Source organism: Pseudorca crassidens, chromosome 5 (assembly GCF_039906515.1).
Source record: "Pseudorca crassidens isolate mPseCra1 chromosome 5, mPseCra1.hap1, whole genome shotgun sequence".
In the NCBI taxonomy this organism is placed as follows: domain Eukaryota; kingdom Metazoa; phylum Chordata; class Mammalia; order Artiodactyla; family Delphinidae; genus Pseudorca; species Pseudorca crassidens.
In genome coordinates, this window is record NC_090300.1 from 75,165,008 (window position 1) to 75,237,096 (window position 72,089).

The window sequence follows — 72,089 nt, forward strand, 5'->3', positions numbered from 1 at the left end:
GAGATCTTCTGCACCCAAACTAGGACAGTACTGTTCTCCAGAGACCCTCTGATTTGTGTTATATGAGAGAATTATTTTTTCTCCTTGTCAATTTGCAAGGACAGATGTCTCAGCAGTGGTGAAGATTTAACAACTGAATCTCCAAGGAAAAGAGAGAGAGAGAGAGAAAGAGAGGGAGAGATAGATATAATTTATCATAAACTTTAAGTTTCAAGGTTTTTGCCTTTCTTTTATCCTTTCTACAGGAACTGATGTGAAATAGACAATCATCTTCTAAAGGCCTTAATTTAACTTCTGAAGGCCCACAGTACCTAAATACTAGGTAGTACCAGAGCTTCACAGAGCATGCAATGTAGCTAGGACCCACGAATACTTAGGTTCTGACCTTCAGATACTGGATGTGTTAGCATAGCACAGCAGGGCTGGGACAGGTTTGAGGGGGTCGCTTGAGTCCAGCCTCTCATCTAGTGCCCTCCTTCTGTACCCTGTTATACAATGTGTTACTAACTCTACCAAGAATTAAAAATAAAATACCGCCTTGGTATTTTTGAGGGAAATATTAGTGAACCCTGTGCTCTCTATTTATTTGACAAGCATCCTAATGCAGTGTCTTCTGTGCTATTGGTCTGGGTATTTGGAGGATAGAAATGTATCTTTGAGTCTGTCTCACTCTGAGCTCCTAGCTTGTAGAAATATATTAGCTATACCTATAATGAGATCTTTACACATTTTTTCCCAACCCCCATGTTCATCTCCTGTCCCCCAAACTGCCACACCATGGCACACCTCTGATATTGCTGAGACCGCTCCTGCCTCCTGCCGTTCCCTTCCCCTATTTTTACCCGTGAAATCAAGGCCCACATCCAACTAGATCCTTCCTGTTCTTCTCCGAAGTACCAGTTGCCATGGTACTCTGAACTCCATGAACCACCATGGTCCTCTATGCGTCCAGCATTCTGATGGAATAATGCTACTTTCTGCTATGAATTACAATTATTTGTGAGCCGCTAGAAGACAGAGATCATACTGTCTTCATCTTTGCACCTCGCTCTCAGAGTCACCCACAGTGAGATAAATGACAAAACCAGCTTTCCCGGTCTCAGCAATGGAGTCCCAAGGGTGTGTAACTTCAAGGCGGCAAGGACTCAGAGGCTGTGTTAAGCTTTGCCTTCAGCAAGTACGCCAGTTTATCCCTCATGCATTCTCAGCAGAGCCTGGTTTGAAAAATCACTAAAAGGAAACCCACATGCCCTGGAGTTTCTAGATGGGAAATAATCATGTTCAGACCACAGTTGCTGTCCAAAGGGACAGACTCCACAGCCTGAACTGTGAACTACTGGCTTCAGGTGTGCTCCCAGCTGCCTGCATAGTGGCATGGCCGGTGTCACTGGGATGGGCGCAGGAGGAGGAACTAAAGTTTCCGGAGATGCAGATCAATAACAGCAGTAATGATCAGCCCAGGGCTCTTGCCCAGGTCAGCACGAGGCAGCAATCCCGTGAGGCCAGGATCATCAGTTCTCCATCATTCGCCAGCTGTGTGACCTCGGGGAAGTGACCTAATCTCACCAGTTTCGGTTTCCTCGTCGTAAAGTGAGAATAACAAGCACACCAATCCCATAAGGTTATTGCGAGGATTAAATGAGTTAATACATGTAAAGCGCTTCGAACGATGCCTGGAAAAAAGTAAATATTCAATGAATGGGCGCTATTATTTAGAGTGATAATAATAGCAACAACTATTATTAGAGGAAACACATTTCTGTTGGCCTCTTGTGTTGGGGCAGATGAGAAGGAGGGGAGGAGGGGGTGGGGTGAATAAGAGAGTGGGTAGAAGAGGAAGAGCCCTATTGAGGGTGTGGGAATATGGTTTCTTGGCCTGGCTCCATCACAATTTAATTCCGCGACCAGGAGCTAAATCATTGTTCCTCTCTGGACTTCAGTGTCTTCATCTGTAAAATGAGGTCATTGTGTTAGATCAGAGTTTCCTAAACTGGGCTAAGCACCAAAAACTTTGGGGGAAGCTTTTAAAAAAATCTCAGTTCCCAGGCCCCACTTTTGGTTTACTGAATCGGGCTCTGAGATGGTGGAGCCCAGAAATGTGATTTGCTTTCAAGCTTTCTAGGTGAGTCTGATGCATCCAGTTAGTGTTTGGGAGCCGCTGGACTCAACCAAAAGCCTCAGCCTCAGGGCCTTTGCACTTACCCTTCCCTCTGCCTTGAAAACTCTTTCCCTATGTGTGTCTTTGTCTTGTCCTCTCATTCATGTCACTGCATATATGTTACCTCTCAGAGAAAATCTTCCCACTCACCCTATGTAGCACAGTTTTCTTCCAGCCACTGTCTGACCCCTTAACATGATATTTTTCCCCCGTGGTACTTCTCACTCTGTGACTCACTGGAATGTAAACTCCATGAGGGGAGGGACTGGGTTTGTCCTCCACTACATCCCAGCACGTCTGGAATAGTGCCTGGTACATAACTGGCACTCAGTAAATCCGTTTTGAATAAATAACTAAATGCTCTGAATGAATAAATACCTGTGCATCACCGTTACCTCTGCCTGCAAGTCAGAACGTGGAGCTGGCAGAGGGCGGCAGGGAGGAGAAGGTGGTTAGCCTCTCAGCAACCAGGGAAATTCGGCAACTCAGGACCGCACCCTTCCTGGGCCCCCGAAGTTCCCAGGACCGTGGGACAGGCAATGCCCCCAGGGAGAGGTTTCTAAATCCAGCTGACTTCCTCAGTGCTCTGCTTTCATTGCACTCACATTTCCCAGGTGCTTACTTTTAGGGAGGATGATGATAAACTTTTCAGCCGTCGCTTGATGGAGGGGTGGGGAAGTATTCCCAATCTCCAGTATAGAACAATGTATACCAACAGACATGATGTCATTTGGTTTTTAAAAGGTGTCTGAGCTGGAAAACGTTTCCAAAAGTATTTTAGTGGGCGTTAGTAAATGACTAATAAAATTTATATACGTGGGTTATTATCTAAAAATACAGTAAAATATGAAATACTATTGAAGGTAAGACTTTAGGGGCTAGCATTATACTTCCAGATTTCTAGGGCTTTACAAAATAAATATGCTGATCTAAGTCATTCAGCTCTAAAGGAAAAAGTCCCTTTTCCTATAACACCTCGTTATTTGCATATTTAGGAAGTGTAATTCAAACACACGGTTTCCTGGAGAGGTTTAAATGATCTGTTTAATTGCTGGCTCTACCAAAAATGTACAGCTTGATTACAATACCAGCAGCCTTGATTTTAACTGATTTGTCAAACTTAAAAGCTCTCATTTTCCCTTCTGAATAGTATTTCTCCAAAACTTTAGGGAAAATAGATAAGAGGTCAGATAACCCATGACCCTAAAAAGCACATGTTTCCAATGCCAATGAATATTCCATGAGGAGGCTTCGCTAATCAATTAAGTTTGGGAAACACTGAGTTAATGAAAGTTTTCAGCAGGACGTGTCAGAGCCTTTAATGTGTTAATATATATGTGACTCTCCTGGAACAAAAATCAGACATAACATTTCCCCCAAAGTATTTGATCAGAGACTCCTTCATTCACAGATTACCATTTAACTCCTTATGGAGCCAACATTCCTCAGAACACAGTTTGAAAAATGCTGGCTTACAAAGGACGACTAAGGACTATTTGAATTTTTAGAAACTATGATATGTTTGTTTGTTTGTTTGTTTTCTGAGAACCATGGAAGACAAGTGTTGTAAGAATCACCCAGTGATTTTTCTGAACTCATCAGTGATTTCTGCCCTTTGCTGAGCACATGAGAAGTGAAGCAGACGGCATAGGGATGGTCTTGGTTTGGAGGATGGTTTGACAAATGGATGGATGGCTGAAATTCCATTTTTGGCCATGATGGAGTAAACAGGTATTGGACATGCCTTCCTACCATAAGTAATGATTCAACAGGACAAAATAAATAAAGCAACTCTTTTCAGGCATTGAGCAATAGACAGCAGGACGGTAATCCTTGAGAGAAAAGAAACACATGAAGTGACCCCTACATGTAACCTGGATTTCTACGTGGGGACAGTTACCAGATCATACTGCACGGAGGTGGGGCACAAGCAGAGGAAGGCAGGCATGCTTGGTTGAGGAAGCAGAGGCTGGAGTTTGGGGATGCTGAAGCAGCCGAAATTAGCAGGGCAGGGTACCAGTGAAGAGGTAGCTGTGCAGGAGGGGTGCCAGACGTTTATATTGGGAATTCCCTCTGGCTTCTTGGTGGAGAGTAGGGCTGCAAATGCACGGGACAAAACCCCACTAGGCCTATCAGAGAACATACTCTCTGGGGATAAAAGCTAAATAGAGACACCAGAGGTTCTTAATGCTGAAAGACTTTGGAGTTCCAACCAAGCAGAGTGAAGAGATATCTCGGTGAGTGCCTCACCATTCATGTGAAACTCCAGAAATTCCACACCTTCAGAGAAAGGACCATGTCATAGAATAAGGATCATACCCAAAACACAAAACTGAAATAGATCCACCCTAACAAATCCTTAACACCAGCTTCCACAAGATTGAGATTTTATATGTTCATAGGTCTTGAATAGACTGAGATTTATTTTAAGGAATTGGCTCTTGGCTCATGCAGTTATGGGGTTAGGCAAGTCCAAAATGGTAGGGCAGGCCAGCAGGCTGGAAACTGGCAGGAATGGATGCTGCAGTCCTGAGGTGGAACATCTTCTCTGGGAAACCTATTTTTACTCTTAAAGCCTTCAACTGATTGGATAAGGCCCACTCGTATTATCAAGGGCAGTCTCCTTTACTTAAAGTCAACTGATTGCAGATGTTAGCCACATCCACAAAATACCTTCATAGCAACATCTGGATTCATTTTAAATAAAATAACTGGGTACTATAGTCTAGCCGAGTTAACACATAAAACTAACCATCACACCATCACAACACTAACAAAAATATTACAAGAAAGTAAAAACTACAGATCAATATCTTTCATAAATATAGATGCAAAAATGCTTAACAGATATTGTCAAATCAAATCCAGCATTATATATAAGAGGATAACACATTATGACTAAGTGAGGCTTATCCCAGGAATACAAGGTCGATTTAAGATTCAAAGAGTAATCAATTTAATTCACCACATTAACAGAACCATAGAAAAATACCACATGATCATCTCAAAAATGAAGAAAAGGCATTTGACAAAGTTAAATACCCATTTATGATTTTAACAATCTCTCAGCAAGCTAGAAATAAAATGTCTGATAAAGGACAGCTCTGAGAAATCCACATTAACATCCTACTTAATGGTAGATTACTGAACACTTTCTAAGATCAGGAACATGGCAAGGATGTCAGCTCTCACCTCTTCTTTTCTGGCCAGTGCAATAACATGGAATAAAAAGTATAAACACTGGAAAGAAAGAAGTAAAATTATTTTTATTTGTAGATGTCATGAATATGTATGTAAACAATCCTAAAGGATGTATAAAACCACTAGTAGAACTAATTAGGGAATTTAGCAGCATAGCAAGCTACAAGGTCAAATATCAATTCTACTTTTGCATACTGACAACAATTAGAGGATAAAATTTTCAAACTACCATTTACAATAGCATCAGAGTACTTGAAACATTTAGGAATAGGTTTAAATAAATACATGCAAGACCTCTATATTAAAAAGTATACAATATTACTGAAGAAGAAGAAAACAAATAAGTAGAAAGAGATACCATGTTCATTAATTGAAAGGATCAATGTTAAGCCTTTCTCCCTCTTCCCAATTTGATCTACAGATATAACATAATCCCAGTCAAAATCTCAATGAACTTTTTTGAATAAATTGACAAGTTGATTCTAAAATTTATATAAAAATACAAAGGACTAGAATGGTCAAAATCATCTTTAAAAAGAAGAGGAAGATTAGAAAACCCACAATATCTGATTTCAAGATGTATTAAAAATCTATAACAATCAAGGCAAAGTAGCACTGGCATAAAGAAAGACAAAAACACAGAGAGTTCAGAAATAGAGCCACACATATATAGTCAATTGATCTATGAAAAGGCATCAGAACAATTGAATGGAGAAAGGGAAGTCTTCATCAAATGGTTCTGGAACTACTGGATAAATGCTTGGAAAATATAAACCTCAACCCTTACCTCACAACATACACAAAAAACTAATTTGAGATGAATTGTAGAGTTAATCACAAAAGCTAAAATTGTAGAGCTGCTATAAGAAAGCATAGAGAAGTGTCTTCACAGCTTTGAGTTAGGCAAATATTTCTTTGATGGGCTAGCAAAAGCACTAATCATAAAGAAAAAAATGGAAAAATTGGATTTCTTCAAAATAATAAGGTTTTGCTCATCAAAAAGATGCCATTAAGAAAAGGAAAATGAAAGTCATAGACCAAGAGAAAATATTTGCTGTACCCCTATATTAGAAGAGACTTTTATCCAGAATATATAAAGAATACCTACAAATGAATAAGGAGAAAAGCCAATAAATAATGGGCAAAATAATTAAATAGAAACATCAAGAAAGAAGAAATGCAAATGATAATAATCTCATGAAAAGATTTTTGACATCACTAGTCCTTAGAGAAAAGCAAATTAAAACCACAATGAGATTACCACTTCATACCCATTAGAACAGTTACTGTTAAAAAGACTAAAAAACATCAAATGTTTGTAAGGAGATGGAACTACTGAAACTTTTATACATTGCTTCTGGAAGCATAAGATGGTACAACCACTTTAGAAAACTGTCAGTTTCTTAGTTTCCTATAAAATTAAACATACACCTAACCTATGATTCAGCAATTCCACTCCTAGGTAATGGCCCAAGAGAAAAAAAAACATATGCCCCAAAAAGATCTTGCACAAGAATGTTTACAGTAGCTTATTTCATAACAGCCTAAAACTGGAAACAACCCAAATGTCGATCAATACAAGAATGGGTCCCCTGTGGTGTCATCATACCATGGAATACTACTTATACATGAAAGAGAATAAACTGATACACTCCATCAACATCACAGGTGAATCTCAAAAATACTATTTTGAGCAAAAGACGTCACACACAAAAAATTCATACCATGTGATATCATCTATATGGAATTCAAGAACAGACAAAACGAATATGTAGCAATAAAAATTAAAACAGTGATTACCTGGGGGTGGTTATTGACTATACAGGAGCAGGAAACTTCTGAAGTGGTGGAAATATTGTATATCTTGATTGTTGTGTGGATTAACAAGATGTGATACATCCAACTGGATGCTTAAGCTCTGTGCATCTCCCTGCAGGTACATTTGACTTCAATAAAGTGGGAAGAGAAAGTGAAAGAGAAGGAAAGAGATGGTGGAGAAAAACAAAACAAAATTAAATTATCTTTTACCTGAAAGCATGCACACACACAGAGACAAAGTAAACACGTGTAAGCCCTATGTTCATTGTGAACTGGGCCAGTGTTGCAGAGTACTGTATACTCTAGATCCATTGCAATAGATATCTTCAAATCTCATTATGAGAAAGGGCTTTCCTCAATTCATTTTCTTCTCTCTTGGGCTTTATTACCAAAATACCCACACATGTTTGAAAAGAGAGGGAACAGAAACACTAATTCTGAATTTCACACTTATCAGAATCCAAGACAAATTGTTCATTGTTGACATTTTCAGATTTCATCTCCTGCCGCGATTCTCTTCGGGAGAGGAAAACTAGAAAGGAAATAACTCTCAACTCCTCCCTGGCCTCCTAACTCTGGCCACTTGATTTGAATCTAGTGTTTGACTAATAGCAGAAAAAAAATTTTTTTCAGGAATAAAAAATTATTATTTTTATTCTTAGATAACTCTTAAATTTACTTGATATCACCTTCCCATCATGAATGACCAAGTGATATTCTCAACAATATTATCTCACTTCCTTGAGAAAGTGTACTGGTCACATAAAAATGTAACCATATGGAAATGAATTTCCCCTTTTCACATCTCTGTCCTTGGTTTCCATGGAAGAAGGCTAATTACCTTTTTAATAGCCCTAATTGACGGGCTTACAGATCGTATCCTTCAGTCCCCACTTGTGTGTGTGGTGACGTGGGGGAAGGGTGGCACTCCTTTTCTCTTGATCCCTGAGCTCCAGCTCTTCCCTTATTGGAAGGAGGGCTGCTGGCTCCTGAAAAGACCGTGCCTTGTGTTTCTCTGTTTGCAGGACTACCTGCAGCCCATTGTGGGCTGACCAGGAAGCCTTGCTTTGTCTTGGCCAATTGACACAGCTGCACACTCAGTAAATAGACTCAGATGTTGAGCTTTTGTTTGAAGGATCTTTTCAGATTAATGCAGAGAGAATTCGTTTTTAAAACTTAAGCCGGAGCTAGGATGAGTAGAATGGAGCTGTGAGACATTGAATTCACATCCACAAAATGAGACCAACTGTCTTACAAGGGCGTTTATCCCCTGTTCCTTTGGGAGGTAACACGGAGGGGAGAGGCTCCCACTCAGACCATTGTGAGGAGAAGATCTGACCAGTGATTACACCGGCTCCAGCTTCATTCTCCAAGGGGAGAGAGCCCGCCCTTGTTAAGTAAATGAAATTACTGCAAAATATTTGTCTACAACTGAGTTGGGTTTCCTTATTGCCAGATCACAAGAGGTTCTGATAAATGGTATAAACACATCCATGGCCCGTGGCAAACACAATTTTAACAGACTGGCAGACAGGACCGCAGTCTGGACTCAGATCTAGCATCTCAGATCTTTCAGTCCTCTCCTTTAGACCAGCCAATCTTATCCCTCACCCACGGGCTCATTCTGAACCATTACCTATTGGGACACAAGTATCAGGCATGGCTCCCAACTGATGGCTGGTCTCTTGAGGGGGGAACCATATCTTGGAGAATACCATTTCAGTTAGCACAGCTTGGAACTTTAGTCCCAATTTTGAGATTAGAAACTATTGTATTTCTTGCCTCTCAGACTTACAAACTCATTTTTCTCAAGCTACAAATTGGGTTTTTGTTCCTCTTTGCTAACAGTTCTAGGTACTGAGGGAGGCAGATTGATGTTGTGGAAAGAATTGTGGCTTTGACTCCTAGGATCTGAATTCAAATCCTACCTCTGCCACTTACTAGCTGTGAGCTCTAGGAAAGTCACTGCTCTGAGCACAGATGTCCTCACCATGACAATTAAAATACGATTACTTGTCTCATGATATTGTTGGGGATGGAAAGAGTTTCCTCATATATATGTGAACATAAGAAGCAGCCTTCCTAAACATAATTCAAAAAGACACGTGCACCCCAATGTTCACTACAGCACTATTTACAATAGCCAGGTCATGGAAGCAACCTAAATGCCCGTCGATAGACGAATGGATAAAGAAGATGTGGTACATACATACAATGGACTATTACTCTGCCATAAAAAGGAACAAAATTGGGTCATCTGTAGAGACATGGATGGACCTAGAGACTGTCCTACAGAGTGAAGTAAGTCAGAAAGAGAAAAACAAATATCGTATATTAACGCATATATGTGGAACCTAGAAAAATGGTACAGATGAACTGGTCTGCAAGGCAGAAATAGAGACACAGACATAGAGAACAAACGTATGGACACCAAGGGGGGAAAAGCGGGGGGTGGTGGTGGGATGAATTGGGAGATTGGGATTGACATATATACATTAATATGTATAAAATAGATAACTGATAAGAACCTGCAGTATAAAAAATAAATAAATAAATAAAATTTTAAAAAAAGAGAAAGAAGCACTTTTCCTAGAGTACTGTAGACTCCACAACACGTTAGCTCTTCCTCTCCAGGTCTCTGCTTTCCAAAGGTTTTCGTTAAGGAATTTAAAATTATACCAAATGGAAAAAGCACGAAGGGAATGATCAAGTGTGCATATACGAAGCAATCTTCCTTCATTATACTAAGCGTACAATAAATATGCTTAGGAATGGCCGCTGGTGGGCACCCCCGGCTCTAACCTTGTCAAACACTCCCTTTCCCTCCTGCAGCTGCGGTGTCTGAGTGACTGTCACCCTACCCACACCACTACCTCCCTGCTCCCCACATGCACAGTCACTAAGCTAAAAAAGAACTGCTGACAGAGCAGAGCCATGAATCAGAAAGATGCAGGGAGCCATCCCAGAGGAAAACAGGCATCAGCAATCCCAAAAGGTGACCACTTCATCCATGAATTATAGACAGGATGGTACGGAACATATTTCCCAAAGGAAAATGGACTCCTCCTTGCTCCAGGCTATAGAATTGAAAGAAAATGATGTTCCTTCTTTACTTTACGGAGACACTACCCAATCTGGGTTCACTATCACATGTTGTCCATAAAGCACTTTGTGCTGAAGAGTCAGGACACTGGGCCAGCCCTGCCACCAGCTCGCTATAGGCCTATGGTCCCCCCGAAAATACGAGAAGATTGACCTATATAACCTTAAGGACCCCCCCTGAGCCAAGCATCCAGGACTCTGACTCTCCTGCCGCTTCCTGAAAGGAAGGATGTGAGGGCAGAAGTGTGGGTTTTGAACCAGCTCCAACAATCAGAAAAAGTGCTGACAGGATGGGACTGCCTTGTGGAAAACGACATCAACCCCTATGTTAGGTCAGATGTCAAGTTTTGACCAATAGGTCTCTTAGACTCTAAGAAATGAATACTGCAAAATAAGTCTCTGCTTTTGGGAAATCATAAGAGAAATTGTGGTCGATTGAGTTTAAAATTCCAAAATATACCCCCAAACCATACCGTAGTGTTTCTTCTGTGGCTTAGAAAGCGAAAAAGATAAACTTCTCACTCTGACAGAGGACTGTGCAGGGGGAATCAGAAGAAAGGCATCACAGCTTGTAGAGTCTTGAGCTAATACCAAACCTCTCTAAGCCTCAGTTCTCATTCCTTTCTCTGTAAAATGGGGACGGAATTCCTCCTCAAGGACTCTTCCTCCCACGAAGAGAAGGACAAGACAGAGAAACAGGGAATAGTTTAGTGATGCCACGTTTCCTGCCTGGCCCAACCCCTCGCTATAGAGCAAAGGAATGGGTCTATGTTCCATGAGTGGGCTATATCTGTCCATAGGCTATTGAACAGTTAACCTTGGAAATGTTGGAGCTTCCCAACATGCCTTGGCTGGAAATCAGCACCAAGAACGTTGACATGAAGTGCTCAGACTGAAGGAAGGCGGCATGGGGCAGTATTTGAGAACACTGAAATAGAGTGGGCTGAAGCACAACTTGGAGAACTGAAAAGAACAAATAATTCTGAGCCTGGACCAGGGGATGCAATGGGAGACTTGACAACAGCGTGTCACCTGCCTTGCTTAAATAGGACAATTAAGGAGCACCGGGCTGAGAGTCAGGAGGCCTGGGTGCTGATTCTGCCTTTCCACTTTGGGCCCCAGCCTCTTCATCTGTAAGGAAAAAGGCAGGGCCTTTTCTAAGGGCCCATCTATCGCCAGGTTGCTGAATCACCCGAGAAATCAGCTTAGTACTTATTCCCCTCCTCCAAGGCTCTTGAGCCTGATTTCAGAAACAAAAAATCATGAAATCAGGGCTTCCCTGGTGGTGCAGTGGTTGAGAGTCCGCCTGCCGATGCAGGAGACACGGGTTCGTGCCCCGGTCCGGGAAGATCCCACATGCCGCGGAGCAGCTGGGCCCGTGAGCCATGGCCGCTGAGCCTGCGCGTCCGGAGCCTGTGCTCCGCAACGGGAGAGGCCACAACAGTGAGAGGCCCGCGTATCGCAAAAAAAAAAAAAAAGAATTATGAAATCAGAGTCTCAGAGGGAGCTACCTCTGGTTTGGAGGCTTTTGGCCATTGGGCTGAGTTTGTAAATCTCACTCAGTGGGCCGTGTAGGTAGGCAAAGGTGGCTTCTGCTGCAGCCCATGGATGAATCACCAGATAAAGCTACTTTTGTGTGTCCTCTGCCCACAGAAATGCTCCACGGAGGGGCTGGAATTTGAGCTGAGTCTTAAGGGATGCATGAGAGAGGCACTGGTGGATGAACATTCTAGGCAAAGGCAACAACTCCCACAGTTCCTAGTGTTATATGAACAGTCTCAGACTGTATAGCAAATTCCCTGCTATAACCAAGAGTCCCCAAAGCGTACAGTGTTTTACACCCCATGGACACTGATTTCAAGCTCATACACAGGATGGGTGGAGCCGCTACCCTCCACCTATCATTTAAGTTTTTTGAGCTGACTGAGGCTCTGCCATTTTTAACATTTGGCTTCAGAAGTTGCCCAGAGGGTCATCTTCACTCCAGGCAGCCAGACAGGGCAAAGAGCTCAGAGCTGGCGCTTGTCACTCCCCCCTTCCCCACACCGTGCCTACTGCAAGGGGAGCTGGAAAATGTAGATGTGTGGCTAGGAAATATACAGCAACATGGATTCTGGGGGATGCCAGCCTCTGCCACACAGCCTGGTCCACTCCTCAGGGATGGGTCAGCAGGAAAAGAAGGCAGAATCCCAAGCAAAGCAAGGGGGAGAGAAAGGAAGTGTCAGGCAACCGGGAGCAGTACTCTGGGGGTAGTCAGACATGCTGTTGACTCAAGACAGCTTCATTGTTGGTAAGCCAATTTCCCTCTGATGGGATGAAGAGGCCTGGAATCCCACGGGGAAGGGGGCCTCCACATCACTCCTGCTGCTTTTGGGAAGGAGAGAGAAGGGATGTGACAAGAGCGACTTTTCACAGGCAGCCATCCGGGCCTCCCAGGGTAAAGTTTGGAAAACCCCTGGCTTCCCCTGGCATTGCCCTTGGCCCTTGGCCCCTCCTCCTGCTCTGTTTTCAGCCCCTCTTTCTGGGCGGGCTCCAGTGGCCAGACGGTCGCATGGCCTGACACCTTGGTTCGGTGCCCAGCCTGTGGGCCACTTGGGGCTCGAGTTACTGGTGGGAGCTAATTCAGGAGCCTGGCCCAGCCCTGTGGCTTTGATGGGATTTCATCACCCTGCCTGCGCTGCTTGGCTGGGTGCCTGGGAGAGCTACACAGTGTTGCCCCAGGCTATCTGCTTCCACCGAGGAGAGGCCCTCCTCTCTGAATAGAGGACCTGGAGGTGACTTTTGAGGTGAGGTTTGGGGCTCTCTGGTCCACCCAGCCTGAGAATCGATCCCCGCGCCAAAGCCATCTGCCTTCACCCAACTTTCCCAAGGGGCAGAGACAAGATAAAGGATAGAGAATTAACACCAAACAACTTGTTAATGATTTTATTGCAGGTTAGATAAAATGCCTCAAATAAAACTACAGGAGACCTTCTTTAACCTAACCAGGCTGTAAATATGTATTAACTCAATTACTATCAGCAATTAAGGGCTAGTTTGGGAACAGTGGCCTGAGACAAAAAAGACATTATCATCCTGGGAAATGAATCCAGAATAAAAGGAATTTCTTCCACCTTAGCTAATGAGCAGCTGTATAGGGATGGAAATGAAGGCCTTTGCCTCGAATTGCTTTTGACCGTTCGGGGAGAGGAGAGAAGGTCCCCTTTACGGAAAGCTCTTGGAAGCACATTAGGGACGTTGTTACAATGCAAATGAGGAGGACCCGTTGTGTTTGGGTGGTTTAGGAGTTTAGTAAAAGGAGTAACATTTCAATTAGTGGGGGAAGGAATGAGAACCTGCCTCAAAGAGGCTTAATTGGCAACTTGGCTTTCCCAGGGGGCTTTGAAGTAGCATCAGAGATGGAAGGTTTTCAGAGATGGGTGAAGAATAGAGCAACTGTAGGGCCCTGGGCGGTGGGAGTGAGAGGGCAGGTGGGGATGCTCAGAAGGTGAACCCCACCGGGCCACCCAGTCCCAGCGCCGGCTCTGATCTTCAAGGCTCCTGGACCCCTTCCCCAGCATTTCACCCAATTCCCCTCTGGGAGCATCAGGACCTGTCCCTTTCTAAAGCAGTCAGGCTCCATGAAACCCCTTCGCTTTTAAGGGTGAAACCCCTTCGCTTTTAAGGACGGCAGCCCTAACCTCACCAGTGTGGAATTCCTTTTTTCTTCTCAAGAGTCCCTTTTGCTAGGTCTCTAAGTCCAGCTCAGCAGACTGGGGAATTCAACTCCTAATTGCTGAGAGTTTGGGGGAGGGGGTGTGCAATATTGCATACAAATGTGTATTTTCTGTGTGTGTGTGTGTGTGTGTGTGTGTGTGTTGAAGGACCACAGGGTCTGATGATTCAAGTATGATCTGACCTGAAGGCAAGGGATTAAACAACTGACTTTTCAAGGAAGACCGCTCAAATTTTGCAGGGGTCCAGACTTGCATCTTTCTAGGGTCTTCCTTTGCTGCTGCTGAGAGCCGCAGTCAAAGGTAGTTCAGGAGTCACTCATGTCTTCGTACATCTTCACTGACTTGAGGTTTTACTTCTCAATCCACTCATTCACAGGATATGATGAATTTTTTTTTAATGTGGAATAACCTTCCAAAGGAGATATTACAGATAACATGCCAAGATAATTGTTTGAAATGAGATTTGGAAGAAAATTCAACTAACCCTGTGTTTTAGTTGAAAGACAGCCATCTGACCAGGGGTTTGGAGAACCATCCACACAAGGCCTCCTAAGTGGTGAGCTGGTCTTTCTAAGCTTAAAAAAAAAAAAAAGAACCAGAGTGAAGAACTTCCCAGTGACCCCATGACTCTGTTGGTTCACTGGATGTTGACTTTGGGGAGGGCAGACTTAACTCTCTGCCATGCAGGCCTCCGTGGATGTGGACTGGATTGCGCTGGAGGTCTGACCAATGAACCCTGAGCTGGAAGGCGCAATCACCCTCCATTTGAAGCAATCAGCCCCAAACACGCAGGCCCTCGCTCCAGCCTCTGTCCCTCTGTCCTCCCTTCTCCCGTGGGTGGCTTTTCCTGGAACGCTGGCTCATATCTCTGGAGCCTGTGGTTTGGGGATCACCATTAGCCAACTACAACAGGGTCTGGAGAGTTTACTTCTGCTGTAAAATGGGAACTGGACGCACCCTCTGAGTAATACTCATCCCTTGGCAGGTCTCAGCGGTGGCCTGCTACTGTACAAGTCACCCTCTTCCCACTCCCCTCGCCTTGGGTGCCTGTGTAGCGTGACCACTCCCTTCCCCAACCTCTCCTCTTGCTGCTTTCCCAGAATCAGGACTGAAGGAAAATACGGTATCTGTCTGCACCACGCATGTTCCTGCATCCTGGGCAAGCTGTGGTGTGTCCAAGCCCTACGCCACTGTGAGGAGACAAAACCAGGGCCTTAGCACAGCAGTGTCAACTCCTGATAATTGCCCTGAGTGGACAGGAGATCCTGCACCAGTGACGACTCAGTCACTCAGCAACTCCAGGCTCTTCAGCCCCTGGAAGGTATTATTGACTCAATGCTGGGACAATACAGAATCCATGCGCTGGAAAGGACCTTAATAAAATCCTAACCAACCTATGCATAAGAGACTCAGGTCAAGACAGGCAAAGAAACCTGCCCAGGTACCCTTAGGGAGTGAAGGGAAGAGTTGAGATCCAAACCTAGGTGGTGGGTCTGAGGCCAGTGCCCTCCTTCTCATAGTGTTAAATCCCAGCTTCCACTTTCCAGTGGGTGCCTGCCTTGGCTGGCGTGGAAATCAGGTTTGTAAAACCCTGAAAAGGAAAAGAGAGAGACAGAGAGAAGTAGGCTGCAAGGCAAAAGAAAGCCAGCAAGCATCTGTCATGGGTCTTCCTGTAATGGATTATCAAGACATCATTACATACTCCTGCCCAACTGAAGGTGCATTTTGCATACTTTCTCTGTGTTTCTTCAAACCGTTTTATTAGAATCAAAGCTGTTTCAGTGGTGCTTTGTTTAATGTTCAAGAGAAAGTTCTCATACTAGACTGTTATTTCCAAAATGCATTTCTCAGTATCCAAAATGTTTCTACACCCAACATCACACAACCTGTAAGGGCAAAACGACAGATTCTATTATCTCTTGTATTGTCTATAAAGTGAAAATGGGTCTTCCGGAGGTGAAGTAACTCGTCCGAACCCACACTTCTCACGAGTGGCTCATACAGACCTAGGTCCCAAGTCTTCTGACACTTGGCAGCACCCTAGTCTCCAGCAGGAAACACCCTGGCTCCTGACAATATCCCGTTATTTACTCATCCTCTTTAGGGAACAATGAAATCAACGTTCCTTTGAAGCAGGAGAGTTTGGATAGACAGGGTGTATTGGTCGCCACGTCCCCTCCCCTCCTCCAGCTGGTATGCAGCCATCAGAGACTATTCTGAGTCCACAGCCCCAAGCTTACCATTCCCATCGGAGTCCAGGTCACCAGCAGCGCCTCTCTGAGCCACTGTTCCGGAATGAATGAGCAGACCTTTCAGTCTACTATTTTAAAGGAACAGGACATGAGGAAACACATCAGTCCATGCAGGGGGTGGGGAGAGGCTATGGAGAGGAGACAAAATCTTTTCATCAGTTTTGCTGCTTGAGAGTTTCTTCTGGACAATATGAGGAAAGAAGTGAAGAACTAAATGTGGAAAATGTGAGCTAATACAGGGTGTTCACTCCCCAGACTAGAGCCTCACCAGGAAAGTAGATAACAGAAAATATTTCAGACAAGAGACAAGCAGCAAATAAACACCCAAAAGAATAAGGAAGAATTACTTCCTCACAAATGTCTCCAAAAACAAAAAATGCAAAGGACATGAAATACGTGCTGCTTAGAGCTGACATAGGAGCATTGAACTCACACTCGAAATCTGCTGGTACTAAAAAAGAGTGTTTAAGAGAGACATGAGTTCCTGTTGCACAATTCCACCTTTGTGTCTACCAAGCTCAAGTGGGCTTTTCTGCAGAATACACAAAAATCTTCAGTTGGAAAATTGTGTGTGTGTGTGTGTGTGTGTGTGTGTGACTACACTATGTGTAAAAGCTTGTATCTTAGTTCGAACTCTTACCCATCTCTCATCTGGAAAATGGCAATGGCCACAAAACTGTCCTCCCTGCCCCTTATCTTGAGTCCACCTCCACACTGCTGTCTAAGATGCAGATCTGACCACTTCCCTCTTTGACAGGAACCTGCCCAGGACTCCCCACGGCCCACAAGAAAAAGTCCACCTCATAGGCAATGTCCTCACCTCCCTCTCCCATCTCAAGGCTCATTGTTTCCTGCCTCACGATTTATGCGCCACGAACATGGGGCTCTTCAAAGTTTCCTGCCCATACCACATGGTTTCTCTCCTCCACAACTTCACTTACACTGGAACCTCTGTCAGGGACGACACTTGCCCCTCCAGTACTATAGAACACATCCTACCTTCTTTTTGTTCTCCCACAATGCCCTGGGCACATCCGCATCTCACACTTAAAATGATCTGGTTTTGTGTCTTTGTCTGCACTATTCTTAAAAACAGCAACAGCAAATTTCTATTGAGGAATAACATTCATCAAGAACTGTCCAAAGTTTGCAACCTGCTGAATGTTTACACATCTTAACCTGCTCCAAGGACAAGAAGTGACCATTATGTTTCTGAGGTCAGCGGCTGAGTTTTGATCGTCTCTGTAATCTCAGCACCGAGCACAGTGGCTGGCAGGCAGGTACTTCACAAATAGTGTTTGAATGGATCAAAGAATGGTTCTCTCCCTGTCTCTTCATCTCTGTTTGACTCACTTTTTCTACCAGTTCCCCCTTAACCTGAGTTGCTCAACGGATAATTCAGGATTTCTTGCCCAGGCTCTGGGAGCCTGAATTCTGAGCGATGAGGTTTGTGAGGAAGTGTTGGTGGTTGGGAGTAGAGGGGTAGGGTCAGCTTGGATGCCAAGAACCAAACCTGGATATGCAACTCGGAAAGATCCAACGCCTGAGCATAAGAGAAAATAAGTCTTTTCTCTTCAAAGACTTTACACTATAACTGCAGCTACGAAAGCTTACCATCAGTTAAGAACAAATGAAGAAAGCACGTATCAGACTTTTTGCTTTAGATCTAAGAAGTGACATTCATTTCTTCCACCCTCAGCTTCTGGCACCAGGCATCACTGTCACCTTAAGTCAACAGCTGCTACCACAACTGAGGAGGGAAGGGTCTATTCTACCTACACCCACGAAAGCAATTGTAGGATGTGTAACATAGAGTGATGCTTCCTAAATGCTAATGTCCCCATCCACACACTTGTCTGTGAAGCCCACAACAGGAAACAGTAAACCTACCATTTACTTAGCACTTACTATGTGCCAGACACTGGGCTAAGCAACCACCTACATATGTACCACATTGATTCTTCACAGGTATTCTCTCACGTAAGTGATATTCTCCCCATGTTACAGATAAGAAAACTGAGCAACTTAAGCTGAGTTTGATCCCATATCTTAGATTCCAACGCCTGTGAAGATAACCACTATGCTTAGTGCCAGGGCTAGCTCTGCTTTCCCTGTGTCTCCGCTACTGATGAGAACAACTAGAGTGCTGAGATTGAGAACCTCTGCTCTAGAAGATGTCCCCACATGACCCTATGAACCTGAGAACACCAGATGGACTAGATTCGTCTCCAGGTGGGCCTCGTGAGCAGAGTGAGAGGGTCCATCCCGATGGCTCACTCCAGTAAGCAGCCTCCATCTCACTGTTGGGAACCCAGGTTCAGTGGATTCTGGTGGCGCAGGGTTGCAGCCTGAATTATTTTTTAATTTTTAAAATTTAGGTATAGGTGATGTACAATGTTATACAAGCTATGGGTGTACAATATAGTGAACGATTCACAGTTTTTAAAGGTTACACTCCATTTAGAGTTATTATAAAATATTGGCTATATTCCCCGCATCGTACAATACGTCCTTGAGTCTATCTTACACCCAGTAGTTTGTGCCTCCCATTCCACACCCTTATATTACCCCTCCTTGCTTCCCTCTCCCCACTGGTAATCGCTAGTTTGTTCTCTATATCTGTGAGTCTGCTTCTTTTCTGTCATATTCACTAGTTGTTGTATTTTTTAGATTCCACATATAAGTGATATCATGTAGTATTTGTCTTTCTCTGTCTGACTTATGTCACTTAGCATAGTGTTGCTGTACATGGCAAAATTTCATCCTCTTTTATGGCAGCCTGAATTCTTATGGTGGATTTTCTCCTGGGGACGTTGATGTTCACCCAGGGCCTTGTTTAGAAAGAGGTATTTTGGGGGGTTCACAATGCACGAGGAATGAAGCGTGGAAAACAGCCGCTCTTTCCACGGGCAGCCAAGGGAGACGAACCCTTCTGAAATGGAGGAGAACTGCTCCCCCAGGGAGCATGCCTGAGACCAGCTGGTATTTCCTCAGCAAAACACTCAACAGAAGAGAGAGCCTCCCTCTACCTGGCCCGAGTGCTCCTTGCAGAGGGGCATGTCACCCTGGGAACCTGCCCAGTACCCCTGTGGAGCCCCAGGAAGTGACGTTCTGGCCCTCAGGCTCGCCAGCATCCAGGCCCCCTCCCTGGCTTGAGGACAGACACAAAGCCACCCTGTGCCTTGGCCCAGACCTCTAATGAGCCCCCCTGCCTCCCACCACTCAGACATCCCCTGTTTACATTCTGCTCTCCAGCCAGACCTAATCCCTGGGCTCCGGATCTGCACTTAATCCTGTTTCTGTATATCCTCTAGATCAATACATGTTAATAATAGTCATCACTGTGGGTAAGAACCTTGTTTGAGAAATTCTGAACCCTTCAGCTTTGGTGCCAACAGGAGAAAATATGGAATAGGAAACCCAAACATTTACAAACATTCCAGAATGTTTAGTTCAGCCTGCCCGATGTAAATAAGAGAAAGCCCAGGAGATACTCATTTTCCTGGGACTCACTTATTTTGTCCCAAATAAAGATTGGATTAAAAAAAAAAAAATCCAAGTCACCGGTCCCTGTTTCTTTCTCGCTTCTTGGGGCCATAAGATCTTTTTCGTGTAGTTTGCTTCAACACTATCGTATTTCTTCTGTGCTTTGAAACTGAGCCCGTCTCTTTGATGGACATTAGTAAGACGTGCTTTCGTGTCTCCCTAATGAACTTTCACTTGGAAAATACCCCAAACAAGGAAGATGCTAGAAGGGTAACTGTATTTTGTTTAAAGCAAAGAGAGACCCTCTCTTCTGCTTTCCCCCTCTTTGGTCCACCCCAGAGGAATCGCCAGCCAAGAATCACAGATGGGATCATTTACAGTTTTACTTTCAAGCTCCCCAGCCCTTTGAGACTGTGTTTACTTGGTCAAAGGCTTCAGACCAGCCAGCGTGGGCCTCCTGACAGCCCCATCTTGCTGGCTCTCAGATACTCTGATTGGGATTAAATCTATGCTGATCTGTCAGGAAGTGACTGATGGAGAGGTTTCGTCGTGATGCTTGAGGTAAACTTGAGAGGACGGAAGAGTTCAGACGTGGAAGCAACGTGCTTTCAGAGACACATCAGCCCTTGCCGGGAGGAGTCCAGGACAGCAGTCCTGCGGTAATTACTGGCTAAACAAAAGGAAAATCCGCCCAAAATGGAAGACAGCTTGACACCACGGCTTCCTTTAGTGGGGGTGTTATTATTATTCTTATTTTTAACAATAAAATATTCTGTGGGGAACAGTTTTCTAAAATCCAATCGACATTAATTTTCAAAATAAAAGAACACAAGAAATAAGAAAGCAACGAAACTCAAAGCCATTAGACGTGCCCAGGTTGATTTCTCATTTTCCCCTCAATGAGTGTTTCCTTAGGAAGAGGTTAGCTATAATAATTAGTATTTTTGTGCATTTGTGTATTTTGTATTTTTGTGTATTTGTGTATTTTTGTGAACACAATCATGTGAAGCTGGACAATTTAGCAGAAACCAAATACAACTGTCATAGGCACCAACTTCTCAGGGTGGGTAATAGACAAAGGAGGGGATTGGACCTCCGGAAACCTGCCTTCTTCTCCTTGCTTAGCCACTCGCTAGTTTTGAAGGCTTGGGCAGGTCTCTGCCTTTTGACTCTGCTCCTCGTCTGTGAAATGGGGACACCCAGGTTCCGTCCTTCACAGATTTGTTCTGGGCATCAAAAAAAGGCCGTGAAGGTGACAGCACCGTGAGATCCCTCATACTTGACTGGTTCTCACCATCCGCCCTTGGTGTGTGATTCCTTCCTTGGAAAGTGTCACCCATAGGTCATCATTTATGAATTTATAAATTCCCAGCTCTGGGATTCAAGATTTCTCACCCCTGTGCTTTTACTCATGTTGTCAGGTCAGCCTGGAGTGCCCACCTCCCATTTCCCTCTTCTGCGTTCCCCAGATACCCTCCTCTCTCAAGGCTCGATTCAGATGTTGACTCCTCCATGCAAGTTCTCGGATCCTCCCACCCCCAGAAAGAAGACCACGCCCCCTCTGAGTCCCTGCCGCACTCCATCTCTGATAACTGTCAGCTGTCTTTGTCTTCATTCAGTCATTTCCATACGTCATCAGACCTCCTCCACCATTTAGCTCGAGTGTGGAGGCTGTGGCAGTTGTATTTCAGGACAGAGACAAGCCTGGTGCCTTGGACCCAACGGGTACTCACTATTTGTTTAAGAAATGAGAACTGCCACGTCACATTCTTTTTTTTACATATATAAATTTATTTATTTATTTTTGGCTGTGTTGGGTCTTCGTTGCTGTGTGCAGGCTTCAGTAGCTGTGGCTCACGGGCTTAGTTGCTCCGCGGCACGTGGGATCTTCCCGGACCAGGGCTCAAACCCGTGTCCCCTATATTGGCAGGTGGATTCTTGACCACTGTGCCATCAGGGAAGCCTCCATAGTCACATTCTTCATCCAAATGTTATTTAAAAAGCAGCTACAGCTAGTCCTACTTAGCGCTGGAACCATGTTCACTGAAACTCATACAGAAACTCTTGTGTCTTCACTTAGCAGTTACCAGGGAACCGTGCAAAGTGGGGACACATTCCAATAGGCACGTGTTTTAGTTAAATGATACTGGTCAAAGCTAGGATTGCCTGCATACCCAAACAGTAACGATATAACATAAATGTGATCCATCTAATCGTGTGAGAAAGAATTCCAGCAAGTCGTGTACATTGAGGGCAGCCCGCCATATATATTAAACCCAGAACCCACAGAGCATCTCATAAATCAGAACCCTGGCAGAAAACAGTAATGTGTGTCCAGTCTCAGAGCAGGAGGGGCTTTAATGATGGAATGACCATGTTGTTCTCATTTCAGAACCATTACAGTGGCTTACTGAAGGCTGTTGATAGAAGTCATTTCTGGGGACAGGAGGCAATCTGAAATCTGTGGCTTAGGGGCTGAGACACCATCATTTCTCGCATATGTTAATAGCTTCAGGAACAATGAGACAGAACATTTAAAATCTGGATGGTCTCAGGAATGCCTTAAAACCCCCTAAAACTGAATAGACATCAACCTCCCTGGTGTCCTGCTGCTTCCCACAGTGAACACTGTGACTGGCACGAAAAAACTCACAAGACAATACATTTTAAGCCACTAAAAAACCACGAGGCTTCACAGCAAATCTATTTCAAAAATTAAACATGTTGGGCTTCCCTGGTGGTGCAGTGGTTGAGAGTCCGCCTGCCAATGCAGGGGACACGGGTTTGTGCCCCGGTCCGGGGAGATCCCACATGCCGCGGAGCGGCTGGGCCCGTGAGCCATGGCCGCTGAGCCTGCACGTCCGGAGCCTGTGCTCCGCAACAGAAGAGGCCACAACAGTGAGAGGCCCGCGTAACGCAAAAAAAAAAAAAAAAAAAAAATTAAACATGCTGAGTTTATATACTCTACAAAAGAAAGGGACACAGGAAAACAGCTAGAAATGTTGCAAGATGACGGTTAACATGAGTTGAAGCAACTTTAAAGGGAGCTGGGCTGTCTGATAATGTGAAGCCATGACTGGGGTAGGGGGGTGGGCAGAGCACACGACCCAGAGTGGGGACCTTGAAGCTGTGCTTCCGGGTCAGCTGATGAGCCCCCGAAGGCTTCCGAGAAGCGGCTTCGCTGGCCTTGGTTCCCAGCAAGTTCACCAAAAGTCAAGGGTAGGGCTCAGTCACATTCAAAGTCCACCAAAGACAAGATGCAATGGAATGAACGTAGGTTTTGGAAACTGCAAACCAGCTCAGTTTCCCAGATGGGGTCCTCGTCGGGTTGGATAACCTCTCTGAGATTCATTCTTGTAGTCAAGTGAGAAGAGCCATTGAGGGGAATCAGGAGCTCCAAGTGATGCTCCCGGAGCATTTCTTCAAGACTGCCACCTCTCTCCTCATTTCTTAACTCCTGGTCCCTGTGAATGGGACCTTATTTAGAAGTAGGGTCTTTGCAGATGTTATCAACTTACGTTTCTCTTTTTAGAAAGACCCTCACTAGTCATTGGATTAGGACACCCCCCAATCTTTTCCAACCTCATCTTAACTTAAGGTGGACCCTAATTCAATATGACTGGTGTCCTTATAAGAAGAGAAAAAGGGCATGGGAAGACAGGGAGAATGCCAGGTGTGACAGAGACAGAGACTGCGGTGCCACAGGGCAAGCCAAAGATTGCCGGCCACCACCAGAAGTTCAGAAGAGCCAAGGAAGGCATCAACCCAGAGCCTTGGAGGGCACGTGGCCCTTGTTTTCAACCTCCTAGCCTCTAGAACTGGGAGAGAATAATGCCTGTTGTTTAAGCCATCAGTCTGTGGAACGCCGCACTGCAGCCACAGGAAACTGATACTGACCTCGGTGCTCCTCTTTGCTAACTTTATACTTGCTAAAACATTTACCCCAAACTGCGGAATGAAACGCCCCCTGTAATAAGGTTTATGCTTCTATGTTTTATTTCTAAAAAGGTTTGTTATCATTTTAACAGCTTCTCCTGAAATCCTCCTAAACTGCTTACAATCCGTCTTTGCTGTTGATGCTTCCGGAGCCACTGTAAGCAAGACATCTGTCTGGTCCTCCTGGGAAATAAATATTCTTGAACCAGAGGAAGAGGAAGCAGCATTCTGCAGAAGGGGTGAGCTGTGACAGATTAATGACACACTTTTGAGGGGCCTAAAGTGATTTGTCACCGTCCCCCTCCTTTAGCCTGGCAGAGAGTGGGTCCACAGAGCTTTCTTCCAGCTCCGTTCACCAACAGAAACTCAATCTACCTTGCCTGGTCCCTGCACTAAGCGGTGAGCACCTTGAGTCCATGGAATGAGCTGGGAATAGGAGTCCAGGACTCTGGGATCGGTTCCTGCTCTCACCACTCACCAGCCCTCCCAGACTTTCTTCATCTGTAAAATGGGTGTCCCACCTCCACCGCCCAGGGTGGTCCTGGGCCACATTGACGATATCGTGGAAGTGCATGGAAAATCGTGAAGTCCTGTGCAAAGACAAGGCGGTGAAATCATTATCACTCTCATCCTCCACCAGTTGTCAACGCCTATGGGGGCAGGGATCCTCCAAGCGGACCAGGAAGACTGGATCAAAGTGTCCAGCTGGTGAAAGAAGAGTCAGCTGTAGGGTCTGATCCTCTGGTATTAGCTACCCAGGGGGAGAGCGGTGAGATGAGCTCTCCTGGTGGGTGATAAAATGAGTCTACGAAGGGAGGAAGCAGGATGTATAAAGCCCAGGAGCCTGATCTGTTTCTGAGATCAAACAGAGCAGCATTGTACCGGGGTGTGGAGCTGATGTCAGCGTCTAGAATGCTGGTCGGAATCGCCCTGGTTACGCAGCTGGACCGGAATAAGGCAAGTCTGTATCTGAACTCATTAATTTTTACAACCAACTGAACTGTTCTGCCTTTTTTTGGGGAGTGGGGGGGCGGTGCGAGGGCATTGTGAGAGGCGGTGCAGGGGGAGAACAAGGGAAGGAAAGGAAAAGGGAGGGGTTAGTATGTATGGAACAAGGGGCTTCCCACCAGCAGACACTGTCTCATTATCCCCAGCAAAGCCCAGCTTCAACCCTCCAGCCCCCTGGACCATTAGGCAGAGCCTCTGCAGCAGGTCCTGCCCGAGGAGGGAGAGAAATGGCCAATGAAACGTAAGGATAATTAGAGAGGCACAAGCCGCTCGTTGGAGTTCAAGTTATGTCAATGTTTCCATTATATGCCTCACTTTTTGGGGGGTTTATAACATAGCTATAAAAGCTCACGCCAGCTGAGAATTTGGCAGGCCAGGTCGCAGCAAAGGAGGGACTGTTTTTTAATTCAACTCAGCTGCTCGTAACTTGGGGTGGGAGAGCACACTGTACATAACTCAAAGGGGCTGTTTGAAAGTACTGAGTACTGTACTGTTTTGCTCTCTGATCACCCCCTCCTCCTCCTGTCATTCCTTTGTGCTATCTCAAAAGGAACAACCTTATGGAAATGTACCCCGAAAAGCTTCCTGAGCCAGGAATCTACCTGCCCCTCTCCAAGTGTCAGCTAATCTGGCTTTGCTCCATTCCTAAGAAGCATGAGGGTCCACCCTTTCCAGAAAACGTGCAAACCATTTCACCCAAACCTCTACACAGAAGATGGTCGAGCCTCTGCAAGGGAGCTGTCTGGTACCAGAGCTTTTCCAGACAAATCTCAGTATTTGGGGTGGCCCTTTCCTACTGTAGAACAAGACCTGACCTGGTGGATAAGTATTACTCCCATCTCATAGATAGGCTTTTTGCCCTCGCAGGCACAGAGTGAAGAGAGCTTTCTCCACATTTTAGCCCGTGATCTCCTAAATACTTAATAAGGACAATCAGAAACCAGGTGGCTGACAGCAGAGGTACAAGTAAAGCTCAGAATGGATAGGAACTTACCGATCCCTTCTTCCTTAATAGATGAGAAGACAGCACATCTGATTGATTCCTTACATTGTTATTGACAGTAACACTAAACAAATGATAAGATGTGAGGTCAAAATCTCCAACAAGAAAATAGTAATAAGATGCAAGCAAGAGCATATATGTGCATATGCACATAACCATGTTAACGTATAATAGTAATAAAAAAATTAAACCACACGTGTACATGTTCTCATAACTATATTAACAAATATTTCTATGAACAATAGGCATATTTCATCAATATACACTGGCTTTGCTCTCCATTGTAAATCAATCCTCAGCCCCTAATGCTATGAAAGTGCTTTTATAAACTGTGGATAAGTGACTGTATAAATGGATGGCATCGTTATCACTGTAGCACACATAACGTTCAATAAAAATTTGCCAAATGCATGAGTAAACTACTTAAGGTAGTTTAACTGAGCTAAATAACAATATTTCTTCATATACTAAAGAAAATATTGTTAGCAATTGTAGTTAATTTAAGTTCCATCATATATACCCAGCTCTAATCTAAGAGCTAGTAATAAATGGGATTCCAGTCTTCCCTAGGGGTTCAGAGGGCTATGGGCCCATTGTCTTAACCAGGCAATGGGGGAATAAACATATGTGTCAGTGTGACTTGCAGGCTGGTCTCGTCAATACATTTGCACTAACCTTGACAGCTTGAGGTAGTAGAGCTGGGAGGGCCCAAGTATGATGAATGGGTGGGTGGGTTAAGAAGATATATCAAAGTCAGAGATGCAGACTGGTTTACATAGTAGTCGGCATCCAATTGTGTTTTCTGGAAGATTACTAGTATTGCTCTATAATTTTTGTTTGATTAGAACTTCAAGGTCTTCAAAAATTTAGAAGTATAACTGAAGCCTATGTCTCAAAGTTAGGACACATTGACATATATACACTAATATGTATAAAATAGATAACTAATAAGAATCTGCTGTATAAGAAAAATAAAATGGGGCTTCCCTGGTGGCACAGTGCTTGAGAGTCCGCCTGCCGATGCAGGGGACACAGGTTCGTGCCCCGGTCCGGGAAGATCCCACATGCCGCGGAGTGGCTGGGCCCGTGAGCCATGGCCGCTGAGCCTGCGTGTCCGGAGCCTGTGCTCCGCAACGGGAGAGCCCACAACAGTGAGAGGCCCGCGTACCGGAAAAAATAAAAAAATTTAAAAAATAATAAAATAAAATGAAATTCAAAAAAATAAAAATAAATAAAAGTAAAAATCTTAGGATAGAAAAAAAATAAGAGTTAGGACACAAAGCTAATTTGAACTGCTTCTTTCTGTAAGGAACAAAATCTGAACAAAAGTAAGATTGTCCATTACAAAAAAGATCAAGTTCAAACGTTATATATAGTACATCTATATGTAAATGTGGAAGGAATTAATTATTTAGATAATTAATAAATAACAATCAGAAGTCAGATGGCTGAGAGCAGAGGCACAAGTAAAGCTCAGAACAGATAGGGAATTATCAATTTTTTCTTCCTTAATAGAAGGAAAAACAGAAATTTATTTATTTTTATTTATTTATATTAGTAGGAAGAAATAATTAGAATGGTTGAGCTATAGGTCAGTGGGAAAATGCCAAGAACTTTTAATCAGGAAGCTTGAGTTGGAATCTAAGCTCTACCACTATATATTATGTCATCTTCATTTTTCTGAACTTCAGTGTCTTCATCTATAAAAGAAGTCAATATTAATTATGCCATCAGAGAACTAGAACAGATTGTATCAGTCAGGAGTGTGTTTGGCTGCAAGTAACAAAAGAAGAGATTATGGTGACTTCAACAAATGAAAATGTATTTTTCTCACCGAGAACAAGTTGAGGTAGGAATCCAGGGCATGCAGCTCAATGATGCCTTTGGGATCCAGGTTCTTCCTGTATCTCTGCCCTAACGTCCTTGCCATGTTGTTTCTCTTCCTCGTGCTTGTTGTCTCTTGGTCCCAAGATGACTAGTGTAACTGCAGCAGTATATACACATTCAGGAAGAAGGTGCAAGGGGCAGAAGCCCTTCTCTTTGTGAGTTGTTGTCAGTTGATTCACCCTTACATCTCTTGAGACACTACATGGTACATTCAGATCAATCAATGGTCAAGGGAACTGAGATTACCGTGATTGGTTTAGACCCATCATCATCATCATCTTCTGGTACTGAGGTAGAAGCCTAACACTGAAATCAAAGAATCTTTCTATACTACCAGAACAGCTCAGGGCTCTGTCAGCAGGGATGAGGGGATAGCTCTTGGGTAAGCAACTAACAGGGTCTACACCAGGGCAAAACAAGATAAGGTTGGGGTTCTCAAAGTGCACTCCCCACATCAGCAGCATGTGGGAATGTGTTAGAAATGCAAATTCTCAGGCCCCCCCCCCCCCCACTAAACCTACTGAATCAGAAACTCTGGGGTGGGACCCAGCAATCCGTGATTTCACACAACCTGTAGGTGATTCTGATGACTGCTCTGGTTTGGGAACCACTGGGATAAAAATTGAGAAAAAAACTTAGCAATCAAGCTTGAGGACTCAGTGATCTTACTGAAATGTGTTGTTCATCAGAGCCTTCCTCTGGGAAGGGGAGGGGAAAAAAAGGAAGGGAAGGGAGGGAAAGAGAAGAGGCTAATCCTTATTGAGTACCTACTAAAGATGGACAAATGCCCTTGGTGGACATTTCACCTATGTCTTTTCACTTAATCTGCACAAACCCCATTTTCCCAGATGAGAAAACTGAGTGTCAGAAAGGTTAAATAACTTGTCCACAGTTATTCATCTGGCACAGCTCAAATTCAGTGTGGTCTGATTCCCAGATAGCGCACTTCCAATTGTTACACCAGAAAGGGAGCAATCCCAGTAAACTTAGAATGACTCAATTTGTAAAAATGTGATTTAAATGTAAACTTATTGTTCCTTTGCTGGGCATTCAGAACCCTCTGCAGTTTTACCCTCATCTATCTTCCATCCTTACCTTCACTACAGCACCCCCTCCCCCACTCCCATATGCACATCCTGGGTCAGAGCCACACCCGACTCCTCCCCATCTCTTGGGCAGGCCCTGTAGCCTCAAGGCCTCAACTAAACTCCTACTCCCTGGAGTGCCCTCCCTTTTCTGCCTGTTGAACTTTATTCTTCTGTAAATAATTAACAACTAAAATTGGCCCTCTTGGAGTGTTCATGATATAAAGCATTCAATAATTGTCTGTGTAAAAAATGAATGCAAGAATGCCTACTTTTAATTCTTACTCTACCAAGAGGCGTCTCCAAGTTTTCCTTTCTAACACCACGGCATTTTGCTTGCATTTATAATTTCCCAATCTGTTTCATGATGAGATGATATATCTGCCCCTGTCTCCCAACAAACGTGTGAACTCCCAAAGACAAGGCGAGGTTGCACTCATCTGACTACCCTCCACAGCACCCAGTACAGGGTCTGATACTTAGTAAGGACTCAAAAATGACATACATAGACTTGAACTATATAACATGAAATGTATATGTGCACTTCCAAGAACTAGACTTTTCAATTAGTTGATGAAACCTACAGTTTGTGATAAATAAAAGCCTATTTCATACTAATGCTGTCGATGTGGGAGCAAAGCTTTCCTTTGGATCGTTCTAGTGGATTTTACTTGCCCAGTGCTTAGCTAATCCAATTCTGAGAATACAGCGTCACTGCTGGATGTTGAAATGGAGCCATTTTGGGAAGCTGAGGGGAAAACCTCCCAGTAGGAGCTATTTACGCACCTGCTGGATTGCCTATAATAAACGATACTGGCCAACTCACAGCACAATCTCTTCGTTCACCCTGTACTCTGACCATGCCTTCCATGCCTGAATTTATTGGGTGACTTCCAAGAAGGTTTGGAAATTAAACATATTTTGCAGCCTCCAAAAAGTACCAAGGGACAACTTTAAAAGTGACACTGAGCCATGAATAATTACATTTCTTTAAAAAAAGTCTTTAAAAGAACACCTTTTTACAATAAATGTTGGGGGAATGGAGAGCAAGGGTTAGAAGGAGGGATCAGAGAGAAAATGTGAACATGGTTAATACAATCTGGCACTTTCTAAGCAGATAATACCACAGGTTAAAAGAAATCTTATAAATAGCAAAGAAGGCAGTAATGACATATTTAATCACTCTATCACTCTCTTTTGTCTCCTCAGGTATTCTTCAGCATTTTCTGGACATTCATTCCAAATAACTAATCAACAAAGATTTATGGAATATCTTCCATACCGTGGACCCAGCCTATAAGAAGCAAAAAGAGGAAGAACATCAAGAGAATGGTTGCCATTTCTTACATTTTTTTTAGCTTTTAAGAACTTAAAAATGCTTTTCAATACTGTCCTTGATCTCATTCAATCCAAGGTATTACTCCTGTTTTGCAGATAAGTAAACTGAAGAGCGTATGACCAGGATCACATGGTTTACAAGTGACTAAGTTGGGGACTCAAGTCCTCTTACATCTCTGTTCCTCTGCCTACAAAGACTAAGGTTGTTTTAAATAAATTTATAGCATACGGTATATGCTCTCACAATATGAAAAATGTTAAAGAATGTCTTTTACAGACTCCTGGGTAAAAAGGCATTGGAACTAATTGTTTAACGTCTTGCACACCAGATTTCCTCTGAAAGGACCCAGAGAAGAATTAAAAAAGAAGACGCTTTGCAGGGAGGGAGGACCAGCACAGGAAAGCGTGCCTTCCACAAGGTGGAAAGCCTGGGGCCATCCTGTTCAACATGGTGCAGGTGGGCCCTGAGGAAGGCAGGCACTGAAAGCCATCTCACACCTCTGCTTCCTGAGAAACAGCAGGGTCTCCAGGAAGTAGGCGGCAGAGAGACTGAGACCCCACCAAACCTGACTGCCCTCCCCACTCCAGTTGTGAAGCTTTGAGGGCCAGAGGCAATGATGAAAAGGGTGATGCTCAGAGGAGGCAGAAAGTTATGAGTGAGTTAAGGAAACTTAAAAAGCAATAGCTAATTAAATTTTTCATTAAAAACAATAAAGAGTAGAATGGGCACAGCAAAAAGTCAAAATCGGAGGTACAGAAGAGAAACTCTGCCATGGAATGAGGAGGAAAAAGACAAACTGATTGAAATAATAAGGGAAAAAATTGTTGGATTTAAAGAACAGATAATACAGAAAATATAGATAAGAGATGTTCCTGGGGAAAACAAAAGAGAACAGAATAAACAAAACAAAATAACCAAAAATATAAGAGAAGAAAACTTTCCTGAGCTGATATAACCATAAGGATCAGAGTCAGCTGCCTGTGACAGAAATGAAGTTTAGCAACATTAAACTTCAAGGGAGTCTGGAAAATATGGGTTTTATTCCAAGCAGCTATGTGCCCATATGAAAATCAAGAATTAGTTTACTAAGAAGGAAAATGTGCATTTGGGGGAACCGCTACCAACCTCTGCCATAATTGAATAAAACTATATACTTCAGATCAAAAGATTCCACTGAGTACCTGGCAAATTACCTCAAAGATTTCAACTACTAGATATACTCAAGTTCAGAAGAGATAGAAGAATTTACAATTATCCAGGCAGATAGCCTCAGATAGCCCTATAACATTAAAGACCAGATGACAATACAGAAATATCTATAGTTTTGGGTACAAAAGATTGCCAGTTAAGACTTCTAAGCTCATCCAACTTGTCATTCATGTCTGAAAGAACTATAAGAAAATTTCTAGCTACTCAGAAACTCCTAAGTATATCACTCATATCCTTCTTGAAAAAAGTACTTAAGGTACACTCCAGCCAACTGAGAGATGAATCAAAATAAAGAATGGAGAAGTTCTGATGAAATGGAACTCATGTTGATTACTAAAACCATTTAAATATATCATCTAAATGATTTTAAAGCATGATTGTAAAAGAGTTTTTAAAATACAAAACAATAACTGAAAGAGAAAATAATGTTAAAAAATAACATCTGCTATATATTTGTCAAAATTCAATGAAAATACACTTAAGATTTGTGTATTTCATTGTTTGTAAATTTTACCTCAAAGGGGTAAAAAAACTGCAAGCAAATATTAAATTCTAGTTAATAATATTCATGCTGAAATATTTAGAGTGAAGTATACTGATTTCTTCAATTTACTTTGAAATGCATTTTAAAAAAAGATGAGTTGGTGAATGGACAGAAGGATGGATAGATACATGACAAAGCAAGGAAAGTAAAATGGCAATAGTAGAAACTAGAGGCTGGGTGCACAAGCGTTCACTGTAAAATCCTTTCAACTTTTTTGTATGTTTGCATATTTTCATAAAACAAAACACTGGGGGGCAAAAAGTACTATCTGAGTCTAAAATCCCAGATTAAATAAATAGAACAGGAAACTGAGTAAAGCAGGGAAGGGGGAAATATAAGTGTGTTTATTTCATAACCTTACACAGGAAACAGTTGATAGGTAGAATTTTTTTTTAATTATTAATTAGGAAAATAAAGTCCATATGTTTTAAAATTTTTCAATGCAATCCAAATGGAATTTTGCAATAGGGCCTATATATTCCATCTCACTAGCAAAAAAAGGAAAACAAAGAAAAGAAAAAAACCCCAAAAAACAGAAAGCATAAGCAACTTTACTTACGTCGAATAAAAACTAACAGAGTAATTATGATAATACATGTAAATGACTTAAATTCCAATATTTGAAAAACTAAACCTATCCATATGCTATCCCAAGATATATACCTAAAACAAAGAAAGAAAAGTATCAGATTAAAGAAAGATAAACTAGCAAATACATCACACTCACAAATGTACAATCTATAAAAAAATCAGGATCACAATGTTTTTTATCCAAGTAGAATTAAAAGTGAAAAGCTTAAGTGAAATTTAGGTAAATATTGACAAAGCGAACATAAAGAAAACATAACTGTTATGAACCATTATATGCCACGTAATATAGAATTTAAAAAAAATAAAGCAAGAATTCTCAGAAATTCAGGGGGAAATCGATAGAAATCTAATAGTAATGGGAAACTTTCAGATAATGTCTTTGACAGTTCATACATGTGTATGCAGTACACATACAACAATATAATAGTCAAGAAGCACCCCAGGTGTGTTTCAATCAGTGCAAAGTTGATCAGGACAATAACTCTGCTTGTTCTAGAGGGTGAATTTTTCCTAATGAAAGCGTACTGTATGTGAACTTATTTGGCATCATACGACATGGATTTATACACGTAATTGGCTGACGCTATCAACAAACCCCGTTTGCACACGTGCTGCTCACAAACCGTTCTCCACCACATGTGAGATCCAACCAGGCCCATGAACTATAAAATCTAGAGACGTTTCATTATCGATTTAGAGGAAGAAGAAATAGCATGAGCTATAAGAACTGGAAAAGATTTCTTGTAACTATTAATATTGAGATATTTCAAAGCAACGGGTCCTAGTAGAAGATCAGATGACAGAATAAGGAGGTTTCAAATCTTCCAAGTCAGCTTTCATTCCCTAAGGCCAGATCATCCTTCCACAAACAGAAATGAGGAAGATGGGAAGAGCAGTGAAGTTAAGGGAAAGTTGATGGGTGTCCATGAGGACATTTTGAAATAATGACAAGATAGCCCACTGGAGAAGCTTTGCAGACTGATGAAAATGCAGAACGGGATCTGGATTGGAGAGTGACCATCACAAAAGTGAATTAAAGCCACACAATGCAAGTTACTTAGGAAGAGGATATAGGATTAGCAAAGCCTGCTAAAGCCAGGCAATGAGACACTTAAGTCCAGACAGAGAAGCCTGTGCATGACATGGTAGGCAATGTAAAGCCAGCCAAGGTTTTGAATCAGGGAAGTTGTTGTAATAGGAAATTCCAGTTTCTAAGCCTAATTTCACCTCCCTACGTGTCTCTCAGCTGATGCTTCTTCTGCCCTATGGGATAACACAGAATGCATCTGCTGCCGCGACAGCAGATGACACGTGACAATAGAAAGAAAAGCAGAAATAACATTTAGCTTTTGTGCGGTTCACAGGACTAGCAGGAAAAGCCTTTGGAGAAGGCACAACGCACTCTGAGAAAACCACATTAATCATCAACCCAGGAAACTGGAACACTCTACAAAACCATTGCTATAGATTCAATATTTACACAAAATCTGGAGGTTGAAGTTCTTGTCACTACAGGGAAGGAAAACAGGAAAAGCTGCCAGAAAGAGAACCCACTTGCAACCTGGACTCCCCAAATCCATCCTCAAGGGCAACATTCTCGTTTTACAGAGAAGGAAATGATTGCCAAAAGACAATGTGGCTTGACCAATAACATGTCTATGTACTTCGCTCTTCCCAATGGCCGTGCCCATTCTGAGTTGAGGAGACCGTAGCCTCAAGGGCACCATGACCTGCCCAATGTCACACAGCAAGTAAACATCCAAGCTAATAGTCCAACTCAGTCTGTCCTGCTACTCAGCCAGACAGAAAGAGAGAAAATTATCTGTGTTGTGTCTAAGGAAACAAATCCATTCAGAGCTCATTTGGTCTGTATTTTGGAAAGATGAAAACCCGTGGTTGATGGAGGAATCTGCATACACCCAACTGGGTTTGGGGTGAAGTCACTGGGACCCTCTTTACAATTTCTACCAAAAAAGTGAGCATCTGTGGACTTCCTGCAGGGGAACTACCCAGGGGCCTTACTACAGGCTGGTTTGGCTGGAGCCCAGCCCAGATTTCCTGGACCAGAATCTCAAGGTAGTGCCCTGGAACGTGAATTCCTAACGAGCCTCCCCAGTGGATCTTACACAAACCGAAGAACAAGAGCCACTGGGGTTTACATTCTTGACCAAAGAACACGGCAAGAGTGAAACCGGATCTTGTCCCCAAGCCTGGGGTCAGACTGAACAGGGATCATTGTCTTACCTTCAGTCCCAGGTCCTCACAGGCCCTTTGGGCCGCTGTTCACTGTTCAACTCAGCCCAGCCCAGAATTAGTCCTTCTGAAGGATGTCCCTCTGCCATTTTAATTTCCCGAACCTGTCATATAAGCAGCTCTTCTCTCCTAATGAGGTAATTGGTGCAATAATACCACGGGGAAGGTGGCCCTGGCGTGCGGCTCAATGAAGAGAGGTGTATTAAATGATTTACGTTTCTTTCTTTAGCTGCCGCACTAGTTCTAGACTTGCTAAGTAATAAAATGTTGTTAATGAGCCAGAGTATGGGGCTCATTTGATTCTATACTGTAGCTTTCGAAGTAATTGACGCATTGTTTTTCCCTACCCTATTGTCCAATTTTTCTTTTCCCGATGCCAGAAGCAGAGAGACAGAGACAGAGAAACGGAGAGAGGAAACCACTCAAGTGTCAGATGGCAAAAGGGAGAACATACGTAAAGACTGATTCTCAGCTAGATTGTGACAGACCGACATTGAGAATGCGCCTGAAAAGTTATCTCTTAACATAGGGAGTTCTATCCCTCTGGAAGCCCTGGTCCGGAGGGTCTGGTTGCAGTGTTTCCCGTTCTGTGAGTTCTGCTGTTCTCTGGAGGAGCCGAGGGGACACCTTAGTTGGGATCGTCTAGCCGTGTTACGCACAGTGTCGTCCATTGACCAGCATCAGCACCATCGCCTGAGAGCTCTTTGGAAATGCTGACTTCCATGTCCCACCCCAAAGCTACTGAACCAGAATCTGGATTCAACAAGACCCTCAAATGATCCTTATGCCCTTTGGAATTTGAGAAGCAGTGGTCTAGATCTTTCCAGTATCAACGAGAACTTCCCAGGCCTCCCTCAGAGAGATCCACCCAATAGAAACAAGCCCACGCCCACCCCAGTGGCAGCATTGCTCTTTTCTTAAATGTGGGATGCTACTCATGGGAGAAAAACCTTTTTTTTTTTTTTTTTTTGAGAAAAAACAAAACAAAGAAACCGAAAAGACCATGAAAGAGTTTCTGGACTTGAAAAGTTGAAAAGCCCATATTTCATCCCATAACCACTGATCTGTCCGGCATCATACCCAATGGCTACAGCTCCACTCTGCTAAGCCACAGCTGAACGAAAGGCCAGAGGGAAAACATTCTCTCTGACACGGGAGAGCCAAGAACGCCAATACAGAGGCAAACCTTCTCACCCCACAAAACGACAGCGGCTGGGAGCGGGAAGGGGCCTTAGACGTCGTTTCCCACCCTTTCACCCCGCAGAACAAGTAACTGAGGCCCACGGGGGACAAGCGATTTGTTCAAGCAACCCAGGCCTGTTAGTGGCAGAGCTGGCCAGGATGGGGCCCGGGTTTCTTGTCTCAGGTTCTCTTTCCATGGTACCAGGCGCCCTTGGGAAATCTGTGCAAGGACTATCTCCAGGCCAGCTTGCAAAGGCCATTTGCACCACGTGAAACTGTATTCTTCTAAAGCAAATGTATCATTACTCCGTTGTAACCACTGCTGTGGAGAGGCAATCCCGAGGAACCAGTCTGGCGGCTGGTCTCAGAATATTAGGCAGAAAGTGAGAACGTAAGCCATTCTCAAAACTTTGAACTGAATTCAACAGATGAGGAAATGGAACCAACTTTCTTTTGACTTTTTCTTTTTCATTCATTCTCCCCCCACCCCGAGGCCCACACCCCGACCCCCCCTGGCAACCACCCATCTGTTCTCTCTGTTCCTACGTATTTGGTTTTTTAAGATTCCACGCATAAGCGAGATCGTACAGTATTTGCCTTTCTCTGTCTGACTTACTTCACTTCACTCTCTTGTTCCTAACAGGCTGTTCCGTTCCACCTCTGGCCCTTTCACAGTTATCTGTGTGAAAAGACTGGTACCACCAACCCATGGGGATATCTCCACAACGGACCGATGGCTTGGTTGTTCAAAGTCACCATTAAAAAAACAATGGTGAAAAAAATCTTCAAATGCACACAAAACCAACTTGAGGACCAAGACATAATCACATAAATGTCCTTTAAAACCAGAGTCTCAACCGGCAACCCCATAACCTCGTAGACCCCAAGAAACTCAGATCCAAAGGGACCAAGTCACCGCAGTGGAAAAATCCACGTGAGAAAACCTATGGTGAAGAGAGCGCTTCCCAAACGCCAGCCGAACCAACCTCAGTCCTCCAAGCCCTCTTCTTCCGCCACCTCCAGAAGCCAAACCATATGCCAGTCTCCGCCTCGCCTCCTGTCCCTCTAATCCCTAAACTGTCAAACGTCAGCCTCCTGCTCATTCTCTCCGTGAAAGTGACATTTCTAAATCCGGGGCTCCTGTAATCGATCCCCTCTTCTTTTGTGGGTTTTTTTCTTTTTGGTCTTTCTAGTTTTTTCTTTTGGTCCTGAGCACCCTGCCATTTTCCTAACGTGGAGCCAAGGGGGTGCGGGGGAGAGAAGAAGCCAAGGCCCCTTCCCTGCAGGGATGTGAGTGACTGCTGTGTTTCCATGGCTCGCCTTCCACTGTTCTCCGTGACCCCTGCAGACTCCCCTTATGAGTGAATGTCCCGGAATGTCTCTTTATTAGGTGTCTGGAGAAGTAAAGCTGTCGTGATGCCAGCGCCCCCTCACTGAGGACTTTATTAGTTTTTTAATTTTCTGTCTGGGTGCTCCTGCGGCATCAAACTTTCCACAGCTGTTAGGGGCTATTAAGCAGCCTCATCGGGCCCTTTCCCCACCCCCATCCCCCTTCTTAATAACATGAGATATTTCTGGACATGCCACATGGAGCCTTTAAAAGAAAGATACTTTGTCTCTCGGATGAGAAATTGTTGGGGGTCTGGGTGGGGAGAGGATGCGCTGGCCTAAGAAAAGCTCCTTGTCTTGTCTCATCCGCATCCCGGCTTAGGGCAGGGCTGTTCAGGCGATGTGGGGAACCGACTTGGGCGGGGCCCGGGGGGTGGCGGTGTGAGGTGGGTGCAGAAGTGAGAACCCACTCTCTCAGCCTTTCTGCCCAGCGAGTAGGGAGCCAGAGGGGAGCTCTGACTGTTTTCAGAGCTGACTTGGCGTCCAGCCCAGAGCTTGATGCCTGGTTCAAAGCGTTCCCTTAAGTCTTAGAATGAGTGGACATTCTAAGACCTGCAGGGAAGAATAAAACAGAACGACTTGCAAACTTTCCCCTTGTAGGCACACAGCTGTGGCTCTGGACAAGAGGCCAGGACTATTGCTCGTGACCACCCCCGCCCCCAGAAGGAAATCATGATCCCCACCATCCCCACGCTCTGCTCCTTGCCAGCACCCCTGAGTTGCCCCCAAGCCGGCCATCCACAAGACACCCTGTGTGTAAATCCAAAGATGGGAATATGTGCACCCACACTGACTCGCACAAGTATGCACACGCATGCACAGAGCGATGCATTATTAGACCAAGCAAACTGGCCCTTTCCCACCACACTCATGGATCGGGAAGGTTATGACCACTTGGTGGGCAGAGGACAGACTAAGGGGCTGGAGAGCCCAGAGAATTCTCAGCATCCCTCCCGGCTCCAGGCTGCCCGGCAATTTGCTTTCCCGTGGCCGCCTTTAAGCCTCCCTTTGAGAAGACCTTATTTGCAGGGTGAATGTGAAAGCCTAGAGAGAAGAAAACCCTTTGGTGATGCCCGCCTCAGGAACAATTTTGCCTCTGAGAGCAAGTTGGTATTTGGGGTTAATCCCTCTGTGGAAACACTGGGTTGAAAGCCCAGAGGAGGTCAGGGGTCTGATTACAGCTTCTGTTTACATATAAACTTCCTGGTCCTAAGAGACAATAGCAAGGGTGGGGGAGGGGAGAGGGGAAGAAAAGAAAGAAAGGGAGAATTTTTTTAATTAAATGGCCTTCTCTCTTAAAAATAAAGTCAACAAAATGAGGTGGAGCTTGTATAATCAAGGTTTGATTTTAATGTCTAGGTACAAATATTTCTTTCAAGTTTTTCAGTCAGGATTTACATAATAGGGTTGAAGCATCTTTTGAAAAAAATTTGAAATGTAATACCGATATATATGCATATATTTATGTGCATAAATATATTTAAAAAAAATAAGACAGTAACCTTAGTCAGTTATCTCCTGAGAACCAGCGGGCCAGTTTTGCTGTGTTTTTGAGAGTGGGCTCTGATTTGAGTTTTGTTTAGTTTGGTTTGGTTTGGTCAAGGAAAGTCATGAAGACTCTACAACAGACGAATGAGCTGAAAACTATGGTATTTAGGCCAATTAAAAACTGCTATAAACAGACACATACTAGGAAAGCCTAGATGACAGTATTGAAGCCATATAACCTCATTCTTTCAAAAGAGTTAAGGAGAAAACAATACTTCCTCCACGTGCTCAAAAACAGGCAAAGCAAAACTATGCCGTTGGTGGGAGAAAGGGGGTAGGGGGAAAGGAAAAAAGGGCCAAAATGGTCACCAGAAAAGAGTGGATCTTATTTTTAAGATCCATAACTTGAGCAATTTTTTAAAGGATTAAATTTAAAATCAAAATAGTTACTTTTTTTTTTTTTTTTTTTTCTTTTGAGAAAGAGACAAGGGTTTAAGAGTCTGTCCCGGACAACTAAGAACATGAAGCAAAAATCCATGAAGAAACCCTATTGCCTGGGACATTTACAACCAGATGAAACTCAGGTATGTAGGATTTAAATCCAACAACATCCCCTAATAAAAAAGAAATCCCAAATACTTGATCACTAGTTCCCTCTTGTATTTCTAACTGGTGAGATTTTTTGGAGGCTTTTGCAAATTTTAAAGATGTTTCTCACTTTTCACTTTATCAAATAAAAAGAAAGCATTTCTTCAGTAAATCCTCATCTTTCCACTTTAAGTCTCCACGTAAAGAATTTTGGAAAGCCAGACTCTACCACTCTGAAAATGAATTTGTCAACAAAAATATTTTTCAAAAAGCGAACAAAAGTTGACATCAAATCTTATAGGCCATTAATTGCCCCTCCAAAAGAATCAAGAAAATTTCTAATTCTTTCATTTTTCTCCATAAGTTCTGTGATCGCCCTAATTCATCAGCTACTGGGTTCCTGCCCTGTGTGCTTGGTCTTTTTCCTTTTATTCCTCTCATCCCCTAAATAAGAATGGTTTCTTGATATTTTCTAACACGAATTCCTTCAGAGCATCTGACAGCAGGAAGGTGGCTGTTTCAGTAGCAGGAATAAAGAGGAGACAAGGGAAGGAGGAGAGAGAATGACACAGACAAACAGTCCAGAGACAGACCAGCAGACGCAGAGTCCAAAAGTTCATGGGCTGAGGCAGTCCAGAAATGCCACGACTGAAGGCCTGCATTGTGAAGGGACACCTAACACAAAAGGTCTGCGTTTCTTAGGGGCCCTGATTTTCTGTCGCTCTCCCTTGCAGAACCACTTTGGAGAAGGTGAGGCATTTTGCCAGGCTGAATATGGTGGTTGAATAAAGGGGAAAGAATTCGGGACCCACTGGCAAATATCAAAGGTTGTCAGAGAGCAAGTGGTGAGTCAAAGGGTGACATCAGACTGTGTTATGGGCAGAAGCCGAAGTAAGTCTAACAATAGCTGCCCTTTGGAGTCCAGAAGGCCAGTGGCTGGGCTCTGGACCCTGTAGTGGACTTACGGCCAGGGTGACCATATAATTCAGCCCTCAAACAGGGCACTTTGGAGAGTAAAAGTCGGAGTCTATCTGAATTATGCTGGGGCAACGCATATAAAACGGACTGCTTGGGCTTCCCTGGTGGCTCAGTGGTTGAGAGTCCGCCTGCCGATGCAGGGGACACGGGTTCGTGCCCCGGTCCGCAAAGATCCCACGTGCCGCGGAGCGGCTGGGCCCGTGAGTCATTGCCGCTGAGCCCGCGCGTCCGGAGCCTGTGCTCCGCAACGGGAGAGGCCACAACAGTGAGAGGCCTGCGTACCGCAAAAAAAAAAAAAAAAAAAGACTGCTCCAGGCAAACTGGGGTGTTGCTGACCCTAATTAGAATCCCTCCAAAATCTAGGAGATAAAGTTTAGCTGCTCTCAGAATCTTCTCCACAAAGTTCAGCCCCCAGCTGAGTTCCTTTTCCCCAGAGGGAAAGCCTCTACGGTAACAAAGAAAGGGGCATGAGGAAGCGCCTTAGCCAAATAGTGTGGAAAATGGACTGTTCATATTCTTAACCACTCTGGGAGACTCACAGTATATATACAGTCATCCCGCATGATTGGTGTGGGATTGGTTCTAGGACCCCTGTGGATCCCCAAATCCAGGGATGCTCAACTCCTCCATATAAAATGGCATAGTAGGGCTTCCCTGGTGGTGCAGTGGTTAAGAATCTGCCTTCTAATTCAGGGGACATGGGTTTGAGTCCTGGTCCGGGAAGATCCCACATGCCGTGGAGCAACTAAGCCTGTGCGCCACAACTACTGAGCCTGCGCCTAGAGTCCGTGCTCCGTAACGAGAGAAGCCACCACAATGAGAAGCTCGCTCAGCACAGCGAAGAGTAGCCCCCGCTCGCCACAACTAGAGAAAGCCCATGAGCAGCAATGAAGACCCAACGCAGCCAAAAAAAAAAAAAAAAAGGCATAGTTCAATCCACCCTCCACTGGCTACAGAGGGCCAACTGTATTAGCACGTTAGAGATCTCGAGAAGGCCTGAAGTGAACTAAACTACTTAGCATTCTTCAACCCAGAGTCTTCCCAAAGGTTTTGGACCACCATGAGATCTTTTGTCTGCTGAACAGCTAGAACATTCAGGCAAACACTGCTCTAAACCTTGGGAGGCAAAGTATAGAGGGAAGGGCCAGGAGGACAGGCCTTCTTCTCCGGGAGATGGAAGCTGGCAGAGTCCCTGGGAGCTGCCAGGGCTCCTGAGGATGACACAAGCACATGTTCAGCTGGGTGATGTCATGCAAGAACTTCCCCCGGTTGCAGCCAAAAGGCCTGCAAAAACAGGTCTGAAGCCATCCCATGCCGTGAGCAGGAAGCCTTTGAGTTCACATTAATGTAGGCAGGCTTCCCCAGCCCACACAATCCTTTTCCTCAGACAGCCAAGGGGACTGCATTGGATGTGAAGGAAATGGTGAGTCCAACCCAAACTCAGCTGAGACACAGAGAACTTCTGTTTTCCTGTAAGCGTTCCTCTGCGGGGCGGGGTGGGGGTGGGGGGGCCGAGGCTACACCTCATCCATCCCACCATGTCTCTGGCCTGTGTGTCCTGGGGGGAGTGCCTGAGGGAGCTTTGGGGATGCAGCCCCAGTCAGGGGCCACCATAAACAAGAGGATGAATTCTGGGAAGGGAGGTGATAAGTGACCACAGAGGTTGGGAAGCAAGCCAGAGGCAGCCTGAGCACCAGGGGAGGCACTGTCGCTGGACGTGGCGGGCAGTATGGACGTGCGGTCCGTGAGGCAGAGGCTGCCTGTCTTGTGGATGCTCCACGGTTCTCACCTGGATTATCCCAGAATCCTCCGAGGCCATCTGCTTGTGGCCAGTCTCCCACTACTCATGTTTGTCTTTCATTCTGCAGCCGGAGATACACACACTCACAAAGGCCTCTCTGAGCATCTCGCAGCGAGTTGGTGGGCAGGAAAACCCTCCAGAAAGGTCGTGGTGATTGGGGTGGGGGGCAGAGATCAATATGACTCCCATCACCAATATCCCAACTTCTTCACGTGGCGCCCAAGGCCCTTCATGAGCCCCCTCTAAGACACCTCCCCAATCTCCCGCCCTGGCTTCCACCCGCGTCCACTACCTCTACTTACACCCAGCTGCTCTCTGATCCCTAAACATACCGCTCTTCTCATAATCCCTTGCTTTTCCTAATGCTGTTCCTTGCCCACAGAATCCTTGTCTTCCCAGCAAGATTTTCCTCAGGTACTTTAAGACCCACCTGAGATTTCACCTTTTTAGCTGAACAGCCTTCCCCTCTCTGCCCCTACACCATCTCCACTCAAGCAGAATTCAAGCCTTCCCCCTCGGTGCACCCACAGCACCTGGTCTGGCCCTCACCGTGGCCTAGGGGAGTCTCCTTGGCTGGACTCTGAGCACTCGAGGGCAGGAAGCTGTCACACCAGTTCCTTTGTCCCCGTGCGGACCCCCAACACCTGTTGCACAGTCGTCAATAATGCCCAGTTGATGTGGGGTCATGGGCCAACAAACAGAGCTCTGTGGACTCACATTCAAGACTCAGACAGTTTTCCTCAGCCTTTAACATTTTAAATTTGAAAATAAAAGGCACCAGACACCTGCCTTGATGTCGGAATCTGAAAAGAATGATCAAAATGATGAAAATGTGGAAATGGCCGAGGACTTCACAAGCATGGCTGAGCAAAAGGATGTCTGCTGGAGATTAGCATCCTGTCAATTCAGTTCCCAAGAGAAACAATAGTCTGAATGGCTAAAGCCCTTTTAAAGGGAACTAAAGCCCACTCATCTTAACCTCCGCCCCAAATGCATGATCTCCATGAGTCCTTCAGGAAGCAGGTGTAAACACCTTTGCAGACAAGTACCTTCAGCTCAGGGGGGCTTCTAAGATGGAAGAAATATGGGGCATGGGGAGGCAGCAAGGACTGAAGAGAGAAAAAAGGAAATCAAGGAGAAAGACGGTATCTGGGAGGTGAGAAGAGGACCAGAAAGCTTGACAATAAAAACACAGAGCTTCATGGAACCCATAGTCCTGTCAGAGGAGAAGGGATCCCGTCTAAGAACTAACTGTGGCCCAAGGACCCAGAAAACAGAAGCGGGAGGCGAGAAGTGCTCCTCATCGGGACGTGGAGCTGAATAAGCAAGCCTGCATTTTTGCAGTTCTCTGGTTAATTTCAAGCCATAAAAATATGGTCCGAGACTCTGTAAAAATATTCCTAAAACATTCCACATGCTTCTCAAGGCGGAGGGTAATTGTTATGAACAAATCTCCACAAATTCTAGCGCCAAGAGCAACAAAATGAGAATAAAGAAGGAAGAAGAAACGTGAAAAAGGGGGCTCGTCAGAACGCAGAATGACAATGCGGGCATCCTCCCCTCCCAGCAAAACCAGAGGGCGGTGGAACTTTACAGCACCTCGAAGGCCTACTGTGATGGAGAAAGGTCCAGCAATATAGTCCTAAAGGATATTCTCATCATGGAGAAAGCTCTGGAGCACTGCTGAGTGAACTTCCTGTAGGTCGGATCATAACTTTGCAAACTCAGTCCTTGAGATCTAGGACTTGGAGGGACATCAGCTAGGTCAACCCCACTGTGTCTCTGAGACCCTTCCACGTGGGCTGCTTCATGAGGTGAGTCAGTTTCTGCTTCACCACATTTAGGTATCTTGACTTATAGAAAGTTCTGACTTATAATGAGCCAAAGCTTGGAGAGTAGGGGAGGAGGAGGAAAGGTTGGGAGCTAACAGAGCCGGCTACCCTTCCCCAGGATGGGTCCTCAGGTATATGAAGGCAAGTTTCATGCTCCTCACTAAGCATCCCTTCACTTTCTGTGACACAAGTTTTATGTCACTCCCCTGAGGACATGCTCTAGCTGGAACCGAGTGCAGAACCCTGGGGGCCAGACCTCACTCCTGTCTACCATTGTGCAGCCATTAGTAGACTCTTCTGGTACAACAACAGCTATATCTTAATGCACAAAGAACAAGGGTGCCACTCCCTCCCCCCAAAAAAAGAATTGGCTGAAAAGTTTCTGTTGTTCCTGCCAAAAAATCTATGGTGAGCATATCAGAGCCAGCATAGCTGCCATTGGGCTAGCATCACCCCCCTTTCCTCCTCCCTCTCTTCCTCTCCTTTTTGGTCCTTATGAGCTGAGATTTAGCCTTGTCGGGGCCTCCACTTCCCCCTCCCAAAGTAACCTTCATTCTGAAGGTGCCCTGCACTCCAATATGTACCCCTAACATAAAAGAGTTCCCAAAAGTACCACGGAAGACTGAGAGGCACTAAGAAAACCTGCATTACCCTCTTTAGTAAAATGAGAGCCCAACCCACTGAAGCTGGAAATGGAGGGAGGCTTCCAGACAGAACAGGCATGGCTAATCCCATAGCCTCCAACACCGGCTTCCTGAGACTGTCTTTCCTCTTGGAGCTCCTTGCTGGCCTCTCAGGTCAGGAATCGAGCCACTTCTCTTAATAAAATCAAACTCCAGCCCTCCAAGCTGGCCATGGTCAGAGACTCAAAAAAACAGGAGGGGGCTTCCCGGGTGGCGCAGTGGTTGAGAGTCTGCCTGCTGATGCAGGGGACACGGGTTCGTGCCCCGGTCCGGGAAGATCCCACATGCCGTGGAGCGGCTGGGCCCGTGAGCCATGGCCGCTGAGCCTGCGCGTCCGGAGCCTGTGCTCCACAACGGGAGAGGCCACAGCAGTGAGAGGCCCGCGTACCGCAAAAAAAAAAAAAAAAACCAGGAGGATCACTAGGAACCAGGGCAGGAAGATTCACCTGCAGGAGAAGAAATGGCTCTTTGCTTTCAGGCAGCACTGGCTGCTTAGTGACCATTTTTATATTCATCATCCCGTCTGGTTCTCAGCCGAATCCAGGGATACAGGTAGGGCAGGAGTTATATTAATTTTCCAGATGAGGAAACTGAGGCCTAGAGGAGAGAAAGTGATCTTTCCAAATAGACAACACATAAGAGAAAGAGTTGATTCTAGAACCGAGGTCTCTAGTCTCTGATGGTCACAGATGTACTGATACACTAACAGGCTTCACATGTCTCCATCTTAAGCACTTTATGCATACAGCAGCAGCCCAGTGAAAAGTTCTAAAAGTTGACTTTCTGAGGACCTAATGGGGCTCAAATCAAGCAGCTTCCGTCCTGCAGCTCTAGCCCTCAACCCACGATGGCGCAGTGATATCCTTTGAAATAAATGCTATCTGTGAGGGGCCCAAAGGAACACACAGCCACACCCTGGGGCACTGCAGGCCCCGCTGAGTCAGGAGGAGCATTCCCACGGGTGACCACAGTCGGCTCTAGGCTGTTGCCCTGGGAGACCAGAGAATCAGCAAGCAAAGAGCTGCCCGCCCTGCTCAGCCTCTCTGGGGCAATAGCTTAGCCCCAAAGCTGGCAAGCGCCCACCACTTGGGTGTGACTCGGCTGGGAGCCCGGCCCTGCAAGCCCGTTCAGGCCTCAGTTCCTGGTAACATGCTCATGCTTCGCCCTCTTGCATATGGGAGAAGAGTCATTAATCTGGCAGAAGCCCAACTCAGCAGCTGATTGGAATAGGCAACAGCACAAATGTTCACCAGACCAACCTTTCTTCCATGAGGTTATTCAAACATGAGTTTTAAAGCTACTATTTTAAAGGACTGAATATCAGGTTCATATGATGTGTCTCTTTTCTAAATGAGCACATTTTCTTATTCACAACAGGAATACATTTAGTGCTCTTCTAACTAACAACCTGGAAAGACACTCCTGTAGATGTTATTCAGCGAGTATTTCCCAGGCGTGCAGTCGCACAAACACGCAATGAGGGGATGGCCACGGCAAGGTGCCGTGCAAAGTGGGATGTAAACATACCAGCATACTAACTTCCTCAGTTCAAATCCCAGTTCACCTATGTAATAGCTTTGTGACCCTGGACACGTTACTCAACTTCTCTGTGCCTCAGTTTTCTTATCTGCAAAATGGGGATGCTAGTACCTAGCACACAGATTTATGTGAATTAAATAAGATGGTCATACCTAAAGCACTTAAAACAGTGCTCTGAATATAGTAAACCCTTGATAAATATTAGCCTTTATTATAGGGATGGTTTTACTTAATCCTTTCACCCAAAGAGATGGGAACTATTACTATCCTTACGAGGCAAGTTTCCCAAAGTCATACTGCTAATAAGAGGCAAACTCGACACCCTAAACAGGTTTATCTGGATCCAACCCCATGTTCTTATACACTGCACTGAACAGCACAAATGCCTCCCAAGAACTCATGGTCTAATAAGACATGAGGGGATTAGTATTTGTTTTGTGCTATTTAAGTACCAGACACTTTGTTGGCGCTTTACGTACATTAACCTAAGTAAACAAATAATCCTGGTTCAAATCAAAATGTGTTTAGGAAAAAAAAAAATGTGTTTAGGGCCTCAGCAAGTGCCACTGAAAGTCAGGGGATGGCAAGTGTCACACGGCCAGTCTCTCCAGGCCCCTTGTCTCTCCTCTGCCCCATGACGTCTCTATGGCAACCTCCTGGCTCCCAGAAGTGGCTCCTGCAGGCAGCCATAGCTTTTTTCCTTTGCACTCTTCTGATTTCACCAAATATCAGACCTGTAAGAACAAGCTACACACAAATCAGAGTTTATTCAGATTTCATCCCCCCAACCCCAGCCCCCCCAGATTTCCAACTGTTTGGGGTCAGCTGTATTTTGGTTCTATCCTGAACAACCAGTATGGACTGAAAAATTGTTTTTTTCTTGCCCATCTCATGGGGGCAACTCAATGGGTAAAACAAACTATAACTCTAGGCACTGAACATAAATAGTATTAGTCAGGGTATTAAGTACTCAGAAGAGATAAGAGATTTCAAGGAAAAGTTGCCTTCACTAAAACCTAAACACATGGATTTGAACAACCATATTTAAGATGAAGACTGAAGAAATCCATTTGAATGCTTCTATATAAAAATTGGGGAGACAATAAAGTGTAAAGAAGTTTGAAATGTTCTTTTTTGCATAATATAAACCTGCATGTTCAGCCTTATTCAATTTTGTTTCATATATATATATATATATATATATATATATGTATATATGCATACACACAGGAGCCTACACACCAAAAGCAAGAAATCCAACAAGATGTTAATAGCGGTTACCTCCGGAGCATGGGTTAATGGTAACTTTATTTCCTTCTTTATACATTTCTGTATTTTACAAGTTGTACAGTAAGTCCCATACATGGGAACCTTCTAGTTGCGAACTTTCAAAGATGCGAACGTGCATTCCATCAACGTCAGTGTGAGTGAAATTGCAGCTTGCCCTCCATCCCCTATTGCTGACGATCCTTCAGCCCTACCACCTCCTACCTCCTTTCCCTCCTCCCATCAGTAACTCTCCTTGCCTGTTCACTGATGCCAGCCCCTGTATGCCAGCTGTTGTACTGTACTAATGTACTTTTCAAAGTACTGTACTGTAAGATTAAAAACGTTTTCTTTATTTTTTGTGTTTGTTCGCATGTATTATTTGTGTGAAAAGTATTATAAACCTGTTACAGTATAGTACTATATAGCCAGTTGTGTTAGTTGGGTACCTAGGCTAACTTCGTTGGACTTACAAACAAATTGGACTTAAGAACGTGCTCTCAGAACAGAACTCGTTCATATGTAGGAGACTTACTGTATATAGTGAGGCTATGTTATTTTTATAATGTAGAAAGATACCAAAATGATTATTTCAGTTTTAAATTTGTGCAAAGGAAAACAGATATGTTCATATTAGCAATTAGTATTTTAAACTATGAGAAAGTCTAAGAAGTCAACTGTAATAGGAAAAGTAATAAGTAAGAAAAACCAAGAAATGAGTTAATGAATATGAAGACAGAGTAGTATACAATTTATATTTATAAACTAACTCAGATTTTGCAACAAAGTACTAATGATACATGCTAACAGACTCTGGCCATTTGTATCCATTTACAAAAGGTATAATACTTGCAAATTTATCTCTAGTTTGAAGCAATGGTGTTTAATCTTGAGGAAGGGGAGTCATAGGTCCATTTGAGAATCGAAGAAGAGCTGCAAACAATAAACCTTTCCCCATAATGAGGATAGAAACACACACACACACACACACACCCCGCAAAGGTTGGCGTATACATTTCGAAGCTTCCTGGTCCCTGAAGCTGATCTACCTCTTCCCCCAGAGCCCATGAAACATAGGTCAAGAAACTCTGCTTCAAGAATTTTCCTTTCCCAATCTCCCCCAAGATTTCTATTAAGAATAATTTCAAGTACAGAAAAAAGTTGAAAGAATAGAGCAATGAACATCCACATACCTCCCACGTAGACTTAGCAATTCTTAACATTTTTGTGATATTAGGTTTATCTTTCTACATTTTCACCGAAATATTGGAAACTGTCAACATTAGTAACACCCCCATAAATACTTCAGTATGTGCTCTTTAAGAATAGGGCTTCCCTGTTGGCGCAGTGGTTGAGAGTCCGCCTGCCGATGCAGGGGATACGGGTTCGTACCCCGGTCTGGGAAGATTCCACATGCCGCGGAGCGGCTGGGCCCGTGAGGCATGGCCGCTGAGCCTGCGCGTCCGGAGCTTGCGCTCCGCGGTGGGAGGGGCCACAGCAGTGAGAGGCCCGCGTACCGCAAAAAAAAAAAAGAAAAAAAAAAAAAAGAATAAAGATGTTCTTCTTCATAACAAGTGTATTACACCCAAGCATATTAACAATAATTCCATAATATCTATTACCAAGAATTTTTTTAATAATCACAAAGAAGGTGAAGTCCCAGGAGAGCATAGAGACCTGGAGGTGATAATCTGCAAAGATTGTAAAAACGCTGTCCCCAAGAGAGAAATGTGCAAACCATCTCTATTTTGGTCCCCAGCACGTCTAGAGGCAGTAGCTGCCCTCCTCCACTGTGCCAGGCCCAGGCAGATCATTTGGCCCAAGGCCTTGGAGAGAAGAAGACCTCAGTGGAGCACCTGCCTTGGCCTGTGGCATCCCCCCACCAGGGCCCACATGCTCTGACTTGGGCTGGGCGGCAGACACAGATGCCCCTCTTTTCCTTCTCCACCACAGAGAAAGCCAATAACCCATTTCATGGTGTCTTACTCCTCACCTGCCAGCAACGTAGCCATCAACAATCCCAATCAATTCCTGGGCTTCGTCTTTCCCTCGTTCTCCTGCCCGCTCTCCCAAACCTCCAGACAACCAGCAGGGTTGGCTGAACTCAGCCAGACCCAAAAGACCTGGCTCTGCTGCTATTAATCCTCTCCATTCAGACTGGACTTATTTTATAGTGATTTCTAGATGCCAGAAAATTGTAGAGTTCAAAAGTTAAAAAACAAAAACAAAACCACTCCCTCCCTGCCCCACTATAACCTCCACATCAACTCCCAGTACAAACGCGTAAGATCCCCTCAGCCCATGGAACACAGCTCTGTCTGTGGTTATCCTTTTGACATGGTTATATAACTAGGGCCTCCCCCACTAGACTGAGCTCCTTGAGAAAAACAACCCTGTCCTTTTCAACTTTGTATCCTCTGTGTAGTGGGTTGAATGGTGGCCCTCCAAAAGATATGGCCATGTCCTAACCCCATCAGTACCTATGAATGAGACCTTACTTGGAAAAACAAGGGTCTTTGCAAATATAATTAAAGATCTCCAGATGAGATCGGCCTGAATTATCCAGGTCGGTGGACCCTAAGTCCAATGACAAGTGAGTGTCCTTATAAGAAACACGTAAAGGAGAGACACATAGAAGGAGGAGAAAGCCACATGAAGCTGGAGGCAGAACTTAGAGTGATGCAGCCACAAGCCAGGGAATGCAAGGACCACCAAGCTGGACAACACAAGGAAAGATTCTCCTCTAGAGCCTTTGAAGGGAGAGCAGCTCTGACAATGCCTTGATTTCAGGCTTTTGGCCTCCACGACTATGAGGGAATAAATTCCTGTTGTTTAAAGCCCCCAGGTTTAGGACTTCCCTGGTGGCGCAGTGGTTACGAATCCTCCTGCCAGTGCAGGGGACACGGGTTTGATCCCTGGTCCGGGAAGATCCCACATGCCGCGGAGCAACTAAGCCCGCGCACCTAGAGCCCACCGTGCCACAACTACTGAAGCCCCCACGCCTAGAGCCCATTCTCCACAACAAGAGAAGCCACCGCAGTGAGAAGCCCATGCACCGCAACAAAGAGTAGCCCCTGCTCGCCACAACTAGAGAAAGCCTGCATGCAGCAATGAAGACCCAACACAGCCAAAAATAAAATTAAATTTAAGAAAAAAAAAAAAGCCCTCCAGTTTATAGTAATTTGTTACAGCAGCCCTAGGGAACCCATATATCCTAGTAGCACTGTCCCTGATAGATAGTTTGAATAAAGCGTATTTGTTGAAGAATTGAAAAAGCTGAGGATGTGGTTTTATACCTTTTTTCATATCGTATAGACAAGGAAGCATCTCTGAAGGCCACTGGAGTCTGGCTAACAAAGACCAAAGCATCGTTATTCTGGGGTCCACTGAACAATTTGTCCCTTAATGAGGTGTTTTAATCTCACTTTATATTCATTGTTCTGCCCTCCTTGATTTTACTGTAAGTGACTGAACTGACTTCTGATGTATTGCCAGCACACCATAAATTGTGAGCCTCTTTCTTTAAGGCTGGGGATGGGAGGAACTAACTCTATTTCCCTGTTCAGTTATTTCAGGCAAGGGTGGGAGCAGCTTTTCTGTGCCAGCAGCATCCTGATTGTGATTCAGGATGTACGGCCTAAGGCAAACAGTTCCTCTTCAGATTCAATCAAATAGGAAGGAGCAAAGGCCCAAACAAGAAAAGCTGGGTTCTCTTTGTGTGCACAGCCAAGGGGTCCTGGGAAGCTTGCGAGGGATGACGCCTTATCTCAGGCTTAGCGCGACTGAACTGAAATGGTACTCAGGAAACTTCTGCACATATTCAGAACATGTTTCCAATCCCCCCTTACATAATCACATTCTGGACAATCTGAAAATCCACTGCAGTGGAAGTTAGTTGCAGGCTATAAGGACACAGGCTAACCAGAATTAAAACCTTGCTTTTATATCTCTATGCCTTGGAAAAAATTCTGCATGCAACTACTTCCATGCTGTTGATTGTGGTTTGTAAGAACCGAAGGATGGCTTCTGTGGACATTCTGTTTGTTGACACATGGTGCAACTCAGAACTGATTTTTCACTCGGTAAGTCATGACCATTTCAAGGATTGAGAAATCGGTTTCGTGAGAGGTACAAGCAATTTTGCTCAAATGAAACAGAAGAGAATAGAAAATACCAGCATGTATCCTGCATAGTAAGGGTAAGCATTGTCCCATGAAATTTTGCTTCGGTTTCATAGATATGTATATGTCACTGGCTTATGAGAGAAAAGGTACTCCTTGCTGTGAGTCATAATCCAAAAGAGTATGAAAGCCACTGTCTTAGAGGATCTGCTGCACCAAACCAGAAAGCACTCTTTCCCGTCTTCTACGTCCCAGTTCTTGAGAGCACTGTTTGCAGTTATGCTGGGAACTTGATTAAGAGAACAATTCATCACACAGCTCATGAGAAAGGAGCATCCATTCCCCTATTGCTGTGCCTTCTGCCTTCAAGCCCCAGCATTCCCGAAGCCCAGCTCCCTGCTCCTGGGTCCTCCTTTCTACACCGTGATAGAGCCTCACCTGGCTCAATTCCATCTTCCTGGGGCCAACTCTTCTTCTCCCATCGTCCTAGAAACTCCACAGCTTTTCACAATTATTCTGAAACAGACTCAAACGTGGAGCCCCTAGAGTCTTTGAGGAAGAAGAGAAACCACCTTGATTCCTCTCTAACCATCCCTTGTCTTTCTATACCAGTGTGTCCAATTTTCCCTTTTGCCCTTTTGCCAGAAAGATGGTCACTCTGACCCCCATTAAAGATTCTCTCTCCTTCACGAATTTGCTGACTCTCCTGGACCATGGTCCAATACTTCGTCAGATGTCCCAACACTGTGCCCAGTTTCCTACAGCACCTGCCTCATAGATCTGATACAAGCTTTCTGATCACGTATAAAGGCTGTAACTAGAGCTTTCTGATCACATGTAATTAAGAACTATAACTAACTAGCTTAGCGGAGTAGTATAAACTGGAACTGGTACTTTGGCATCAGCAGAACTGGGTCCAAGTTTTGGTGTCGTTGCTCTGCTGGCTGTTGACCTTGAGCAAATTGCTTAATTTCTCTAAGCCTCTTCTGTAAGTAAAATCAAGATAATACTAATACCTATCTCAAGGGAGTTGTTGAAGCCTGTTTTTTTGTTTTTTTTTAAGATTGATTGAAGTTTGTGTGATGAATTCCTCTTGCGCATCTTATGAATGGATTTCAAAAAATGTCTTTATTTTTTCAATGCTTTCAGGAATTTATATTACCTGAGGGAAATGTAAAAAATGGAGACTTTCTGAAAAATATGTATCGTCTAACGAGTCAAGCCATTCCTGACGCCTTACAATTACAAAAAAGTAAAAAGAAAGGAACAAGGAAGGAAAGAAGGCAGAGGTAGAAAATTCTCCGTATGGTCCAACATCTTGCGTCTGTACCACAGGGATCTTCTTGCATTAACACCAGACCAGGCTCATCTTTCTGCCAGCGGCATCCTCTGGTTTGGTGGGTCTGTAAATCTGTTTCAGTACAAAAGATCCACTTAATGGAAAGCAAGTGTGTTGAGGAAAAAACTGCACTCACATTTTCTTGTGCATTCTTTATGCAAAGAAGGAATGATCCAATAACCCAAAATAACCGAAGGAACTGCTCTTTGTGTCTGGAATTGGTCTTTCTTCTAAGGTGGCCGTTGATGATGTGGCATAAAAAAATATTCAGTTGATTTTAAAATGGTTTTTACAACCTTCAGTAATGCATCTGTAGCACACCAATAGGAAAAATACTAACACTTCATTTTTTTAAATGGTCAAAAACATCAACAGATAATTCAGAGAAGAAATAATGTTTCTCATAAATATATTAAGGTGTTTAAGCTCACTAATGATCAAAGAAACATGGAAAAAACTGAAACTCATCTGCGCTAATCAAATTTGTAAATGTTGAAAAAGATAATTAATGTTAGTGTAGGAATAATAAACCAGGCATTCTTCTCTGCTGATGGGATAGAAAGGGTAATCCTTTCTGACAACAATCTGGTAATACAAACCAATAACTAGAAGTTCTGTACCCTTTGAATAGTAATTTAAATTCCATGAACACACTGAAGGGAAATAATCAGAGATGTAGGCATGAAGACATGTAGACCTATGTACAAAAAGTTCTCATTACAATAAGTTCTGTAATAGTGGAAAACTTGACGGCAGCCTACGTGTCTAATAAGGAAATTGATAAATTAGACGGCTCATCAGTATAATGGAATCTTATACAGCATTATGTTTTCAAAATTTGTAATGGCGTGGGAAAATGTGAAGTGTAAAACTTTGCACATAGATGGTTCCTTATTTGATAAATACATAGATAAAAGAAGGTTAAAATAAAATGTACTAAAATATTAATAGAAGTTATCACTGGATGGTAGGATTCTAAGTAAATTTATATTTTATATATTCCCAAACTCTTTAGACTGGGTATGTATAACTTTTATAATTATGTGTTTGACTCACCACTATGTTCTACCAGAGCTGTAGCCAGGGGGAGTTGACCTAAGCATGGACATTTAGCTGTCAATTCCAATGTGCTGGATGGTTGGAGGATGCATGTATCACAAGTGATCCCATTGCGTAAGGGGTACAACACATATAGAGATGAACAATCTGAAAATGATGAATCAAGCAATACGGGATTCTGATCAGAGCAAAGCCTTCTACATGGTAAGTACTCAGTAGACTACTGAATTCAGCTTCAGTAACAGATAAACAGAACAAGCAGTAAATGCTACTGGAATCTGATGGACAAGAATCCTGTGGCCTGAAGAAGAAAAAAGAACACAGTCAGGGAAGGGGCTGTGGTAGGGCTGGTTCTTGCATTGGAGCTGCAAGGAGGCGTAACTGTGCAAGTGTGGAGGAGGGGGAGGGGTGATCTGTGGGAGAGACTGGCATTTCTCCTAGGCATCCCAGAGACAGGGTCCAGGCCCTCACTGGTCTATCAGTTTCCGCCTGCTCATTTCAGTCATGTTACAGCCTCCTTAAATGTTCATCTTTTTCCTGGATCGGGAAGGAAAAAATGGAGGCCCAAGACTGCTAGGTCATCAGTCAGTGGCCATCGCTGTACCAGGCAAGGTGATGGCCTCTGCGTGTCCCACCCCTTGGTCCTGGTTTAACTGAGTGCTGGTTAGGGAGGATGCCAAGGAACCAGTCATCTGCACCACACTTTACAGAGTAGCCAGCTCTTCCAACAGAGGGTCTTTCCCTTAATCTCCCACTGGCCTGGGTAGGGCTCTCAGTTTACAGTTAAGGAAATGGGGGCTCACTGAAGTGAAAGGATCTGTTTAAGTTCAGAGCTAGCTAGTGATAAAACCAGAGCTTTAATTTAGTCTGGTGCTTTCCCCCTGTACTACAGGACTAAGTTGTGATAACGTTCCTGGAGAAATACTCTTGGGGTAGAAGGCGTTGACTACCTATCCCCCCTTTGCATGAGAACAAAGAAACCCTTCCAACGCTTGTCAGCACCTCCTCTGTTTCTTGAAGTCCTGGGTGCGCCAGCACTGGGGGCACCAGAAAGTAACACAAATAAAATGTAAAATATGGTAGGGGAAGAGTTCCAAAGGGAATGATCAGAATCCACTCTCTGCCTATGTTTTGTGGGCAGATAGGAACGCTTCCTGAGGGATTCCTCTTTGCTTCCACCAAATTCCCATAGAGATCTGTGAACCCAAAAAGACTGAGAATTACCGAAAGGTCATTGCAACAGAACCAGGGTGGGATTCTACGGACCCTAAATTCAGCTCTGAGCTTCCTGGTCACCAGGGGAAAATCAGCAAAGTAATGCTAAGGCAAGGACTTTCTACTACAAAAGAACTTTTTCACCACCAAACTATAAACACACACACACACACACACACACACACACACACACACACACACACATTCTAAGACAAACCAAAAGCCAAAATAGAACTCACCTGTCATGCTGTCCACCTCATGGAGTTACAAGGCAAGGACTGGTCAGGAGTCAAAGGCAGTTCTTTAGAGTAGAGGGGTTTAATTGTTTGGGTGAAATTTAAGAATCCGCATTAATACAGTCACAAAAATTCACAAGGCTGTCCAAGACATTGTAAATACTCAAAGATGGAAAACTTGAAGCCGGGGGAAAAGAGACTTGCCCCAAATATATTTGGAAAACCGTAGCTTAGTATCTACACCAACATGCTAGAGGTATTCATCAAGCGTTGCTCCAAAAATGGTCCTACATGATTCACTTCTATAAACAGACATAGATTTCATATTAACATTCAAATAAGGCTAGAAAGCTGAGGAAGATGTCTTAGCCCTATGAAGGCTCTGGCTGCCGGGCTTGGTTTACTCTGTTGATCTGTCTACGGTACCTTCCTTCAGAGCTAGTGCTGTGGGGAGGAACTGCCTCCTTCCCAGGTCTATTTTTCCAAATCCAAAATTAACAGGATCCTAATAAATAAAGAGTTTGTGAGTAGAATTGGGTTTTTGGTTTTTGAGGGGTTTGGGATTTTTTTGTTTGTCAGTTTATTTTTTGTTTTTTGTTTTTTAACCCAGGCATTCTCTTTTCCTCATTTTATTTAACCCTGGAGAAAAGAAGTTAAAACACATTCCTGGAGAAGGCGGCTAAACCACAAAACCTCCCCCAAGGCCTAAATCCCTCTGCGTTGGTTGGTTTAGAGTGAAGGGGCTCTTTCCTCTGGGGCCTTTGAAATAGCCATAATTAACACTTCAGTGAGGTTTATGACACAATGGTATCATGTACAGCAAGAGTCAGCAAACTATGTCCTGCGGGGAATTCATTGTTGCAACAGAGACCATAGGTCCCACAAAGCCAAAAATATGTACCACGGGCCCCTTTCAGAGGAGGTCTGCCAACCCCTCCACACCCTCTCAACTCCATCCCCAGCACCGCCCAGCAAGAAGCAGCCTTGAGTTTTGATGGTCACGTGGGCCTTGGTGAGAACAAGGGCTTGCGATTTCTTCTAGAATACTGCCTGCAAAGAATACCAACCTACCGAAGTGGACTGTAGGGACAAGGGTTAGAAAGGTGACCAAAAAGAAAAAATGAAGCAAACAGAGAAAAACTCCCAGCATCAGAGCACTCCCACCGTATAAGATGCTGTGACTGCTGCTCCTTCTGTCCTCCCCTCCCCTTCCCTGAACCTCCTGGGCAACTGCTGGGTCTGGTCCCAGGTCCCTCTGCAGTCCCATCACATTGGTAGTTTGAGATCAGCCATGATAGGAGTATTTATACCACAAGAATCAACAGAGGCTACAAATCGGAAAACCCCTCCACACACACCAGCCCCCATCTCCCCAAGAGCTGATTATGAAACATTCCCCAGCATAAGTATGCATTGATACATATCATTTTACATAAATGGTACCATGCATGCATGGTGAGGGATGCTGGGGGCTACGCCCATCCCAGCCCCCAGCTGAAGGAGTGTTGGCTGCTGACAGCTCACAGCTAAGTCTCTCTCTCTCCAGGAATTGCCTGAAGCTGAAAGAAGCTGCCAAACCCCAGGTCTGCTCCCTTCCCGGGGGCACCCTCTATGCAACTACTAGGGTGAAAAAGCCAGATCCGTCTCAACTCAGAACAATCCCAGCTCCAAAGTTCCCCTTGGGTTGAGCAGAGCCCTCTGTTGCAACTGCCTCAGAAAGAGAGGAAAAGACAGAGACAAAGAGACAGAGAGACGGAGACAGAGAGATTGTGAGGCCCAATTGCCCACCACCAGATTCTCTGTTCTTCACCTTCTCTTGTCTTGAGTGATCTGCTTCAGTTCATTTTTTCATTTGCTTACGGTTCTTTCTAGAGTATTTTTCCCAGACCGTTGCCTGGATATCTGGGTGATATTTTTATTTATTTATTTATTTACCCTGACCAGCAAGAAGTATTTTGGCTTGCTCCAGTGTTTTGTAGATGTCTTCAAGTTCCCATTATGGTAAATGAGAAACATGACACCCACCTCTTTTCTTTTCTTTTCTTTTGTAATTAATGTTTTCCTCTTTGTAGTGAAGGGGGCAAGAGGTTCTCTTTACACCTGCTGTTCAAGAATTTTATCTGGATGGGCTTAGGTGTGTGGCTTTCAGTCCTAGTGACCCCATGAGTTCTTTTTAAACCAAAGACTCAGACCCGAGTCTTTTTCACTTGGGGAAGTAATCATCTGTCATTTGTCTAATTATTCCCTCTCCTTCATGTGTTTATTTTTCTCCTCCTCCCAGAATTCCTATTACTGACATCTTAGGTCTCCTGGGTCCAGCCTTCAGGTTTCTGATTTTGCCCTCATGATTTCCATCTCTTTGTATTTTTGTTCTGGGCATAGGATGCTCTTGCATTTGATCTGTCAAGTCCATCTCCTGATTTAATTCATCCAGTTAGGAGTTTCATTCAAAATATGTTTAGTTCCAGGAAGTCTTTGTTTTCCTTTTCTACTGTGTTTGAAGGTCCTTGTTACTTCTGCTCAGGCTGACATTCTAGCTGTTTGGTGGGTTCCTCTCCCTCTGTGCCCCCTGATCCCTCTTAGATGCACACTTATTTTTTTTCTATCTGTTCTTTGAAACTCAGGGCCAGCTCTGTGAATTCCTTAGGTGACATTAGTCCTGTGAGTAGTTGCATATAGGGAGTCGGTCTCAATCATGGCACCAGGAGGGAGCAAACCTCTCAGTTCCACTGTGTCTCCAGGTTCAGCTTATCCTCAGCAACCTGGCGGGAGGGGGGTCAGTCATGAGTGCTGATGTAGCCCAGGACCCACCTCAATTAGAGCCTCATCCCCAATCTCTCCATCCACTGGCTCAAAGGGGAGAAAGCCTTGCCCTGACTCCCTTCCCCAAGTCTCTAACAGAGCCTCACCTGCCCTTGCTCCTCCAGGCTCCGCCCCCATCATTCCCATTGGCTGCCTCATCAGGAGAGCACCAAGTTGGAACTGAGAGTCGAAGGCAGCCAGGGCACCATCATATGAAAATTTCCATCCCATGTCTTAATGTAAAAACAGGAAAAATTTGATCTGCTATCCCTGGCAAGTGCCTCATTTACTTCTAAGACGATTAAGCTCTTTGTTCTTGCTGGATTTTGGGGGGGAAGTCCTTCAAAGTTGTGTGCATTAATTAAATATTTTTGAATAATTGGATTTACTTTAAAATTGCACTCATTGGGAAAGTGAGTGAAAAAGGCAGATTCCAAAGTACATACATATGTGTATGTATGTGTGTATGTATCTCCCTCATCTGTAGAAATAGGAAATACATCCAGAAAAAAAGTTTGCATGAGGGCTTCCCTGGTGGCACAGTGGTTGAGAGTCCGCCTGCCGATGCAGGGGACACGGGTTCGTGCCCCCGTCCGGGAAGATCCCACATGCCGCAGAGCGGCTGGGCCCGTGAGCCATGGCCTCTGAGCCTGTGCATCCAAAAAAAAAAATTTGCATGAACAAACGCTAAATTGTTGTCCCTAGATGGTGAATTTATAATTTTTATTATCCTCTTTTTTCCTATCCAGATTGTCTAATATTTCTCTCTTATGAAAGGTTAAAGAATTGTTCTGTTCAATTGTTAATTCAGCGAAATACATCATAAAATGTTTGATGCTTACAAGCAATTTTAGAGTGTAAGGAGGGAGATGGCAAGCAGTCCTTGGCCTCTCTCCACCTCTATGTCTGTACAATGAGAGCCCCTCTTGGGAACTCCATGCTCTCAGCGGACCCACCAGGCTATTAGTAACCTGTGGGGGCAAAGCAGAACCACAGACAGAAGCCTCTCACCAAGAGTCACCCAGGATGGTCCCCACCTAAGATACACTCAGGCCAGGAATGGGCTTCAGAAGCAAAGCTCAGCCACCCCTGATTCCCCTGGTCTCCCTGATTACCTAGTTCTGGCCCCAATGGACTGGACAGTCTCTCAGAGCGGAACCACTTCCAGATAACTGTCGCATCTCCAGTTCCAGGAACACTGTCTGGCTCTTACTGACCACTCAGTAATACGGACCAGAACGTCCATACCAGCTAGACATCAGCCCTGATCTAAAACAACTTCTGAACAGGGCTGACCCTCTGGCAGAGGCTGCAACCCCATTGCTCCAAGCCACATTTTATGGAGTTCTTTTAATAGTCTCTCATGTAACCCATAGCCATATCATAAAACACCCCATTCTGTACATCAAGTCCACTGACTTCTTGAGCCCTAATTAGCACTGGGCTTTTCCCTCTGAGGGTTGTATTACGGTAATATTATAACCGACAGAAATGGAATCTTTGCTGGGGGCAGTCAAATCCTTCAGACTAACTGAGCTTATGCTGTAGTCACAGTGTCACGGTGTGTCACCCTTTCTCTGAAGTCCCTTTGCCAGCTTCCTATGAATCTCCCTCTTCATCTTTCCTTCCTACCCCTCCCCCTCTCTCCCCAGGGGTCCCTTCCCCTTCCCAAGCTCCTTTCATCTCTTTCAATGACATACAGCCTTGAGGGCTTAGATGTTTACCTGGAGTCACTGGACAGGATAGCCCCAACTCACCTCTGAGAATAAATTTAGCCTGTGGGTGATATCCCAGATGGAGAGGTTATCTTTAGCCTGGCAGAGGAGGGGAGTCAGTCTGGGCCATGATGTGAAACAGCAGAGGTGGAGAGAGGTGGGCAGGGGGAAGGAACGGAAACTAATACTCAAGGGTGGACAACAGCGAAGCTCAAGTGTACTCAAGTGGTGGAGGATGAAAAGGTGAAAAGTCGTGGTATGCCTCCTGAAATATGAGGCTCCTCCAGGAACACCCTGGATTAATGGTCTGTTTCATTCCGTCCATGAACTAGGAAGCACTTTAACAGCAGAAAATATGGCTACATTATGGGCAGGCAGTATAAAACCACAAGCACTCATGTTCTTTAGAAAAAGCAACAAACTCAGCAGGATCGGTGGTTTTCAAGTTTCCCCGTTCATATCTGTTTACTACTTGTTCATTAGTTTTGTTGCTAAAGGTTTAAGAGGTAAGAAAAATGCATGGAAAAAAATTTACATGGAGAAATTACATTACCTGAATTAGGGGAAAAGCCACTATTACTCGATTTTAAAGGTCTTGGCTAGGAAAGAACTAGGACTCCTCTTCCTGAACAACTCAAGAAAGACTGCAGACTTTTCCCTAGAGAGATTGAAATAACTTTCCTTCCTATCATCCTGATATAAGAAATCCTCCCTTTTCACTCTCTAAAATCTTTCCTGCCATCGTTTATATCCACAGCCTCTTATCTGACCTTCCTTATAGAACAATCAGCAGAATCTTTCATCAAAACAACCAAGCACTTGCTAGTTATTATTAGGGGGAATCTAGGTCCTAGTTTGCGCCTGAGCTGGAGTCTGATGTGTCCAAGCACATCTGACAACTGCATGAGGGACCAAGGGGCTCCTGGGAGGGAGGGCGTTCTGGGGCAAAGGAGACCTGAGGGGGCCCGGGTTGACCCTGGAGGACAGTCTTGTTCATTGGAAGCAATTCATCCCAAGTACGCCTTGGTTAAACACGTTTTCGACTCATATCTGAGTTTTATCAAGAGCATCAGGACCAGAAGGGAAAATGGAAAAGACAATTTTGTTGGAGTTTTATGGGAACAGAGTGCAGACGGTAGAGCTTTGGGGCCACGCTACTGGAATGTCACACGGAGGGGAGATGAGCAAAGAGCCTTCTTCCTCATTCCCCAGAACTCTGGCTGCAGCGTGCCTAGGGGCAGCCATCAGGAGCAGGCCCTGGGGCTCTTGGGCTGTGCAGAGAGCCGGAGATCCCTTGCCCTAGGTACCTTAGGGTAGAGTGCCACTAAGAAGTCACACTCAGGCAGTGAGGCCTGGGGCGCTCAGCTTCCTTTACCAGGTACTTATATAATTGTCACCTTCTGTCCTTTTCTTGTCTAGATTAAAGGATGCCAGTTCTGTCAACCAGTCTATGGAGGGCATCTTTATTTTAATGTCATATGAGTGCATTCTGGTCCTCGTTATTTAACTAGAAGTTACCTTATTCACTTCTGTGACTCTCCCTCCTACCAGTCTATAACAGAGTACAAATAACAGGAGATTTGTAAATACTTTAATGAGAACCTACTAGTAAATAATTTGCTGGTTTCCATCAGTTATACTCCTTAGGATCCACCCTGATGGACAGCATACTGGTACTTGCTAGAGATGGCCTAACACTTCCTGCCCTGTGGCCAACCATGGCTCTTTGGATCCTTTCTCCACTACCCATGGGCCAGATCAATCTTCTTCCGTAGAGTATTTGAGATATCTACATTTTGCTACTACACAGTTTTTTTTGTTTGTTTGTTTTTTGTTTTGTTTGCGGTACGCGGGCCTCTCACTGCTGTGGCCTCTCCCGTTGCGGAGCACAGGCTCCGGACGCGCAGGCTCAGCGGCCACAGCTCACGGGCCCAGCCGCTCCGCGGCATGTGGGATCTTCCCGGACCAGGGCACGAACCCGTGTCCCCTGCATTGGCAGGCGGACTCTCCACCACTGCGCCACCAGGGAAGCCCTACTACACAGCTTTTATTACTCAACATCACTCAGAATGGACAAGACTAGTTCTCCAGTTCTCAAGCTCAGTGGACATTAAACTTCTTTTCCAGGGTATCAACAACCGTACCAACATCACCAACACCTGCAAGTGCACTGAGTATGTCCACAATAACCTCATTAAGTCATCATGAAAAAATACAAAAATATTGTATATATGTGCACACAGCATCTTGGGAAAAGAAACTCTTAACGATGGCTGCCCCTGGGGAGGGAGGTGATGAGTTGAGGAGTCTATGCTGGAGGCAGAATTTTCATTGTATACCCTTTTGAATCACTTCAAATTTAAATCATGTGCATGTGGTACTTTTCCAATTAAATTTTTAAAAAGCTGGTTCTAAACAAACAAAAATACAACAAAGAACAAGAGGCAGCCCTGACCCCCTTAGCAGTGGTGCTGACAGGTGCCCGTAGTTATGCCTTACCCTTTGGAGTCAAATGTCCACCACCATGCCACTGGCCCCATGGAAAACCTCACTGAAATCAAGACGGATTATGCAATGAAGTGCCTGGCTCTGGTCCCTCACAGCCCTTTCCCCATAACTGGGGCAACAAGACTTCCTGCTATGCCCAGGCTCCAGGACTCATCCTACTCCCAGTCTGGAGGGATTTGAAGGGACTCGGGGTTTGGGTGACTCTGCCTTTGTGTTCTCTTGGCAGAGTTGGTCCAGACCTTCTCTGGTGGGGACACATATCTCCATTTTTAGCTTGCTTGATTATGAAATCCATCGAGGGGTAAATGAGACACCTATGAGATCAGACGCTTTCTCTCTCTCCCTCATTTATTCACCAAATGCAGTTAGTAAGCACCTCGTATGTGCAGGATATTAAACCAGGCCTGGGGCAGAAGCAGGTGAGAAGGGGAGGAATATCCCAGTGCCCTCCAGGAGTTCACAGTCTAGTAAGAAGGACAGATGGAGGCCAAACTCCCGAGCTTTACTGCATACAGGCAAGCGTGAGAGACAGGAGGAGGAAGGATTGCTTTCAGTCATTGGCAGGAAAATAAGGAGCCGCCAGGAGAGCTTTCAGGAGGGGATGACACTGTTCAGACTTGAAAACTGTTAGGATTACAGCAGTTGCAGATAGAGCCTTCCAGATCAAGGAAATGGCCTGGGAAGGTGACCTTCTTTTCACGCAGTATGAAGGTTCTGCACTACTGCTCTCCCATTCCTTGGAGAAAATACAAAATGGAAGGTGAAAGGAGCTGGGCCTGGAGAACTCAGGACGGCAGAAGAAGTTCTTTCCGTTTAAAACTGCCTTCCTCTGGCCATCATGCCTGTCTTGTGAAAACCTACTATTTGAGCCCAACCCTCATGATGCCCGCCCCACCTGCAGACAGTCCACTGTCCACCGTCTTTCCCAGGAAGGATAGGCCATCAGGCTGCTGCACTCTCGTTGCTCCCTATCTATTCTAGAGCGTCAGGGAGATTTCGAGGTTAGGTGCCCAGGCTCCGGGGCCTTTCTGCCTGGGTTCAAATCCCGGCTCAGCCACTGACTTCTGAGTCATCTCAAGCAAGCCACTGGCCCTCTCTGGGCCATAGCTTTACCTTATGTAAAATAGCATAATAATGGCAGATCCCTCCTAAAGTCGCTCTGACCCGGTAAACAAGTTAATGCCGCCAAGGCGTTAGAGCGGCACCTGCCTTCCTGCCGGCCTCAGTGTCTGCTACGTATAGTCCCAGGGCTGCTGTTACACTTTACTGGACTGTCTGTCCCTGTGGACATGAGAACTTTGAGGGATAGGACCGCCCTCTTCATATTTGAATCTCCCCCCACGCCAAAACCCCCATGCTTAGAGGTGTCCGGCAAAGTAGGTGTTCAACAACTATCTTGAAGGGACGAACAAAATATGCTCATGAAAAGGAAAAGAAAAGTTGAAGTCCAAATGCAAAGACAAAACAACGTAGGTGAAATGATGGAGAAGGATCTCAAAAAGTAAGCGCAGGGGATGAGAATACACCACACTTCCAGGGGAGAAAAATCCCCATCATCCCTCTTCTACCTCTTAACACGGGGATTGCGCATTTTTATTTGAATGGTATTTCTCTTCCTTGCCAGCATCCCTGGCCAGGGCGCTCCCTTTCCTCCTCCCGCGCGGGGCGGTTCTCCACTCCCCCGCCCGGGCCGGGCCGCGGCCGCAACCCTGACCTCGGCTCCCACGCGGGGCAGCAGCCGGGCAGCCGGCGGGCGGGCGGGGCAGGAAGGGGGAGACGCGGCTCCGGGCACCCGAGATCCTTAACTACAGCTTCCAAAGCCCTGCTCGATCCTAATCAGTGTGGGAAAGGAGCGCGGGCCGGGCCGCCGGCCGGAGCCGCCGCCTCTTTTCATAAACTTTATCGCCGCGCGCAGCCGCTGATAAACCACCGTAAATAAACGAGCGCGGGGTGTGCGGCTGCCCCAGGACGCCTGCGCCCGCCCGCCCGGCCCCGCGGCCCCGGGGGAAATGAATCACACGCCGCCCGCCGAGCTGGACAGAGTTCCCTGCTCTCCTCCTCTGCACATCAGCGCCATAAATCATAGGACGTTCCTCCCCTCCCCAGAACCCCTTCACCTTTTGTTTTATGGATTCAATAAAAAGTCCAGGAGTTTTCTTTCCGGCTGCCGGGCCACCCCTCCTCGTCCAGGGAGCTGAGTGTGTTGTCCTGGGTTATCCTCTTGCTTCAGGTCAAGTTCCTCGGGCCTGGGTTGGGCTTGGGCCTGTGCCTGTTTGCACAAATCCCCTTTGGCTCCTGCACGACCGGAGAGGGGCTGGAGCAGGGGAAGGGAGAGTGGGGAGGTGTCATCTGAAGTCTCCGGAGGCAGACGTGATGAGAACGGGTTCCCACACAAGTGGCCCTGTGGATGGATAGCTGGCTGCGGCCATGTCCTAGTAGGATCCCTGGGCTCTGGGCTTGTAGAGGATGTAGAAGCAGAAGGACTAGGGTCTGTGCACTATCCTGATTGCAAGGACGGGATGCAGCCCTCTCCACTCAATGAGAGTGTGTTCAAAAGTCCCTTAGATGCTATTCGGCAAATCTTTTTTTTTTGCGGTAAGCGGGCCTCTCACTGCTGTGGCCTCTCCCGTTGCGGAGCACAGGCTCCGGACGCGCAGGCTCAGCGGCCACGGCTCACAGGCCCAGCCGCTCCGCCGCATGTGGGATCCTCCCGGACCGGGGCACGAACCCGCGCCCCCTGCATCGGCAGGCAGACTCTCAACCACTGCGCCACCAGGGTAGCCCTCGGCAAATCTTTTGATCTGCATTCTTTAGTTCTTGAAATTTGCCTTGGGGTCCCACAAATGAACCATCGGTACAATTTGGAGATTGAAGTTTAAGGAAGACTGAGTAGGAAGGAAGACAGAAAGTTGTGATGTGGAGAGCAGCCTGGAGCACACAGCTCAGTCACAAGACCCAAGTCTCCCGCCCAGCGCTGCTACCTCCTGGCTCTGGGCCCTCAGGAAGCTGCCCCTTTCTGGTTTCCTCATCTGTCTGTCTAATGAGTGAATAATATCTTAAAGCATCCTCCAACTTTCCTAGTCTGTAGGAAATAACATCTTTCTTATGAATCACTACATTTCTGAAGTGTCTTATCAAAGGTCTCTCTGAAGAAACACTGTTAGGTCTGCTTGGAAGACACCGGGGCATGGCCAGTTTCTGTGACTGACGGCTCGCTAGTGACATTAACACCAGACTTTACCCCTCATGGAGGTTAGAGAATTCCAGGGTCCCTCCAGCCAGAACAAAGTTTGCCTCTGGGGCAGAAAGACATTTAAATATCTTTAAAGATCAAACCCGGCACACTTGAACAGCATCAGCTCACGGCCTCTCTGGTCCCCTGACCTGACCATGGTTCTGCTTCTCACGGGAGGGACTATTTGACTCGGAACATTTAACCTGGAAAAGTCAACGTTTCCCTCAGTGGGAAGCAAGGCTGGGGAGGAAAGGAGGTTCTGATGGCAGCTCTGGGAGAGCAGAACCTGCCGGGCGTCCTGAGGAGATGCACTTTGGTTTAACGCTCTGCTCCCTCTCCGGGGGGAAGTGGGTCAGGAGCCACGCCTCCAGCTGTGGCCAAGAGAAGGGGCTCACTCACGAAACAGAAATGGACAAGGGCCTCCTTCTTCCAGAACTCCTTTCTGACACCACAACGTGTCCCAAGGGAGCGTGTAGCCCCAGACAGGGTTCACTTCCTACTCCCTGGACAGAAGGCCACTCAGTCTCCTTTGCCTCATTTACATAATGTCAAGAAAAATGAATCTTATTGAATTGGCATTTGTTTAAAAATATTGGCAAGGGGTTTCCAACTGAGATGGGAGTTGATTTCGCAGAAAGGAATGAACATTCGCTTGATCACTGATTTATTATGTGAGTGTGATTAAGCCTCAGTTCTAAGCTTCAGTTTTCCCATCCATGAATCCTGATGATTTTTAAGGTTTCTTTCCACTCTGTCTTTGGGACTCTAACATACGTGGGATGATCATGGGTAGAAGTAAGATTTTAAACTTTCCAGAAGAGAGGTAGGTAAGGGAAACTTATCTAAATATGACTCGTCCACGATTGTTCTTGCTTTCTAGTTTTTTCACTGTCATGGAGGTCAGCAACAAAGAGGGGGGAAAAAACTCACAAAGATAGGGCTGCACGTTAAGATTAGGCTAATCTGCCAGTTATTTTACAAGAATAGAAGCCCTAGGGGAGTGGTTTTGAACTTTGTACAGTCACAGAACTTTGTAGAATTTGATGAAAATCTCATGCTCCTCCCTCTCTCCTCCCCTCCCAAATGTGCATACAAAGTTATTCTTGTCTTTGCAGGTCATTTCAGGGGTTCACAGACCCCTGAAGTCCCATCCAAGGACCCTGTTAAGAATCTCTGCTCCAAGAGGCTAATAAAATATTGACCCTGTGTTTCCTTATCTGTAAAAAGGAAATACTATTCACATCCAACTAGCTTCATAAAGGAGAATAAATAACCTGTGCTGTTAAAACATTGGTTCTTTGGCTGGCAAGCATATAATATTGATGCAATCCTATTATCGTCATCTGCCACAGTCATTCCCTATTCTGCGTCGTGGGGTGTAAATTTCCTTACAAGAGAGAAGCTGCCCTGTCTGTGAAATTCCCAAAACAAGGCCTTCTGGTAAGCCAGCACTGTAAGTCTTCCCACTTGGCTATTAGAAACCTAATGAGTCCCCATGGAGACTAAAGGGAAGGCTGGAGGGAGCTCTGCAGGCACTCGAAGGGCAATAATTGCTGGGGTAGGAATGCACCAAAGGATACCTTCCCGGCTTTGGAAGTCAGTGTAACTTTCCAAAGACTATTTCTTTCTCCCAGAGTAGGTTGTGATACTAGAGAAATTAACTCATTGAAACAAAACCAACGTATAGGGAAAAGGCTTTTGAGGAAGTTAGCTAATACATTAGAATCAATCCATTTGGTACATGGTTGAGATTCCATGGTTCTTAATCTTCCTGGATTCACAGATTCTTTGAGGATCAGATGTAAGCTATGATTCCTGGCCCCAGAAAATACACAGCCACTGGACATATACTCTCCCTCAGTTATACTTACAATTTAAGAAACTTACAGAACCTTGCAGTTCATCTACAGACCATTAGATTCACGGAAGCTGCACTCCACCTCTTTAAGACCTATTCCGCCTTAATTGTTGAAGACTTTTGGGATCCGTAGATGATTCCATCTTGACTTCAGGGCCAAGCCTTTGACCATTTCCTCAGAGCCTCTGCAAACAGAGGAAGGAGCAAAGTGTTCTTCCCACAGCTGCTGTGAAAATAACTAGACTGGAGGCACTCAATGTAGGTTGTGTTTAGTCCCAACAGCAGCTCTGCCAGAAAATGGCATGAAACTGTAACCCGATGGTTTTTCCTGGGGGATGGGGAATGAGCCGGGATGGGAGGCCTGCATAGTACAGGATAACGAGTAGGGTATACTCAAAAAATGCAGATAGCACAATCCCTGGAGAATTGAATGCTAAGGGTTTCAAGAAAACCTGGATGAGCAGCAATCTTCCCTGGGTGAGAAGTGGTAGAGGAAGCTATGCATCTTTTCAGCAGACAGAGGGGCTGTTCCTGCAGCACCTGTGGCTTGCCTTACTGTGGTTCATAAACATTCACTGCCCTTCCCTGGGAAAAGCTGATCTTTCTCTTCCTCATTGCCATTGACCTTGGCCATGTGATTTGCCCTGGCCAGTGAAGTGAGCAGGAAAGGCACCCATCACTTCCAGGCAGAAGATTCTAGAGCCAGCTCGAGGTTTATCATGCACTCTTCTCCGTCTGCCACAAGACTGGCCATATTCCCAGTCTACCACTCCATCATCCTGGTCCCAGAGTGAAAGTGACCTGGAGCAGTCCTGCTGTCAACCTATCAGAGACGTAAGGCAAGTGAATGAAAAATGCTTGTATGAACCATTGAGATTTTGGTGTTGTTTGTGACTGCAGCAGAGCCAAGCCTAACTTACTGATACAGCACCCTCCTTTGGAAAGGAGGAGAGACGGGTGCTCAGAATGGCCCTCACTAAACTGCAGGACTGCTGATGACACCACCAGCCAAGGTCAACAGGGGTCATGTGCACACTCCTCACTCTTTCCATCCTTCCCTCTCCCTGACACTGTTCACAGCACCCTCTCTATCCACCATCACTGACACTCTAGAGCTCATCTAAGAGCCAGTAGCCCAACATTCATGCCCCCTGCAGTGGGTTGAATGGTAGCCCCCAAAAGATATGTCAATATCCAATCTCCCAGAACTTGTGAGTGTGATCTCATTTGGAAAAAGGAAACTTGCAGATGTAATTAAGTAAGGATCTCTAGATAAGGTCATCCTGGATCACCCAAGTGCTCTCTAAATCCAATGACAAGTGCCCTTATAAAGATGAAGAGGAGAAAACAGAGGCAGAAATTGGAGTGATGTAGCCACAAACCAAAGAACATCGGGGGTCACCAGCAGCTAAAAGAGGCAAGGGTGGACTCTCACCTAGAGCTTTTGGAGGAAGCCTGAAGCCTGCTAACATCTTGAGTTCAGACTTCTGGCCTCCAGAACTGTGAGAAAATAAATCACAGTTGTTTAAAGCCACCCAGTTTGTGGTAATTTGTTACAGCAACCATGGAAAACTAATACTCCACCTTAGCAAAATATCCTCCTTTTGATATAATTGTCAAGGGCAAGGACTACAAACCCATATACGTATGGATCAGGAAGAAAGCCTTTCCTTCTCTCAGCCCAGTCCCTAGGGCGGGGATGCAATTATGTTTAAAGAGGGGAGAACGCCAGCTCACAAAGCCCGACGGGTCTACTTCCTCTCTGAAGGAGACACCAGCAGCGGGAGAAGTTGAATCCTTGATTATGGGCTATGCAGAACCTGATGCTCAAAATAAATAGCTCCTGGAATCAAAGCTCAGAGGATGGTACATAGAATTTTAGAGTCTCGAGGATGGAGAGCGATCATGGAGTCCAGCACATTCAGACAGAGGGTTTTTTTTTTTTTTTTCCGCTTGTTTGTTTGTTTTTATTGAACTATAGTGAATTTACAATGTTGTGTTAGTTTCAAGTGTACTGCAAAGTGATTCAGTTATACATATATATATATATATAGTTATACATATATATATTCTTTTTCAGATTCTTTTCCATTATAGGTTATTACAAGATACTGAGTATAGTTCCCTGTGCTATACAGTAGGTCCTTGTTGTTTACCTATTTTATATATAGTAGTGTGTATATGTTAATCCAAAACTCCTAATTTAGCTCTCCCCCACCCCGCCTTCCCCCCCACCCCGCTAGCTCCTTTGGTAACCATAAGTTTGTTTTCTATGTCTGTCACAGACAGTTTTTAGAGGTGTAAGAGAGCTTAAAGGATTTTTGCATATTTGCTTGTATTTTGGTTTTATTGAGGACTGTGAGCCCCAGAGAGGGGCGCAGTCTGCTCAGGGTCACAGACTAATTAGGGATTGATTCCCACTCCACCATCCAGCACAGGAAGGCACTTACTGCTCCCAAAACTCTAGCTGTCCAGCCTCTGTGGTTGGAACAGGAACAGGGGACTCACTCCCCAACTGTTCTGCCTGGCTTAGGTCCTTCACAAGCCTTCAACTCTCCTAGTTCGAGGGTCCCACTCCACATCATTTTAAACATCTTAAAATGTACATTCATCCCACATCAAATATCATTTTTATTTAAAATTTTTTTCAGGGCTTCCCTGGTGGTGCAGTGGTTGAGCGTCCGCCTGCCGATGCAGGGGACACGGGTTCGTACCCCGGTCCGGGAGGATCCCACATGCTGCGGAGCGGCTGGGCCCGTGAGCCATGGCCGCTGAGCCTGCGCGTCCGGAGCCTGTACTCCACAACGGGAGGGGCCACAACAGTGAGAGACCCGTGTACCGCAAAAAAAAAAAAAAATTTCTTTTCATGGTTCTTTTATAATTTTTGCTTTTGAAAGTAATTGCCTATAAGTAACCTGTTTCATTTTCTACAATGTTCTCAACAATCCTGATACAGACCCAGGAAAATCTAACCCTAGATAGTTTTCAAATGCAATGAAATTTTTATGAATACTAAATTTCATGATTAGTAAGATCAATATCATGTTTCCTTTTATACAGATTTAATTCAATCAATATAGATATTAAAGATAATACAGGTATTGTTTACCCCCATTTACAGAATACAGAAGGGCCACTTTCCCAAGGATACCCAACTGGGAATGAAAGAAGTCAAGAAGACTTCAACCCAGGTCTGCAGACTCTAAGAACAGCCCCCTTTCCATTGAGCCCAGCAGAGCTACCATTCAAAAGACTCACAGCCTTTCAAAGAATGAGGATATATAAAAAGACACAGAAGTCAGCCTCAAAGCACTCTCACTGGTCAAATCTGGGACAATTTATGTATCAAAATAAATAATGATATTAATATATTATAATCATTAAGATAAAAATCTGTAAGTCCATACTGATAGAACTAAAGAAAGAGAGGAGAAAAAACTTTTTCTTACAGTAAAACACCAACTAACAAATGGAGAAATGATGGAATTAGAAAATTTGTCATTTAGCAACCATCACGGTAATAATTAAATCATCTAAGAAACATCAGTAGTTGTTAAAACTAATAGGTGAAAGTTTAAGAAATGGGAGATTTGCATAGTTTCAGAGTACTTCCACACAAAATTCTTATTAATTACAAAGAGAAAAAGAGCAACTTTACAATGAACTCAGGAGAAAATATCAAATGGCAAATGCAAATTGAGGGACATACCACAAAATAATCAGAATGTGATATTCAATAGTATCAAAGTTATAAAATCAAGGAAAGATTGAGGAAGTATTCTAAGTGAAGGAACTGAAGAGATATGACAACTAAATGCAGCAGGTACGCTTGAACTGCATCCATCTGCTATAACAAACATTCTTTGATTGTCAAAACTTGAATGGCATCTGAGGATTAGAGTGTCAATGTTAATTTCCTTATTTTAATGATTGCATTATAATTATGTAAGGGAATTTGTAAAAATTACACACTAAAGTATTCAAGCTCAGGAAAAAAGGTGTGGGTTTTTTTTGCAATTTTTGTGTAAGTATGAAATTATTCTAAAATTAAAAATTTAAAGAAGAAATTCAGGCACCAACAAGTCAAAGCAGAGAATATTAAACATATTTTTGTCACTTCTTCCAGGAAATAGGCTCCCTCCCTCAAGGACAGTGTAGTAACCTGTCAGTTGCGGCAGCCTGGTGCAGGGCTAGAAAGGATTACGTGCAATGTCTATAAACCAGTCTTATCTCCTCACTCTTTTTAAAAAAATTTTATTGAGGTATAGTTGATTTACAATGTTGTGTTAATTTCTGCTCTACAGCAAAGTGATTCAGTTATACATATATATATATATATATATCCTTTTTCATATTCTTTTCCATTGTGGCTTATCACAGGCTATTGAATATAGTTCCCTGTGCTACACTGTAGGACCTTGTTGTTTATCCATCCTATATATACCAGTTTGCATCTGCTAATCCCACACTCCCAAACCTTCCCTCCCCTCGCTAGTTTAAATTCATGATGCCTGGTAGTCATTTACAGTCAACTTTTAGTTAGCAAGCATTCTTTCATTTTACCTTTAAATTGGACCCATTCAATGAAAAAAATAAATGTTCTGAAAAACAAAACACTTAAGGCTATTGAGATGGTTCCCATCTAAAAGAACACTTTAAGGTTTTGG

General features: G+C 44.7%; 3 long non-coding RNA genes across 5 annotated transcripts; all 3 read right to left on the reverse strand.

Annotated features, from left to right (window-relative positions):
• Window positions 1–4,597: 4,597 nt before the first annotated feature.
• On the reverse strand, window positions 4,598–18,148 carry LOC137225045 (uncharacterized). Its single transcript, XR_010943662.1, has 5 exons — window positions 16,236–18,148; window positions 15,433–15,586; window positions 14,480–14,570; window positions 7,160–7,305; window positions 4,598–5,398 (listed from the first exon to the last, which is right to left on the reverse strand). It is a non-coding gene; the product is annotated as an uncharacterized lncRNA (long non-coding RNA).
• A 3,378-nt stretch (window positions 18,149–21,526) lies between these two features.
• On the reverse strand, window positions 21,527–31,390 carry LOC137225048 (uncharacterized). Of its 3 annotated transcripts, none has more exons than XR_010943666.1 (3): window positions 27,515–31,390; window positions 25,672–25,744; window positions 21,527–23,913 (listed from the first exon to the last, which is right to left on the reverse strand). It is a non-coding gene; the product is annotated as an uncharacterized lncRNA (long non-coding RNA). The 3 variants fall into 3 exon arrangements; XR_010943664.1 differs by having other exon boundaries at window positions 21,527–24,259; XR_010943665.1 differs by having other exon boundaries at window positions 21,527–23,197; window positions 27,515–31,384.
• Window positions 31,391–51,084: 19,694 nt separating this feature from the next.
• Window positions 51,085–64,913, reverse strand: LOC137225047 (uncharacterized). Its single transcript, XR_010943663.1, has 3 exons — window positions 64,447–64,913; window positions 53,851–58,066; window positions 51,085–52,866 (listed from the first exon to the last, which is right to left on the reverse strand). It is a non-coding gene; the product is annotated as an uncharacterized lncRNA (long non-coding RNA).
• Between the last annotated feature and the right edge of the window lie 7,176 nt (window positions 64,914–72,089).